At 38.4% G+C, this 56,779-nt stretch overlaps 4 protein-coding genes and 4 non-coding genes across 11 annotated transcripts; 3 read left to right on the top strand and 5 right to left on the bottom strand.

Annotated features, from left to right (window-relative positions):
* The first annotated feature begins 1,961 nt into the window (after positions 1 to 1,961).
* LOC121521656 (peroxynitrite isomerase THAP4) lies at positions 1,962 to 7,822 on the top strand. Its single transcript, XM_041805783.1, has 5 exons — positions 1,962 to 2,827; positions 5,534 to 5,720; positions 5,863 to 6,091; positions 6,190 to 6,463; positions 7,542 to 7,822. Exons 1-4 carry the CDS (start codon positions 2,540 to 2,542, stop codon positions 6,428 to 6,430), a joined length of 945 nt encoding a protein of 314 aa, XP_041661717.1. The 5' UTR covers positions 1,962 to 2,539; the 3' UTR covers positions 6,431 to 6,463; positions 7,542 to 7,822.
* A 5,788-nt stretch (positions 7,823 to 13,610) lies between these two features.
* On the top strand, positions 13,611 to 27,196 carry ipcef1 (interaction protein for cytohesin exchange factors 1). Of its 4 annotated transcripts, none has more exons than XM_041806053.1 (9): positions 13,611 to 13,654; positions 19,014 to 19,174; positions 22,941 to 23,014; positions 24,399 to 24,470; positions 24,632 to 24,687; positions 25,992 to 26,071; positions 26,144 to 26,357; positions 26,458 to 26,621; positions 26,822 to 27,196. In XM_041806053.1, exons 2-9 carry the CDS (start codon positions 19,016 to 19,018, stop codon positions 27,005 to 27,007), a joined length of 1,005 nt encoding a protein of 334 aa, XP_041661987.1. In that variant the 5' UTR covers positions 13,611 to 13,654; positions 19,014 to 19,015; the 3' UTR covers positions 27,008 to 27,196. The 4 variants fall into 4 exon arrangements, with proteins under 4 accessions (XP_041661987.1, XP_041661984.1, XP_041661985.1 ...); XM_041806050.1 differs by having other exon boundaries at positions 26,443 to 26,621; XM_041806051.1 differs by having other exon boundaries at positions 13,647 to 13,654; positions 19,011 to 19,174; positions 26,443 to 26,621.
* A 1,564-nt stretch (positions 27,197 to 28,760) lies between these two features.
* rps7 (ribosomal protein S7) lies at positions 28,761 to 40,893 on the bottom strand. Its single transcript, XM_041805478.1, has 7 exons — positions 40,820 to 40,893; positions 40,040 to 40,125; positions 38,292 to 38,363; positions 37,721 to 37,864; positions 34,126 to 34,190; positions 30,034 to 30,184; positions 28,761 to 28,872 (listed from the first exon to the last, which is right to left on the bottom strand). Exons 2-7 carry the CDS (start codon positions 40,112 to 40,114, stop codon positions 28,795 to 28,797), a joined length of 585 nt encoding a protein of 194 aa, XP_041661412.1. The 5' UTR covers positions 40,115 to 40,125; positions 40,820 to 40,893; the 3' UTR covers positions 28,761 to 28,794.
* Positions 29,489 to 29,711, bottom strand: LOC121521991. The gene has a single exon (XR_005992916.1). It is a non-coding gene; the product is annotated as a small nucleolar RNA SNORA73 family (small nucleolar RNA).
* Positions 31,782 to 32,004, bottom strand: LOC121521993. Its single transcript, XR_005992918.1, has one exon. It is a non-coding gene; the product is annotated as a small nucleolar RNA SNORA73 family (small nucleolar RNA).
* On the bottom strand, positions 34,450 to 34,672 carry LOC121521992. The gene has a single exon (XR_005992917.1). It is a non-coding gene; the product is annotated as a small nucleolar RNA SNORA73 family (small nucleolar RNA).
* LOC121521995 lies at positions 38,020 to 38,242 on the bottom strand. The gene has a single exon (XR_005992920.1). It is a non-coding gene; the product is annotated as a small nucleolar RNA SNORA73 family (small nucleolar RNA).
* Positions 40,894 to 40,976: 83 nt separating the features above from the next.
* On the top strand, positions 40,977 to 47,280 carry rnaseh1 (ribonuclease H1). The gene is made up of 8 exons (XM_041805477.1): positions 40,977 to 41,405; positions 43,564 to 43,688; positions 44,115 to 44,297; positions 44,500 to 44,599; positions 44,721 to 44,775; positions 46,170 to 46,254; positions 46,410 to 46,534; positions 47,007 to 47,280. The coding sequence occupies exons 1-8, from the start codon at positions 41,281 to 41,283 to the stop codon at positions 47,118 to 47,120; spliced, it is 912 nt and encodes a 303-aa protein (XP_041661411.1). The 5' UTR covers positions 40,977 to 41,280; the 3' UTR covers positions 47,121 to 47,280.
* Positions 47,281 to 56,779: the final 9,499 nt, after the last annotated feature.

Raw genomic sequence — 56,779 nt, 5'->3', positions numbered from 1 at the left:
TCTGCCACCCTGAACATTTTAAACCTCACTGTTTCTGGGCCCTAAATAAACTCCTGTTAAGCTTAATTTTATTGAGATAATCCTCAATCACTGTTATCTCATTATGTAACAGCATCTAAACCTAGACATGAAGTTTTTAACAAACACAAACAGTTCCTGAGCCAAAACTCTCAAAGGTTTAAGGCAGAATAATTCAGGGAAGGATATTTACTGGTTCATTAAAAAGCTCAGCTTCTTTTGCTTAAATCAATCAAATCAATCAGGTTCAAGCCTGTAGAGTTTCAGAATTACTTGACTAGTGGCGCCATCTAGTGGACACTGAGCTCTACAGCAGTAGAAAGGAATTTCATATGAATTTAAATCATTCCTCTGACAAGCTTCAAACTAGGTGGACCTCATTAAAGTAGAACTATTATGTTAAATAAATAAATAGATAATAAATATTTAACTGAGAGTAATGTTGAATGTCCTACACTACACCTCCTGAAGTTTCACAACATCTGTTTCGCACCTTTTCCTGTTTTCCAGTAACATGTTCCACTAAAACTGGCTCCCAAGTGTTTTTTTTTTTTCTGTTGACGCACTTTATTTTATTTTGAAAGGGTGTTTGACCGTATGGAAATCAAGAAGACGGTAAGCGTCATTCGTTTTTGGACACAAATTAAAAAACAAATAAACAAACAAACAAACAATACAATACAATAATGGCCGCCATTTTTCCTTTTTTGTAATTAAAACGGACCTTGAAAAACGGTTAATCTTGTTTAATATCGTTTCCTTTTGTTGTTTAACCATAAGGCAGCAAAGAAGCGAAAGCGGGCGGTCTAGTGACCCCGGAAGTAAATGTAAACGTTTCAAAATAAAAGCCTGACTCAGGCGATAGATTATCTATCTATCTATCGATCTATCTATCACATTTTTGCCCTTTATCACCATTTTTGGCCACTTTTCATCCATTTAAGCTACCTTTTGCCATTAAATACCACATTCTCCAATGTTTTTGACCATTTTGACACTTTTTGCAACTTTTTTCCAATTTATTTCTACTTTTATCGCATTTTTTCCCCTTTTACAATTTTTTTTCTCCCAAATTTTCACCCATTTAGGCTACCCTTGTCATTAAATACCACATTTTCCCATAGTTTTTGCCCATTTCAGCCACTTCTCTTTGCCACTTCTATCCCATTTTTGCCCATTTAAGCTACCTTTTGCCAGTAAATACCAGTTTTTTCCTTCTTTTTGCCTAGTTTGAGACTTTTTTTTGCAACTTTAACTAATTTTTTGCCACTTTTTACCCTTTTTTCTCCCCGTTTTCACCAACTTAAGCTACTTTTTGTCATTAAAAACCACTTTATTTCTTGGTTTTTGCCCATTTTAGCCACTTTTATCCCATTTGTGCCCCTTTTCACCATTTTTTGGCCATTTTCACCCATTTAAGCTACCTTTAGCCATTTACTACCACCGTTTTCCTCTTTTTTGCCCATTTTGACATTTTTTTATGCCCATTTTAGTCATTTTTTGCCATTTTTCACCATTTTTCTCCAAATTTCCATCAATTTAAGCTACTTTTTGCCCCCCCCCCCCTTTTTTTAGCCCCTTTTTCCACTCTTGACCACTTTTTGATGATTTTTGTCACTTTTCACTCATTTTTAGCCACATTTGGACCAGTTTAAGTTCCCTATAACTAATTTTTTGTCACTTCTCACCCACTATATGCTACTTTAACCCCCCTTTCCTCCCATTTTGCCCCCTTTTCACCCTTTTTGTTGTTTTTAACCATTTCTGCCACCTTTAACTTATTGCCACCTCTTAGGCTGTGGCTCTTGCAAAGGTAATTTTCAACAATTTTGCTCTTTGGTTGAGCAGGGTTGAGTAACATTGATCACTATTCTCTTATTAATGGTTTTACTTTGAAACGTTTACATTTACTTCCGGGTCACATTACCGTCACTTTCCGTTTCTGTGCGGCGATCCTACCCTTCTGTTACTGCTTCGCGAGCCTGGAAGGATCCCCTAAAACTCCACCACCAGGTCTTCTTCACGTGTTTGACTCCTCTGGCCTTCCGTAGCTGTCTGTTCTGGAACGATGAGTTTCTTTTCTATTATCGAGGGTCAGTTACTGAGACTTTAGCTCTCCTCCGCCCCTGTGGCTGGTGAAGCCATGCTGTGTTTTAGTGTGGAGTTAGAGTGTGGAGCCCCCATGTGGCTGTAACGTGTACTGTAGACATAACTGCCCCATTAGTTACCGCTGCAGAGACGTTGTGAAAATTCATTGTGCGACCCAAACAAACCTCCTGCCAGTCCAGACGTTGGGAATGAGTGCTGTAAACTTCTCGTTTCTCCAATATCACGAGATTTGGAACAACCTGAGCTCAGGTTGCTACTCTCTCCTGATTGGACCAGCCTGACATGTGAAGGCGAGCAGCCCCGCCCCCAGCATTGCGCTAGAACATGCCCACCGGCAGCTAGGACACGCCCACTCAGGCTGGGATCCAGTCCACTCTACCCTTTCCTATCCGCTGCTTGTTTTTGAAGCAGCATGTCCAGGAAGAGCTACCGCCGGTGTTTTTTTGGTTGTAAAGGAAAATCTCAGCTTTTCTCACCTCCAAAGGACGAAAGCACCAGAAAACAGTGGCTGGAATTTATTTCTGCTGAAAAGCCCTCGGCCAAGCTGTGCCTGTGTGCGGGACACTTCACAGAGGACTCATTCACAAACAAAGGCCAGTATGATGGAGGATTCGCCTCCCACCTACTGCTGAAACCAGGAGTCGTTCCCTCTTTAAAGCGGGTTCATCATGAACTTCACCATGACTCAGAACCAAAAGCTGTAAGTAATTTATATCTGCAAGTCATTTATATCTGCAAGTCATTTATATCTGCAAGTCATTTATATCTGCAAGTCATTTATATCTGCAAATAATTTATATTTGCAAGTAATTTATATCTGCGAGTCATTTATATCTGCAAGTCATTTATATCTGCAAGTAATTTATATCTGCAAGTAATTTATATCTGCAAGTAATTTATATCTGCAAATAATTTATATCTGCAAGTAATTTATATCTGCAAATAATTTATATCTGCAAGTAATTTATATCTGCAAGTAATTTATATCTGCAAGTAATTTATATCTGCAAGTAATTTATATCTGCAAATAATTTATATCTGCAAGTAATTTATATCTATTTTAGCGTCAGGTGTAAATAAGGAGCTTTCTGGACAGTTTTGTACCCATGAAACTGTTCGAAAGGTTACACTAAAAACTGCCCTTCATTCTTTGTAACTATATTTTCTTTTAATTAAAATGTGTGAAATGAGTGTGTGTGAATTAGCTCATACCTCCACAGACGATGAAATAATAGCTTAAAGTGATGGTTTTCTAACTTTTTTTGACTGAGGCACCCCGAAGGTTAAGCCAAAATCTCAAGGCACACCATGCGTAAATAGTACAAAATAGACTTTTAAATCATATAACACTCAAGGTGGCCCATAAAGAGAGATAAAGGGAACAGCTTTCTGAGGCCCAGATGACTGGGGGATCGTGGAGGTGGCAAAAATGGGTTAAAAGTGACAAAAACTTCTTAAAAATGTCAAAATAGTGGCAAAAATGTGTTACAAGTGGCCTTTAAGCATTAAATGATGTTAAAAGGTGGTAAAATGGGTTAAAAGTGATCAAAAAAGTAAAATTGTCAAAAAAAGTTGTCAAACAGGCAAAAATGGGGTTAAAGTGTCAGTAAGGTTGCAAAATAGATCACAAAAGGCAGAAAAGTAGCAAAAATGGGTTAAAGTTGCTAAAAGATGGTAAAAAGAGTTAAAAGTGATGGAAAAAATGGCCACACCATAGTTTAAAATGGGAAAAAAGGGGGCTAAAATGGGTTAAATGTCCCAAAAAGTGGCAAAAATGCTTAGAAAAATGGCAAAACTGGTTTAAGTTGTCAAAAGAAGTGTCAAAAATGGGTAGAAATATTGGTTAACTTGGTTAAAAATAGCATGAAATTAATCATGTCAACACCAATTTCAACCCAATAATAGCTTGCCATGCTTTTCAGCTCTTAGTGAGGTAACTGTTAGCCAGGATGCTAGCATCAATGCTACTGATCCAACACACACACACACATTGATTTTACCAATAAATCCCAACTGGTTAGGGCCCATTCTCTGGGGGTTTTCAGGGGTCCAGATCTGTGGGCAGGCCTGGTTACTGTACTCGCCATAAAGTTGTAGTATTAACGTATGGGACAGGTTCCCAGGGCACCCCTAGACCTGCCTTAAGGCACACTAGTGAGCCCTGGCACACCATCTGAGAACCACTGGCTTAAAGCAATGGGGAGCTAATGTTAGCAGATGTTGTTGTATGTTAACACTAAACTTTCGGGCCTATTTCTCCATCAAAAAGATGAGCAATAGTTACACTCACAAGCCGTGGTTCAGTCTTTATAACTCAATCCTTAGCTTTTTTTTTGTATAGAGAGGAAAAAGTGCTTGATATGGCCTACACACCAGCAACAGACGATGAAATTAATGCTAGTGGGAGCTAATAGTACTAGCATCAGGCAATGCCTGTATAATGACCAAATACGCAGTGAATAGCAACGCTTGTTAAGGGTGTCTGAAGGTCTATCACTTTACTTTTACCGGTTATTTATCAAAAGAAGATCATATGTCAGTGTGGTTAGACTGTTCTTTATGTGTAGTGTAAGGGGAGTGACTGGTGTTACACCCCAGACTAACTCCAGGGTCAGTTTCATGACCAAAGAGCTTCCTGATACTCGCAAGCTGTGTTGATTTAATTTGACTGAAAATTCCCGCCTTTATGGATTAAACAAATAAAATGTTAACCCTAACCCTGTTCGATATAAGTAATACTTAACATTGCAGGCTTTTCTCACACAAACATGTGCCCCTGGCCTTTCCACAATCCCCTGAAATACCAGAAAACCCCGTTCCCTTCCACCCTCTCTTTCTCCACCTTTCAGAAAATGTGTGCTGAAACAGGTCGTTCACAGATTTTACCCTCATGATGTCATTTAGGGAGTTAGTCCTGCCCCCAGGTTCTGTTGGCCCTGCCCACCTTGAAGAAAGTTCCGCCCTCCTCTCCTGATCCTCCTCTGAGCTGCCAGCTGAGATGCTGGATAGCTCAGTGGGTTACCCGGCTGACTTTGATCTGGGAGGTTGATGGTTTGAATCCCAGTCAGGTCCTAAACTTTGGATAAAAGTGTCTGTAACATCAGGAGTGCCACATCCATTTCCTTAGAGGGGTGTGGTCAGGGGCGGAGTCAGACAGCTCATTAACATTTAAAGCCACAGAAACAGCTGGTTCTGAGCAGGGCTGAAACAGAGGGGGTTTTAGACATGCAGAGATCCAATACTGGAGTGTTTTTACTGACACAAACTTCACAGGCAAGTTTTGGGGCCACTGAGACCGATATAAACTTGTCTAAAAGGGTCAAATATGCCTCTTTCTGTTCAATGTGTTGAATGTATTTCAATTGTTTATGATACTAAAAGCTTAATATTTTCTTGTCTTTATTAGAGTCCATCACAACTAACCGCTGCAGCCGGTGCTCACCAAACCAAACCACGACGAAGAGTCAGTGTGGCCACACAAACTGTCAGAGGGGCGACATCTTTGGGAACACAGTTTTCAGCTTCCTCCTCTGGAGTTTCTATCGGGACCCAGCTATCATACAGAACTCTGAAAGAGCCCATGAGAAGTAAAGGTGTGTTTACTCATCTCAAAGACAGATCATCTAGTTGTTGACCTGATGGAATTAACTTGTTTATGAGACTCTAAAAAAACTAGGCTGCTGTATTTGATTATATTATCTGACTACTTTTTTTAATGCCTCTGTCTTTAACCAGGTACTCAGGCTACAGTCCGCTGTGCCAGTGTCGGCACAGAGATCACTGTCCGAAACAAACACTTTACACGTTCATCATCACAAACAAAGCCTTCCCGTGCCAGACCAGCAAAGCGGCCTCGCCTAGATCTTCTGGAGAAGGAGGAAGAGGAGGTGAGAGAAGAAGAGCACAGCAGGTTAAAAACCGACTCCACCCTTCAGTATGGGAAGTCATCGACATCACAAATGAGGTAGAGGAATGATGACATTTTGGTTGTGAAAAGTCCTGATCTTTTTCATTCAGTAATTGTTTTGCTGAAGACTTCTATGTTTGTTTTTTTACTCGCAGTGAGACAGAATCCACCCCTCACAATGAGGCTAAATATGTTGTGATTGCGAGCGGGCTCAGAGAGCTTTTCCAGACCTGCCCATTGTGCAAGCAAGACTGTGATGTGCAGCAGCAGAAACTTGGGACCTGCGTGGCCTTCCGTCAAAAATGCACAAACTGCCAGTATGCAAAACGATGGCAGAGCCAGCCAGTCGGGAAGAGTGCGCCTGTTGGAGACTTAAAAATGTCTGCAGGCGTGTAATTCGCAGGAGTGTCCTTCATTCAACTTGAAAAGGTATGATAGAAACATCCAGAGTTTACAGAACAGCCAATAATTTAATCCTGATACCCAACAGATTCATGACATTTACTCTGGTTTGTCAGATCTGCAAGGCCATAAACGTACAGCTGTTAGGTGCATCTTCTTAAGTTTTTTCACAACAGCTTCATGTTATTGTTGCTTTTATTAAGTATATAATTTCCACCCCCTCCATATAACTTAATTCTAAACATTGCTCTGCGCTTCAGTCCGTCAGATCAGTGATACTCAGCATTTGGCTCTTTTGTGATTATTTTTGGCTCTTTGATGTCTTAATTTCAAATATTATTCCCCCAGAAAACCTGTTAAACGGATTTTTTTTTGGCCTTTTTCACATTTGTTTTGCCACTTTTCACCCATTAGAGCTACCTTTTGCCATTAAATACCACTTGTTTCTTATTTTTTTACCACTTTTATCTGAGTTTTTGGCTCATTTTTGCCCATTTCTACCACTTTTTGCTCATTTAGGGTACCTTTTGCCAGTAAATACTACTTGTTTCCTATTTTTTTGACAATTTCTGCCACTTTTAGCAAATTTTTGCCACTTTTATCCAATTTTTCTAATTTTTTCCTCTTTTCGCCCCTTTAAGCTACCTTTTGCCATTAAATACCACTTTTTTCCTATTTTTTTGCCCATTTTTGCCACTTCTCTTTGCCACTTTTATCCGATTTTTGCCCCTTTTCACCATTTTTTGCCCATTTAAGGTACCATTTGCCATTAAATACCACTCTTTTCCTATTTTTTGCCTAATTTGCCACTTCTTTTTACCACTTTTTTGCCCAGTTTTGTCACTTTTATCCAATTTTTTCCGCTTTCATCCCATTTTTGCCACTTTTTGTGCATTTTAGCTACCTTTTGCCATTAAATACTAATTGTTTCCTTTTTTTCCACCATTTTTGCTGCTCTTGACTGCTTTTTGCCCATTTAAGTTACTTTCCACCCATTTTTTGCCACATTTTTACCACTTTTGGTCCATCTTTGCCACCTGTAACTCATTTTTTGTCACTTCTCACCCATTTTTGCTATTTTATGACCCTTCTTCCACCTTTGCAGGGCAGGATCCGGAACCTCCTATCCCATCCGGCTTCCAGCACAGGAGGGGATAACGACCCCGACATGTCCGCCCAGGTATCCCCAACACCAGCTGACAAAACTTTAGTATGTAAGGTCCTGATAACTCCTGGACCAGAGACTTTTGACAGCAGAAGAATGTGTTTCATCACTGAGGGTAACCTCTACTGCTTTTCACTCCCACCTTCCACTTTTACTGATTCAGTTCCACCCAGAGACAGCTGCTTTCGAAGGTAAACTGTACCTTTGTTAATTAGACTGCCTGTTAATGATCCTGTTTTTATAGTAAATAAATTGCTATACTTTTCTGATTTGGTGTTATTTTTTTTTCTATACATGTGATTATACGTTATGCATACATTAGAACGTTTTATGATGTTATTTCAAATCCTGATGTAAAAGCAGAACAAAAAGAGAAAATATTTTACCAGTATAGTTGACCTAAACTTGGCTACACAGAAAGCAGCTAAAACGACACTCTGAAAGTTTACATCAGTAGATTTCAAACTTTTTTTGACCAAGGCACACCATATTTAAATCGATACAAAATAGACTTTTGAAATAATGTTACAGTCAAAATGTCCAATAAGGAGAGATAAAGGAACAGCTTTCTGTAACCCAGCCAACTGGAGGATCATGGAGACGGCAAAAGTGGGCAAAGGTGGCAGAAGTAGGTTAAAAGTGACAAAAAATTCTTGAAAATTTTAAAATAGTGGCAAAAATGTGTTACAAGTGGCCTTAAAGAATTAAATGATGTTAAAATCAGAATCAGATTTATTGCCAAGCAGGTTTTTTACACTTACAAGGAATTTGTTCTGATGTTCTTTGGTGCAAAATACGCTTACATGGTAGATAAAAATAGGAGAAAAATAGATAAATAGGTAAAAACTAAAAATAAGGTAAGGTGCATGCATTAATAATTAGAATAAAAATCAAAATCATTTATATACAGTTATTTAAATATTCATAAAATAAAATAAGGTATATACAGTAATTTATGTTTATATATAATTTATATATAAAAGGTGGTGAAATGGGTTAAAAATGATGAAAAAAGCAAAACTGGTCAGACAGGCAAAAAAAAAAGGTGGGTTGAAAGTGTCAAAAACTTCTTGAAAATTTCAAAATAGTAGAAAAAATTTGCTACAAGTGCCTTAAAAATTAAATGATGTTAAAAGGTGGTAAAAAGTGATGAAAAAAGCAAAAATGGGCAAAAATTGGCAAAAAGGTGGCAAAAATGGGATGAAAGTGTCAAAAACGTTGCAAAATAGATCACAAGTGGCAAGAAGTGTCCAAAAAAGGGTTAAAGTTACTAAAAGGTGGTAAAAAGGGTTATGGGTTAAAAGGGTTAAAAAGATATTGGAAAAGTGGCAAAAAGGGGCCAAACCACAGTTTAAAATTGGGCAAAAAGGGAGCAAAAATGGGTTGAATGTGCCAACAAGTAGCAAAAATGCTAAAAAAAAAAAAAAAAAATCAGCAAACTGGGTTAAGTTGTCAAAAGAAGTGGCAAAAATTGGTAAAGAAATTGGTTAACTTGGTTAAAAATAGCATGAATTAATAATTTCAACCCAATAATAGCTTGCCATGCTTTTCAGGTCTTAATGAGGTAACTGTTAGCCAGGATGCTAGCACCAATGCTACTGATCCAACACACACACACTGATTTTACCAATAAATCCCAACTGGTTAGGTCCCATTCTCTGGGGGTTTTCAGGGGTCCAGATCTGTGGGCAGGCCTGGTTACTGTACTCGCCATAAAGTTGTAGTAATAACGTATGGGACAGGTTCCCAGGGCACACCTAGACCTGCCTTAAGGCACACTAGTGAGCCCTGGCACACCATCTGAGAACACTGGTTTAGACATTAGTGCATTAACCAGGGATCATCATGTCAGCGAGTCATTTTGTTCATGCTCTCCTTTATAACAGAACATGAATAATCACGTTAAACTGTATTTAAGAGAATCAGTGTTTTAGAGCTGTCTCCTGGTTTCAGGCCACACTGGTGTAGCAGAACAGCTCTCATATAAACAGTTAACCTTTGACCTTATCTGATTAATTGATCAACACACTGAGGAGAATTAAGTCCCACTGTCAGCATGGACTCTAACAGGGATTTAATTTTGTCCATTAACAAAAATAAAACTTAAAACCAAACTGACCGCTGCAGCATCAGATCGTTCTCCACAGTGTCACTGTTAAGGCCAGGGGTGTCAAACTCAAGGCCCAGGGGCCAAATCCGGCCCCTGGAACAGTTAAATCCGGCCCCCAAGATGATCTGATATTTCTGCTCTAACTGTCCCATCAGTCTGAGGTCTGCAGATTTCCTCAAGTATAAAAATGTGAACTTATCCTGATGATTTAAGAAATCCTTGTTAAGTCACAAAATCTGAAAAAGTAAGAAGTAAAAATATATTTGGATGAGAAGTCAGGAATGTGGGAAAATAAATTATTTTGTTTTAATTTCACATTTTCAATTTAGCATCTCACAGTTAGGACTCAAACTTAGGATTCTGACTTTTTATTTTATACTTTGAGCATTTCAACTCATAATTTTGACTTCAAATTTCGTATTTTGACCTTCAAGATTCATAATTCAGATTTTTTCATCCATAATTTGACCTTTTTAACCAGTTGTTTTGTATTTTATCTCATATTTTCAACTCCAAACTTTGACTTCATAATCTCATAGTTTGACATTTTAGACTCACGATTTAAAATTTTGAATCATATTTTGACTTTTAATTTCATGATAAAAAATTTTATTTCATATTTTGACCCTTTAAACTCATGATTCTGACTTTCTTTCTAATATATTTGCTTTCAAAAAAACTTTTTCTTTTTTTAATTTCAATTTCATGTTTTGACCTTTTTGAATGAATAAATTTACTTTTCTCAGATTGTGAGCCTTTAAACTTACCATTTAACCTTTTTTTAACCTCAAAATTGTTTATCATCAGTACTAAGTTTTTTTCCTCCCATAATTCATTGCTGGTGAAAATGAGGTTGACAGTTTATGGTTAAATGTTGGCCTTGTTCAGCCCCCAGGTTGGACCCAAATTCAGAACTCAGCCCTGCTGTGACTGAGTTTGACACCCCTGCCCTAAACTTTGCTGTTCTGTTAGGTAATAATAATAACCCAATGGTGAAAATGTCCTGACTCTAGCAGGACAAAAGCTCATTATCTAACTAAATGTGTGATTTAACATTACTTTCCTTTTGCTTCTACTCTATAAATGATTTAAAATCGTCAGATTATTATAAATATTAACTCTTGTGTGATCGCTGCTGTTTCTTTTAATACAACATGAACTTTGCTCCAGTTTGTCAGTAAGGAAGCAGTTTAAATGTAAATTATATTATTTTATAAAAGCTGATTTCCTAAAAACCAGTATACAGGGGTGTCAAACTCAATCACAGAAGGGGCTGGATTCTGGATTAAGGTCTAACCTGTGGGTCTAACAGGGTCCACATTAAACCATTAACTGTGAACCTCTTTTTCACTTGTATTAAATTATGGGGAAAAAATAAGCACTGATGATGGATGATTCTGAGATTTAAAAAGTCAAAATGATTAGTTAAAAGGCTCAAAATCTGAGATAAACATTCAAACTTAATAGTTGAAATAGTTTCTTAGGTTCTTCACCTCCTGTGTTTTAAAAAATACAAGCTATAATTCATTCTATAATTTAACCAACACAGTATTAGATTAAACTGAAAAAAAAAAAAAAATCTAATTGTGATGATTTCAACTCATTTTCAGATTGGAAATGAACCGTTGTGTTAAAGGAAGTGGTCATTTTTATATAATTCCCATACTGAACAAGAAAAACAAACAAAATAAAGAAAATAGGATTTTTTTGGTGCACTAATCTAAAAATATATATGTAGACCAGTGGTTTTCAAACTTTTTTCACCCAAGGCACACCTAAGGTTAAGCCAAAATCTCAAGGCACACCATATTCATATCAATACAAAATAAACTTTCTAAATCATATAACAGTCAAGGTGGCCCATCAGGGGGATAAAGGGGAGCGGTTTCTGGGGCCCAGACAACTGGGGGTGGCAAAAGTGGGCAAAAGGTGCCTGAAAGATGGAAAAAAATGGTTAAAGTGATGATAAAACATGGCAACATTGGGTAAAAAGTGGTAAGACAAAGACAAAAATGGTTAACAATTGGCCAAAAAATTGGTTAATAGTGGTAAAACATGTTGAAAGTGTCAAAAAGGTGACAAAATGGGTTACAGGTGTCGAAAAGGGTAAAATGTTGTAAAAAGGTGGTTAAAATGGTTTAAAAGTGATTTAAAAAATGGGCAAAATTAGGCAAAAAAAGTGGCCAAACAAAGGCTAAGTGAGTGAAAATTAGCAAGAAGTTGGCAAAAATGGGTTGAAAGTGTCAAAAAGGTGACAAAATAGGTTACAAGTGGCAGAAAAGTGGCAAAAAAGGGTTAAAGTTGCTAAAACGTGATAAAATGTGATGGAAAAATTTGGCAAAAAATGTCCGAATAACAGCAAAAGTAGGCAAAAACCATCAAAAGGTAGCAAAAATGGGTTAAATGTGGCAAAAGTTCCAAAAAAGTAGGAAAAAATGGGTCAAAAGTATTTTTTTAAAAAGTTGCAAAGTTGCACAAAAGCAGCAAAAATGTTTTAAGTTGTCAAAATTAGTGGCAAAATGGGTAGAAAAATTGGTTTACTTGGTTAAAAGCGGCATGAATAATGATAATTTCAACTCAATAATAGCTTGCCAAATGAGCTTACTGTTAGCCAGGATGCTAGCACCAATGCTACTGATCCAGCACACACACTCATCAGTAAATCACAGCTGGGGAGGGTCCAGTCTCTGGGTTTTCAGGGGTCCAGACAGATCCCCAAGGCACACCTAGACTGGTCTCAGGGCACACTAGTGTGCCTTGAGACACCATTTGAGAACCACTGCTCTAGAATGATTGCATAATATGTAATGTATAACATCTCTGCTGCAAAAAAAAAATCTTTAGCTGGTTTTTCCACAGATTTCAGGTTAAATAAATATTGCACCCTCTGTAGTTTCAAATTGCAGCAGGCCATACTGCGGTTTAATCTCATTTGTGATCAGTTGCCCAGCCCTACTTTGAACACAGACTTAAAAATGAGATTAAATGAAATGAATCATCTGATGGCTCAACGTTACCTGGAGAGGATAACAGCAGGTCATACTCTTGTTACTATAACTGAGCGAGTTTAGTGACCTTTTGCTTTTATTCTCAGTTTTAAAGCAGCAGTTTCACTTTTACTTCAGTGCATTTTCGGGAATATTGCACGGTTCTGCATTTTACACAACACTATTACTGATAATAAATCAAACCAAGAGGACCAAACTCTGAAACTGATGCTCAATTTTTACTCAGTTTTTCTCAGATTGGTAAGATCTGCCCATCTTTACTTCTGAGGGACTCTGCTTCTAAAAGGCTTCTTTTATACCCAGTCATGTTACTGACCTGTTGATAATGAACCTAATTAGCTGTAAAATTCTCCTCCAGCTGTTTTTTTAATTAGTACCACTTACTTTTCCAGCCTTTTGTTGCCCTGTCCCTACTTTTCTGAGATGTGTTGCTGCCACCAAATTCAAAATGAGCTAACATTTTCATGAAATGGTGCAATGTCTCAGTTTTAACATCTGATATGTTTATGTTTTATTGCGTCCCAGCTTTTTACCTTAGGTTTTATTCAGACTAACTGCTCTGGTTTGAACCACTGCGTTGTTACAGCAGGTGTCAGAGTCAGGCGTGTGACTGTGAAACATGTGGAGACAGAGAAGAGGAGGTGAAACCAAACATCTGCACATGAACATGAAACAAACCGTCTGAATAATCGTTCTCTGAACTACAGCAGCGGCTGAAAGTGTGAGGAAGTTTGAGCTCAGAGTCTCAGAGAAAGACGAGCGAGCAGACAGGTCATGAAGAACATGTCAAACAGGAAGGATGGTGTGGGTCGGCGCTTGTATGTGATGGTGTGATTGTCACTTTGTGGTCTGTGTGTGTGGCGATGAATAAATTCACACTGTTCAGCTCAGAGAAGATTGAGTTCCTCTGCTGAGAAGACCCCGGACTGCTGCAGGTACTCTCACAGATCTTTGTTAAAGTTTTTTTTGTTAATTCTCTAAAGTTAGATGTTTCTTTACTGCAGGAAGTCTAGAGGGAGTTTACTCCTCATTTATGAAAATCTACATTTATTTAAAAGAGGAATTACCAACATTAAAGGATGATTCCTCTATTAAAGGCTGTGGTGAGATCATTAGTGTCTGATGTTAACACAGGACTTTGGAAAATGAATAATTTGAATTTATCCATTTTTAAATAAGATAAAATCATGTTTTAATACTCACAGTTCATCAAACCTGCTGCTCTCTCATCTCTATGATCACAGTTTTTAATCCTGTAGCACTCTGAGATTTGTTCAAAATAAAAAGTGGTAGATTTTGCCATTTTTACTACAATGTCCTAAAAAGTTGGGACGCTATGTTGAACACAAATAACAGAATGTGATGGTTTTCAACCACTCAGTACTTACATTAAATTGAAAACTGCACAAATTCAACACATCAGATCTTGAAGCTGGGGATGTTAGTTCTTTTTTTAACTTTTTGAAAACCATGCACCTACTTTGATCACAAAGTTTCGCAAGAGTTGGGACGGGGTCCCCTCTGAGATGTCCTGTTCTTGCTTAATGGAGGATTTCAGCTGTTTGGGGTCTCCTTTAACCCTTAGATGCAATAAGGTGGGGTCCACAATGACCCCAGCGGTTGTTGTTGTTGTTTTTTATTTTTTTGGCGATATCTTTGTCATTTAAATTTCTTATAGTTCAGTCTTCCATGTATTCCTCAGATAGGTTGTCTTTGACATGAGGCCATTTGGATTTGTATCTAATTGATATATTTTTTAAGTAATTGCATTTTTTGTATCAGTTCCACACTTTTCCATACATGGGGTCAAAAATGACCCCAAGCATTTTCTATGGAAGTTCAAAGGTTAACCCTGGGAACCTTTGATTTTTATTAGCTGTGACTGTCAGGTATACATTTACTGTCGATCCACACATCTAATTCCATAAAAACATGATTTTCAATGGTTAAAAAAAAAATCAAAATAAAGGTTTATAATGGTCAAAATATTAGATTAAATCTGAAATCATGAGTTTAAAAATGTAAGATAGTAATTTAAATCATGAGTCTAATAGGTAAAATATAGGATTAGAAGTGAAAGTAAGGATTTAAAGGTCAAAATATGACTTATTATATAAAATTGAGACTCTATAAGCTCAAGATATGACATAAAAACTTAAAATTATGAGTTAAAAAATTCCAAATTTGAGATAAAATTCAAAATCATGAATTGAAAAGGTCAAAATATGACTTAATATTTAAAGCTGTGAAATTAAAAGGTCAATATATGAAATAAAAAGCCAAAATCATGAATTTACACCCTGAACACATTTTTTTTTCCCCACATTCCTGACTTTTTATCCAATTATTTTAACTTTTTCTACATTTTATGACAAGAATATTTTAAATAACCAAGGCTAAGTTTAGGTTTTGATACTGGAGGAAATCTGCAGACCTTACTGGACCAGGTAGAACTGGACCAGGTCTTGAGTTTGACAGCTCTGTTCTAGACTGTCAGCCTCTAGTTAATGACATTCATGGACCTTGTTCTGATCAGTGATCAATATTTAGTTATCAGTAACACGCATCAGTGGTGGTTAAACAGTCTGAAATACCTCTGAACATCTCATCATTCCTCTGGTTTATGAAAATGATTCAATAATGTAGTATCAAACCAAATCTTTGTAAAAGGCAGACTTATTATTATTATTACTAATCATTCTCCTGTTGGGGTCATTTTTGGATGTTTACCTTTTTTTTTTTTTACCTTCTCAGAGCTGTTTTGTGATAAAATGTTAATAAAAGTGATAAGTGAACATGTCAAACATGAAATCATTCTTTTGTTGACCAAAATATGATAAAAATAATCATCTTTAACCAAACTGAAAGACATTTCTTAAGTTTACAGCATAAAACGCGTTCATTCGGAGTGGGCTCATTTTTGACTCCACTCATGGAAGAGTGGGGGTGTTGGTAGGCATCTAAGGGTTAAACTCCAAATTCCTGTTCAGGGTCTTCATCTATGTAAATGCATGAGTGCCTATAAAGTTTATATATTAGAGCAAAAACTTGTAAGCCGTACTTAAAATGATTATATATAAATAATGAATATAGATTTAAAAATGAATGTCCCAACATGAAAATCGTGATAATGCTCTGGTCATGCCTCTACAGCTACAAGTCGATCAGTTTCACTGTAAACACACAAAAACTTTTTGCTTTGCCTCTGTTCCAACTTTTCTGAAACACATCAGCCTCAAATTAAGTAAAGCATTTAATATTCCCAAAATAGTGACATTTCTGGGTTATAAAGTTGGCTGTTGTCTGAGTGCTATTTTCAGTAAAGGTGGATTTATGATGATTTTTTTTAGGACGTGGAGGCAGAAGACTTCCTGCTGCTCTGGTTCTCAGCTTTGGGGTTGAGGCCTTAAAGTGGGTCACGGAGGTTTGTTGTCACAGTGACCTTCCTAGTTCACATGGTGAGCAATCCCAGAATGCTTTGTGAGTGGCTCACAGCATTAACCAGGAAGGAAACTTTTGGCTCTTTTGTGATGATTTGTGGCTCTTTGATGTCTTAATTTTAAATATTATTCCCCCAGAAAACCTTTAAAAAGGGAATTTTTTGCCCTTTTTCACAATTTTTTGCCACGTTTCACCCATTAGATCTACCTTTTGCCATTAAATGCCACTTGTTTCCTATTTTTTTCCCATTTTTGCCACTTTTATCAAATTTTTTCCCATTTTTACCACTTTTTTTGCCACTTTTCGCCCATTTAACCCTTTACCTACTTACCCAGCGCCGGCGCTGTGTTTTATATGTCCGGAGTATTATTACCGTTAAGGCGTTGGAAAGCTGAGAATTGTGGGCATGTGCACATATATGGTTCATTACGGTACTCGCAACCATATGACGTGAGCATTCATAGCAAAACACCAGAAGTATCGCGAGACTGCTACACGGATTCTCAACACTGTAACTCCTCAAAAATTTGCTCAATTTAAAAAATTCCAACGCTGACAGAGAGCTGAGAATGTGTGCTTTCCAGCAATATATGATGTGTGGTATATATATTACGGTAATGTCGAACAGCACCGCGACAATGGCAGCTTTAGCAGAAGACGAGTGAGAAAGGAGAGTGAAGGAAGAGAGTAAAAGGAGAGCGAGCGAGAGTGGTGTTTAGTTTTCAAAAATAGCGTTAGATAGTGACATTTGTGTGTGTCTGTCATGTGCAATAACAAAATGTTACTTGAGAATGTTGAGAATGCATTTTTCCACCTTTATTTGCACTAATTGTGGCCTATGTATATACAGTCGCTAGAAAAAGTATGTGAACTAGGAGTGGGACAAAAAAATCGATACACTGAAATATCGCGATACTTCCTGGCATGATACTTTTATCGATATTTAAAATGCAGTATTGATATATATATATATATCAATACTGCAATATATATATATATATATATATATATATATACATTTTTTTTTTTACAGATTTTTATTGAACAATATGCGCAGTACAATATTTAACATCTCAATAACAGTCAATCAATAAATTGCGTTTAACAGTTCATCGTCAGGAACATAAATAAAAGAAAATTGAAGAGGCATTAAATAAATGAAATACAAACAAGACAAGTCAGACAAGGTTAAAGAGGCTGAAGGCGGCCAGAGTCCTAATCTATAAATAAGTCCTTAGTTTAGCTAAATGTGTGGATAGATTTCTTATTATTGATCATTTTAATGGATTCAATGTAACTTTTACACTCAGTATTAAATGCTAAGAAGCGTGGGGGAGTTTTCTGGTATTTAGCTTTATGAATGTGGACTTTACCAAGTAATACCAGCAGGTTAAGTGTCTGTTGTAGTTTTTTAGACAGGAGTTAGACAGTCGTTTGCAAGATATGCCACGCCAGAGTAAAATACTGAGACAACACGACGAATCTACTAGTTAGGCGTCATCGCGTTAGCGCTACAGCTAACGGCTAATGTCAACAAACAAGCCCGTTGAAGCTCCCGCTGGTCTCTACTCATGCCGCCATAATCACAGTCGTTTTATTTGTAAGAACCTATCCTGTGTAGTGTCATTAAGAATGACAGTTTCGGTTATACAGTAAAGAAACACTGGCCTGTCACATATGCCCCCCCTAAAACAGTCCATCAGTCCTTAAAGCTGGACGTGACGATCAGCCCGTCTCCTAGAGTCTCCCTGCACAAACACTTGGTCGTTATGTGATGATATAAAAAACTGATAAAACGCGATATATAAAGGATTGGAGTACATTCACTCATATTAATTTATTCCCCTATTCTTTAAAAAAAAAAAATCATGGCAGCATTTTAATTTAGTGCTACAAATGGGGAAAATCCTCATCTTCAGATTGAACAAAGATAGTTAAAATGCGAGATGATGCAGGACTACATATTTTTTAAATAGCTCAATTCTACATTGTTAAATTCCACATTAACTTAAAATTATGTATCAAGTTATATATATATATATATATATATATATATATATACTACACATATCTGTAGACTTTATGCACTTCATATTCAGTATTTAGCTCAGTCTGTGTTCAATTCTATGAAATTGACACTAAATTGTTGTGAATAAACTGAGAAATCCTGCACTTGACCATTTTACAACTATTTTGTATTCTCTAGTTAGACGTAGTTTGTGATGTATCGTTATACAATTTTCTTGCAATATATCGATTATCACAGTATCGCAGTATCGTGATGATATCGGTATCGTGGACCGTGTATCGCGTATCATATCGTGAGGTACCCTGTGATTCCCACCCCTAATGTGTAATGTGCAGGGTTGAGTAACACTGCTTTAACAGCTTTTCTCACTCGTCATATAAACTCATCCATGACACCAAAACGGTGGTTTGTGTTCAGTATGTACACCTGATAGAGCAGCTTTTATCAAACAGCATCTTAGAAGTAAACAGCTGAGGTGGGCGGAGCTTTGTTCGTTTTGATCTGAGAGCCCCCTAGTGGTGGAACTCACCTACCGCGTGTTTAACTCTTTTCTTAACTGATAGTTTTAGTGATTTTATCGGTGTCCTGTTGGTTTAATTCTTTATTTTTTCATTTTATTTGCTAAAGCTGTAAAGCACTTTTATAATTGTATTCTGAACAGCGCTGTCCTAAAAACAGCCAAAACTGATTATTAGTGATGAGTTTATCTGGTGAGATCTCTCCAACCTTGGACTCCCAGTAAACTTTTTCAATTCCAGCCAGTTTCCCTGATAACTATTTCCCTACCCTGCTTCTGTCTCTGTACTCCGCCCTGGTTTCAGCAGAGATGAGTCGTCGGCGTGTTTCCGTCAAGGATCTTGGCATGGTCGACTGTGAGGGCTGGCTCTACCGCAGGAAGGAGACGCGGAGCTTCCTGGGGAGTAAATGGAAGAGATACTGGTTTGTCCTGAAGAGGAGCTCTCTGTACTGGTACAAAGACCACATGGTAAGTCTAAGAAAGCAAAAAACAAGTAAAGATGAGGACTAAATTATTAGCCTCACTATGAAAATTTCACTTTTAGGAAAGTAAGAATTCTAACCTGGCTCCCCCGACAGCTAAGTTTATTTAGGATGCTGATAAAATTTGACTGAAAAAAACAAAACAAAATTATTTTACACAGAACCAAAGAAGGGGGTCATCACTTAGACCCTGGTAGTTCTAAAGGGGGTCATCACTTAGACCCTGGTAGTTCTAAAGGGGGTCATCACTTAGACCCCGGTAGTTCTAAAGGGGGTCATCACTTAGACCCTGGTAGTTCTAAAGGGGGTCATCACTTAGACCCTGGTAGTTCTAAAGGGGGTCATCACTTAGACCCTGCTAGTTCTACAGGGGTCATCACTTAGACCCCGGTAGTTCTAAAGGGGGTCATCACTTAGACCCTGCTAGTTCTAAAGGGGGTCATCACTTAGACCCTGGTAGTTCTACAGGGGTCATCACTTAGACCCTGGTAGTTCTAAAGGGGGTCATCACTTAGACCCTGGCAGTTCTAAAGGGGGTCATCACTTAGACCCTGGTAGTTCTACAGGGGTCATCACTTAGACCCTGCTAGTTCTAAAGGGGGTCATCACTTAGACCCTGGTAGTTCTACAGGGGTCATCACTTAGACCCTGGTAGTTCTACAGGGGTCATCACTTACACCCTGGTAGGTCTAAAGGGGGTCATCACTTAGACCCTGGTAGTTCTACAGGGGTCATCACTTAGACCCTGGTAGTTCTACAGGGGTCATCCCTTAGACCCTGGTAGGTCTAAAGTGGGTCATCATTTAGACCCTGGTAGTTCTAAAGGGGGTCATCACTTAGACCCCGGTAGTTCTAAAGGGGGTCATCACTTAGACCCTGGCAGTTCTACAGGGGTCATCACTTAGACCCTGGTAGTTCTAAAGGGGGTCATCACTTAGACCCTAGTAGTTCTAAAGGTAGTTCTAAAGGGGGTCATCACTTACACCCCGGTAGTTCTAAAGGGGGTCATCACTTAGATCCTGGTAGTTCTAAAGGGGGTCATCACTTAGACCCTGGCAGTTCTACAGGGGTCATCACTTAGACCCTGGTAGGTCTAAAAGGGGTCATCACTTAGACCCTGGTAGTTCTAAAGGTAGTTTTAAAGGGGGTCATCACTTAGACCCTGGTAGTTCTAAAGGTAGTTCTACAGGGGTCATCACTTAGACCCTGGTAGTTCTAAAGGGGGTCATCACTTAGACCCTAGTAGTTCTAAAGGTAGTTCTAAAGGGGGTCATCACTTAGACCCTGGTAGTTCTAAAGGGGGTCATCACTTAGACCCTGGCAGTTCTACAGGGGTCATCACTTAGACCCTGGTAGGTCTAAAAGGGGTCATCACTTAGACCCTGGCAGTTCTACAGGGGTCATCATTTAGACCCTGGTAGTTCTAAAGGGGGTCATCACTTAGACCCCGGTAGTTCTACAGGGGGTCATCACTTAGACCCCGGTAGTTCTAAAGGGGGTCATCACTTAGATCCCGGTAGTTCTAAAGGGGGTCATCACTTAGACCCTGGCAGTTCTACAGGGGTCATCACTTAGACCCTGGTAGTTCTAAAGGGGGTCATCACTTAGACCCTGGCAGTTCTACAGGGGTCATCACTTAGACCCTGGTTGGTCTAAAGGGGGTCATCACTTAGACCCTGGCAGTTCTTAAGGGGGTCATCACTTAGACCCTGGTTTATCAGAGATCATGTTGTGTTTCATGTTTACCAATATCTTTAATCCTCTGACGGTGGTTTCTGGTTTCCTTTAGTCCTCAGTCTCAGTTTTCTTCTCAGCTCTACAGACTGATCTTTATCTCTGTCAGACTAAATCTCGATGAAGATGCAACACAAACAGAAAAACACTGAAACCAGGCTCTGTAGAATTAGACCGCTACTGTTATATTTATGGTGCAGAACATTTAGAATCTATTCAGAGCCGTCACCTTTTAAACTGTCAGGTTTCAGCCTGATGGTACAAATGATTAAATTCATCTTTATTCCACTGAGCTACACCCAGTACCCATCAGGACAAAGAGAAAAACCAACCTGACTGGACATGATTCTAAAGCAGCGGTGTCAAACTCAAGGCCCGGGGGCCAAATCTGGCCCGTGGTACAGTTGTACCTGGCCCGCCAGATCTTATCATATTTTTATTCTAACTGTCCCACTGATCTGCAGATTTCCTCCAGTTTAAACATGTAAACCTAACCCCGATGAGTTAAATTATCCTTATTCTGTCATAAATATAAGAAAAAGTTCAAGTAATCAGATAAAAAGTCAGGAATGTGGGGAAATAAATTTCTGATTTCATCTCATATTCTTGGTTTTGCATCTCACAGTTATCAGGCAAAGTTATGATTTGGACTTTTTATTTCATATTTTGACCTTTTCAATTCACATTTTTTACTTTTCTCTTATTTTTAACCTTTTGTATCCTCAATTTTAAAATTTTAAGTAATATTTTGACCTTTTAACTCAGGATTTTATTTTATTTTCTCATGCTTGATCTTTTTAGCTCCTTACTTTGACTTATATCTCATAATTTGGCCTTTTGTATCCTCAGTTTTAAATTTTTATATTTTGACCTGTAAAACTCAAAATTATTGTTTCTCTCAGCTTTTGATATTAATATCCAATGATTTGGAAATATATCTTATACATTGACCTTTTAAACTCGTGATTTCAAATTTTTATCTCATGTTTTGACTCTTAAAAATCATGATTTAAACTTTCTTTCTTATATAGTTGCCTTTTAGTTATCAGGCAAAGTTATGGTTTGGACTTTTTATTTCATATTTTGACCTTTTCCATTCTCATTTTTGACTTTTTCCTCTTATTTTTTTTACCTTCTTTATCCTTAATTGTAAACTTTTAAGTAATATTTTGACCTTTTAACCCAGGATTTTGTTTTATTTTCTCACATTTTTACCTTTTTAGCTCCTTACTTTGACTTTTATCTCATAATTTGGCCTTTTGTATTCTTAATTTTAAATTTTAAGTAATATTTTGACCTGTGAAACTCAAAATTATTTTTTTTCTCTTAGCTTTTAACATTTTTAACAATGATTTTGAAATATATCTTATATTTTGACCTTTAAAACTCATGATTTAAACTTTCTGTCCTGTATATTTGCCTTCAAAAACATGATTTTGACTTTAAATGCCAGTTGAGCTAATAAGTTTGAAGTTTTATCTCAGATTTTGAGCCTTTAAACTTACCATTTTGACTTTTTTAAATCTCAAAATAATTTATCATCAGTGCTAATGTTTTTTTCACCCATAATTCATTGCTGGTGAAAATGAGGCTGACAGTTTATGGTTAAATGTTGAACAAGGACAAGGCCTCACAGCTGACAGTGATATCAGAGCAGAAACCAAGGGTCAAAGGTCAAAGGAGCTGAAGACCTCAGAGACAGGATTGTTGACAGGCACATATCTGGGGAAGTTTTAATTTTTAATAACTTAGCAGAAATGTCTAAAATTCAGTTTCCACCTTGTCATGATGGTTGACTGAGTGTAGGTTAACAAGAATAAAAATGTTTTTTTTTCTTCTGTCATCAGGATGAAACAGAACAAAATCAGAAACGTGACAGTGGTCTGAATGTCTCCTGAATGACCCGTGGGATCGTACGCTGATATTATCCTAAAGGACCTGAGTTTGATGTTTAAGCACGCTCTAGTGCATCTTTCAGTTCTCTACCAGTCTCTGATGTTTGATTCTTTTCTCTGCAGGCAGACAATGCTGAAGGATTCATCAACCTCTCTGGCTTCTCCATCGAACAGGCCAAGCAGTGCAGGAAGAAACAGTACGGCACGTTTGTTTGTCTCTGAGCTGAGGAATAGTCTGGGCAGGAATGAGAAATATAGACAGAGTGGAGTCAGAGCTGTCTGTCTGTGGCTAGAGACGCTCCAGTGTTGGTTTAGTCATTTATGAAGGGGATCTACCCGTACCACCGTATTTAGTGTTTTTAAATCGCAGCCTAGTGGCCAGTCAGTCTACTTAACTTTGTAGTGCCCTAGGACCTCCTACAGGGGGCAGTGTATTTATTCAACAGAGCAGAATAAAAAAACTCTTAAGGAGCATTAAAACAAAGATCCTAGAGTGAGGACAGCGGGTCAAGGCTCAAGGCCTGGGGGCCAAATCTGGTCTGTGGTACTCCTGGCCCAAAAGATCATATCCTATTCTTATTATAACTGGCCCTGAAATATGAGGTCTGCAGATTTCCTCCAGTATAAAAATGTAAATTAAACCTTAATGATATCAAAAATCCTTAAGTCATAAAAATGAGAAAAAAATTAAGAATAAAAATAATTAGAAAAAAAGAAACGTGGGAAAAGAAAAATTGTTGTCATTTAATTTTTTTTCAATTTTGCATAGCACAATTATGACGTCAGTCTATTATTTAGACTTTCATTTCCTATTTTAACCTTTTACATTTATTATTTTGACTATTTTCAATGTATGATTTTGGCTTTTTGTTTCATATTTTGACTGTCAGTTTATTATATTCACTTTTTAAGTCATATTTTGAGCCTTTCAATTTATAATTTTGACTTTTTATCTCACAGTTTGACCTTTTAGGTGCAACATTTTAAATTTTAAGTTGTATTTTTGCCTTAAAAAACATGATTGTGATTTTCTTTTATATATATTTGCCTTTTAAATATCAGAATTTTGACTTTTATCTCATAATTTCGACTTTTTTCTTATAATTTCAACTTTTTATCTCATAAATTTGACTTTTCACCTCAAAATTTTGACTTTTTATCTAATTTTTTGCCATTTATCTCATAATTTTGACTTTTATCTCATAATTTTGACTTTAATCTTATAATTTTGACTTTTTAATCTCATAAATTTGACTTTTTAACCTCACAATTTCTACTTTTTATCTCATAATTTTAACTTTTTATCTCATTTTCAGCCATTTATCTTAGAATTTTGACTTTTTATCTCACATTTTGACCTTTAAGGTGCACCATTTTAAATTCTAAGTCATATTTGATGATGATTGTGACTTTCCTTTTTATATATTTGCCTTTTAAAAGCATTATTTAACATCTGATTTTGTGTTTTGATCTTTTGAACTAATAAGTTTGACTGTTTATCTCAGATTTCGAGCCTTTTAACTAATCATTTTGACCTTTTAATCTGTGTTAATCATCAGTGCCTCTGGTTCTGTGTTTCAGCGCTCTAACAGCGAGTCATCCTCTGGTTGTGACCATGTTCATGGCTGCAGAGAGTTTCTCAGACATGAACAAGTGAGTTTAAGACGGTTTGTTTCCTCAGACTTCAGATCGTTATCAGTGATCAGTGGTACTTAAATAGAGGTCCTTCCTCTTTCTGCTCAGTTTCAGATCTACTTCTTGTTTAGTGCTTAGATGTGTGAACTGTGGAGTCATTGCTGAAGTTTGTGTTTCAGGTGGATCAGCAAACTGACAGCAGCAGCAGAAACCTGTGATCTAATCAGCGCTGAAGGTCAGAGAGAGTAAACATACAGAATAAACCGTACTTTTCCCTCCTCTATTCTCTCTGTCTTTAAATCTTGTTTTAACACCTTCACGCCGGCTGTAACCAGGGCACCGGCTGGTTTCAGGCTGTCTGTCTGTCTGCGTGTCTGTGTGTCCATCCAGGCCCATGTGAAGATTTCTCAATGATGCTTACAGGGGTTTTCTTAAAACTGCACAAATGTGTGCTCTGACTCAAGAATGAATTTAATGCATTTCAGAGGAGGGGGTGGAAAAACAGTAGCACACTGATCATCAACTGGCGGCCCGAGGGCCAAATCAGGCCCCCAAAGCTCAGTAGGTCAGTAAATTCAGAACAGGAGGAAAAGAAGATGTTCTGGTTTTAGGAGTGTCTTTTGGCTTCAAATTTCTGCAGCTGTTAAATCCATCCAAATAAATTACTATCATTCATAATTAGCACATTTATTTTTAAAAATGGGTTAAGATGGGCAGGAATGTTGCAAAAATGGCCTGAGTAAGACTGAAAGGGGCAAAAATGTGCAGGAAAAGAGGTTAAATGTGGCAAAAAAATGGTAAAAGAGGAAAAAAGGGGCAAAAAAGTAAAAAAATTGAGATATTAGTGGTAAAAAAACGGGCAAAAAAGTAAAAAAAAAAGGGTTAAAAAGTGGCAAAAATGGATACAAGGGTGGTACAAAGGGTACAAAAAAATTGTTTTAAAGAGGCAAAAATGTATCAAAACTGAGTTAAAAGTGGCAAAAATTTTACAAAAATAACCTGGCAAAGTTGCAAAAATGGGTTAAAGAGTGTCAAAATGGGTAAAAGTAGCAAAAATTGTTTTAAAAGTGGCAAAAATGATCAAAAATAAGTTGAGGGGCAGAAAATGTTGGAGAAATGTCTAAATAAAGTAATGAAAGGGTTAAAAGTGTCAAAAATGAATGAATATTAGTGCTTAATCACTGCTGGGGAGGGCCCATTATTTGGGATTTTCAGGGGTCCGGACAGTCCTGTGGGCCGGTCTGTCTCTTTGTGGCCTGCTGCGTTATAGATAACAGGGATAGATCTCGCTGTAATACCTCAACATTTCCTGCATTTTGAAAATAAATATAAATACTAATACAATAATATTCTAATCAGACCAAAATACTGAATTTTTGTTTTTTGAAAGTCTGGCCTCCAGAGTCTCTGTGGAGACTAAATCTGGCCGTGGTGCAGATGTGGTTGATGACCCCTGCAGTAGCACATGCCACCTCTGAGTAGTTTCTTCTATTTCTGACTTTCAGTGTTTTTTTTGTTTTTTTTTTTAAACATTTGCAGAGTGTTACAGTGAAGGCAGTGATCAGGACTGTGAAGACCAGTCCTGTCCCCTAAACCTGGAACCACCACAGTCTGAAAACGTGAGTGATCAGTATTTAGAGACTGTGGAATCATCTTCATGATCTGAGAACTATAACCGGCTCTTCTTACAGGGAGACGAAGCTTCTTCCTGTTTCCTGCCGAGTGAGAACAGAAGAAGAAGCACCTCTGAGGCTGCAGGGTTTTGTAGAAACAGAAGAAGAAAATCCTTAGAAAGCAGAGAGCGTCTGTCCTGGCTGGACCTCCCACAGTCTGATGGAGCCGGAGCAGGAGGATCGCTCCCTCTGGTCCACATCCAAGGAGAGAGAGATGACCAGACGGTCCAAGGTTAATCCTTAAACATGTTCTTAAGACTTTGGAAGAAAAATCTGTGAAAAGGAGGATTCAGATAACAGTGTTTTAAAAATGACAGATCACTTCTTTGCAGAGAAGCCTCCTGATGAGATGGAGAGCCTCTACGTCCACCTGAAGGCAGCCAGCTCTTCTCTGATTGGTCAGAGGGACTTTAAAGCGTCGTTTATCAGACGATGTCAGAATGATCAACTCAACGAGAAGCTTCATCAGCTCAGGATCCTCAGCAGCACGCTGAAGGTGAGACTAACAAACCGTCCAGTTTACAGCTGACTAGACACATTTTGTTCATAATCTTCTGTTGGTAGACTATCCACACCTGGAGCTCACAGAAACGTAGTTTTTCCAGGTGTTTTAATCAGCACTGACCACAGGGGGGCACCAGAGACACCAGGATCACACCCTCAGGACCTTTGACCCCTCTGTTTTCTCTCCTTCAGGCTAAAGAGTTGGAGCTGCGGGCGGTGGACCAGATCCTCTCAGACCCGTCTCTCTCTCCTCCCTCATACAGGAAGTGGAGACTCTCCAACTCCATTTTACTGCAGGAGATCAGAAAGAGAAAGCAGGCAGCAGGGGGCGCTGTGGAGCTAAAGCCTCCTGAACAGCTGTCTATGAGCAGAGACTGAAGAGATGCACTCCTGGGACATGAGGGTTATATTTCCAGAAGGGAAAACTCTCTGGTCACTCTGGATGTTGGTGTTTAAGGAGACTCTTCATGTACCAGACTGACTCTGATTTTAAAGGTGCAGTGTGTAAAACTGAATATCATCTAGAAGTGGGTTCTAGGCTGCATTTCTCTGCTGGAAACTGTAGCAACCATGTGTATCTGTAATGTGAATACAATACAATAACTTTATTTATCCTTTTTTCCTCTGTGTTACCATGGAAACATGTAAAAATCCAAGATGGCGGCATCCATGGAGAGGACCCTCCCTATGTATGAATTAAAGGTTTATTCTGACTTGTTTTTTTTTTTAAATAGCTATTTTTGAATTTAGATGACTAAACACTTATTTAGATAGACCGTCTTAGAAATGTTTTGCTTTATTTTACTAAGTTTGTTCAGCTAAATGCTACTAGGCTAAATGTTACACACTGCACCTTTAAACTCAGTTAACAGCAGTGAAACTTAAATAACTTTGTTATGCTCTAAAGCGTGCCATTTTATTCACTCTCAGCCCTTTACTTGCATTAAAACACTCACCACTGAAAATAATCTTCATATGCATGCCTCATATTTGAATCACATAACTGTAATTTGAGGCCCTTGGTTGCCCTTTGGTCACTGTGGGCTGAGTGGAGATTAGACTTGGTCACTAAAAAAATCTTTGAGACATCCTGTTCTTGTTGACAAGGGCCGATGTTCCAGCAATATTCTGATTATTTCTCCAGCACTGGAAAAGAAACCACTAACCCTCCTCAAATTTACTCTGGACACCTTCGAAGCAAAAATGTACACGTACAGAAAAACTGCCATTAAAATCACCATACGTCAATATTTTTTTCATAAATCTCTAACAACTTCAGACCTGCTCAAAACTACCAAACATTCAATCATTTTCAAGATCTTAACCCTTTCAATGCCAGTTTGATTATTTCAAATATTTTATTTTTTTACTAAAAAACAAAGTGAATTATTTCCATAAAATAAATAGTAGAAAGATGGGGCTTTGGGGGTGATGAGAGTCTTGGATGGGTCAAAGATTAGCAACAAAATTGATTTGAGTGCATTCATATTTTTTACGTAATGTCAGAAATACCCTCTGGAGACCTTCGAGGCAAAAATGCCCCCACTGACTTCCATTAAAACCAGGTTTTTTTAATCTCACTGTCAGTGCAGTATAAAATCATGCATTCTTTAATGTCAGCATTCCAATGTGAAGAAGTCTAGTGAAATTTGACATTTTTACCGTATTCCACCAGATTCAACCATTGATCTCGTAATTTTGACTTCTGAAGCTCCAAACCAGTACTGCTTAGCGAAGAGCCTCTCATGTTTCAATCATGCAAGTTATTTTAACATAAACGACCAAAACACCGACGTTCATACAGCTAAAGGACTTTCTGCATCATTTTCCCGTCCCTACAGTGACACCCTCAGGTACCAGGCCTGCAGGGGGCAGCAGAGGACAGATCAAGGCTCAGTCTTTGAAAGTAAAAGGCATGAAGGAGAGAAACTAAGCTTCAGACTATAAGGGTTTCTCATTCACTAAATTGCCTCCTCTCTCCTCCTGTCACTTCAATTCCCTGCTGGATGGAGCCAAGATGCAAGGAAATGACGTGAACAGAGGAGGGGAGGATACCAAAATATGAAATGAGAAAGACCTTATGACAACCAAGTTCTGCAGGAAGTATTAAAAAAAAAAAAATCCAACACCATTGACAGTAAACAAATTTATTTTGTCATCTGCATTTACAGCTGGAATTCTGGGAATTCAAACACGACGTCTTTGCCTGTGAGCTTCTTGTAGACACCAGAGAAAGTCTCCACCTGAAAGACAGGAGCAGAAAGGTTAGATCTCAATGATCCCTGGACTCCAAATGTTCAGGGCTTCAAATAGATGGTAAATATTGCTTCTATGTCACAATGGAAAATGTTTACAAGAACTTTATTGGGGGGGGGGTGAGGTGCACCAAGTAAAGATAATTTTGGCTAACAACGCTCAGAGCTAAAACTTAAAACTCACTTAAAGGTTAAGACATGAGGATGAACTCAGAAAGAATTCAGCTAACATCTGATGACCCTGCTCTAAACTCTGTAAACTTATCTGTGCATAGATCTACAGCCTCTATAGGCCAGAGTTTACAACCAATACACTGGTGAACATCCGTGAAAACACTAATATCTGCTGTTACTGCTGACTTTGTCAGCTAACATCCACAGATAATCAGATGAAACTGTGCATTCCTCTTTACTTCTGATGTTGACACTGCTCCAGAAATAAACTAACATCTGTTTGATTTACAGAAAACTGTGAACCACTAGATAACAGACTTCAAAAGGGTTAAATTTTCAGGAAAAAAACATTCTCAACTTTTGCATTAATCTAGAATTTCAAAATCCCATCAGAAGTTGATTGGACTTGATTTTAAATCTGAGATTAAAGGTTTGTGCACTGCATGGTTTAGCTCCCCAGTCACGGCCCCAAAGGACTCTGGGAAGATGTAGGAATATGCAGGACGCCCGCCCTCACCAGCCAACCAGCAGCCGGGGACAGAGCTTAGTCTCCGACGTTGTGGAACGGGAATGTACGTCTCAGCCCGGAGGCTACGCTCCCATACGCCACCAGGACAGAGCCAGGAGAGAAACTCTCTGGATGACCACGTCGGGAAAAACTGAACCCAATAAACCCTCTAACCAAGTATGTGGTCTGTGGGATGGTTTAAAACCCGGTCTAATCCAATCTGGTACTCTTAGTGATGGATCTCAGCTCAATATACAAACCTGCTAATCCTGTTTAGAGCTGAAACAAGTAACATTATTCTGTTTCAGTTGATCGTAACTTTTTGCTGTCTAATCCAACCCATCTTTTACAATTTATGAAGTTTCACACACTCATTTTCCATCAAGGCTATCAGCAGCACAGAGATGGATAAATAACAGCAGTGACGACCATAATCAAGCGACCCATCCATGTGTTTCTAAGCTTACTTTGTGTTCCACGTTGTTCTGCTGTGCCTTGTCCAGATGGACCTTGATAAGCCGGCTGCTGTCCAGTTTCACTCGGATCCTCTTGCCCACAATCTCGCTGGGGAACACCAGGTCCTCCAGGATGGCGTCATGGACGGCCGTCAGAGTACGGCTGGATGAGAAGACAGAAAATACATCAGTACTGAACATTCACAAAAGAAAACTGTGCTAAATTAAACAACTGTGCAGCAATCAAGAAGAGAGGGCGGCCATTCCAGTCGATGAATTATTTAGTTGTTCATAAATCTGCAGTATTTCAGCTCTAACTCCTCATATGTCAAAGCTAAGTGCTTTTCTTTCAAACATACTAAAATATGGGGCAGAAACTGAAGGATTTTTTAATCAATCTGTTGGTTTTCTGCTTGAGTAACAGCAGAGCTGCCTCCTTAGTTGGTGATCAGCAGTGTAGTACAGATATTCTAGCGTTACTCAACCAAAGAGCCAAGTTGTTAAAAATTACTATAAGTGATGAAAAGTGGCACTTAAAAAAGGTTAAAGGTGGCAAAAGTGGTCAAAAAGTGGCAAACACTGGGAGACAGGTGGCAAAACTGGGTTGGAAGTGACCAAATAATGACTTAAAAGTTTCAAAAACACTGCAAAAATGAGTGAAAAATGACTAAAATGGGCAAGAATCAGAATAAAGGTGGGCAAATGGGCAAAAAGTGGCATTTAACCACAAAGGCAGCTTTAATGGGAGAGAAGTGCCAAAAAAATTGAGAAAAATGAGTGAAAAGTGACTAAAATGGGCAAAAATCAGAAAAAAGCAAAAAGCATGAAAGAACGGCAAAATGAGAAATTAGTGGCATTTAATTGCAAAAGGCAGTTTAAATGGGTGAAAAGTGGCAAAAAAAATTGCAAAAAGCTGGTTGAAAGTGTCAAAAATTGGCTAAAAGCAGTAAAATTCCTTAAAGCCTGTTGTATATTTCATACATACTTTTATGATACCTCTAATCAGTATGATCAATAAATTACTTTAAAAAAAAATTATGTTTACAATCTGAAAATGATTAAAAAAATCCCCTTTAATGGATTTTCAGTTACCAAAAACACCTAACATGGTTTTGAATTTCAGTAGAAAGTGAAATAAACTTTTCAGTTCCAAAAATTGAGAATTTTCTGGCTATAATTTGTGTTTCAGGCTTTAATTGGTTAAAGTAGCAAAGAATTGCAAATAGGGGCAATGGAAATATGCAGACAAAAAATAGAACAGAATTAAATTTGACAATTAAAGCCTATTGTGTAAGTGTGGGAAACAGGCTGATTAATGTGACTTGCAATGAATAATTTCTGAGGTCAAAGTTTCCCTTTTCAAGGTTTTCTGGGGGAATAATATTTCAGATTAAGACCCAAAGAGCCACAAATCATCACAAATGAGCCTCATGTAGCTTAAGAGCCATACGTTAAGTATCACTGAGAAATGCATACACAATTTCACCCTCTGACCCTTTTTAAGATATCTGGTCAAACCCATCAAATATCAGGCTTTTAAACTAGATCTGATCTATGTGTTTGACTTTTTGGGCTACCACATTAGTAAATGAGTCATTAGATAATAATCTGAGCCGTGAATTTTTAGAAACAAACTGATGGCTGCAGAACAAGAAGCAAGAGTCTGGTAACACATGGATCAAGTGTTTTCCTTAACATTATCTAGGTAAAAAGCGCCGTACTTCAATCTTGAACTACTAGAAGTAAAAATAAACTTAAAGGTTTGTGCACTGCATGGTTTAGCTCCCCAGTCACGGCCCCAAAGGACTCTGGGAAGATGTAGGAATATGCAGGACACCCGTCCTCACCAGCCGACCAGCAGCCGGGGACAGAGCTTAGTCTCCGACGTCGTGGAATGGGAATGTACGTCTCAGCCCGGAGGCTACGCTCCCATACGCCACCAGGACAGAGCCAGGAGAGAAACTCTCTGGATGACCACGTCAGGAAAGGATGGAAACTTTATTCTTTTGTCATGAGATTATTTTACCTTTTATTTATCAGTTCCAGTACTACTGCCTAGGATAAACACCAATGAAGAGTTATTTAAGTCCATAAATGTTTAAACCTTTGCAGCAACACTTTTCAGAAGGTCCCTCTAGACTCTTCCAAAGGACAACTCTGACAAGGATAAAATCAACTCTAAATGCTTTTGAGATGTCCCCATCATTATGTCCTGATGATTCTTTCAATTCAATACTGTGACAGTGTGATGTTACCCGCCCCTATCTACTGAAGGAATTCAGGAATGCATGACAAAGCAGGAAACTTAGACACGCACAAACCAGACTAGACTAGGCATGAAAAACTGTCAACAAATATCTGATTTTAATTATTTTGACTCTTATTGCAAATGTGATATGGACTGTATTTATAGGAATGATAATTTTTAAATTACTTTACTTATTTATTAAAGAAAAAAATAGAAAATAAGGAAGAGGTTTTTTTTTGAAAATTATTCTTTAAAAAAAATCAACACTTAAATGTTTGCATGATGTGTGGAGCAGAATCTCTCTGCTGGTATTTTGACACTCATTTCAGCTCAAAGCAATATTGCAATATAGTCTAAAGTTCAACAATTTGCCCCATCTTACTGTGAATTTTTTTTCTCTCAAAGATTTTTGTTACCATGCCATTTAACCACTTCAAAATTTGGTGTACATTTTGCTCTTTGTGTGCTTTAGACAGCAGCTCTGCAGATTTTAAAATTCTGCCGCTAATGAAAACTTCTGTTTCTTTATATAATGTGCTTAAAATTAAAAACCTTTAATAAAAACTAGGGTTAAACTGATCCCGATACCAGTATCCGCACCAATACCAAGCCTAAGGCTCAAACCCTGCAGACACTAGGGCTGGGGATGTGGTTAAAACATTTAATCTTAGATTTTTTCCACATGCAACTTGATTTATGATTTCAATTTCAATTTATTTTTTTGTTTTCAAATGAAAAAGAAACTACTAGAACACGTTTCTCTCATTTTTATCAACAACATGTAACAAAATTAAACAGAATGCTCCTTTAAAGGTCAAATAGTAGCTGTAAACTTGTCATTAAAAGTGCACTATGGAGTTTTTTTTCCACATGAACACTCAGGCTCTGAAAGTTTTTATCTGCTTAAGAAACCGACTGAAAGGAAAGCTGAAGTCTCCATGATCTATGCCAGTAAACAAAACCATCAGAAATATCGATTATTTCTGTGTCTGAACACTGATTACACACAAGCAATATGCAAGAAAAAAAATTACAATTTTGTTTACAGGATTTCCAGAACAAACTTAAAATTAAAGCTTCTTAGAGTAGATTTCACTTTTGGTATTACTGCAGTAAAGGTAATAGAAAATCTCCATTTTTAATTTTCAAAATCTTGATTTTCCAAAAATCTGATTCATTCCCCAGCCCTAGTGGACACTGTACTTGGTGTTATTTCAGAGCCTTATGTTGGACTGTCATTATGAGACTACGTAGTCACAGCTGGAGCCATGTCTGTGATATCTGAACATCAATGAGGAAGCCCAAAGTAGGAGAATAAAACTATTTCTACCTTTTTATCATCACAGGGGAGATTTTCTTTTGCATGATGCAATCCCAGTGCTCATGTTCTCAGTGAGGGTTTAAAAAATATTCCACATTAGTAAAGGCTTTTAAATTTGAAAAATGACCACAAAGATTTAAAAACAAAAAATGTAAGGCCAGATCGTCCTGAACCCTGAAATCTAACGGCTGCAACAGAGGCTTTCACGTTTCAGGGGTGTACTGGTTAACTGGTTCATAATCAGCAGAGGCTGATAGTGGGACTGCTGGCAGAAATACGCCCATCAGCAAACACTGTGGCATGAATTCATGCCAGCAGCTGATATATAAGTACTGGTTCAGAGAGGTTTTTTAGTGGAGCTGGACAAACTGGTCTGTTCCCAGTGTCAAACAGGAGAAAATGTTGGCAGCAGGAGTGTTAATAAAAACACACTGGTCATAAGCTCAACTGTAATCTGAATGCTGGTATCAGTCATGACTTTTACAACCAGTGAACATCTGAATTTAGTTTGAGATAAAAACTGAGCTTCCTCTACCTCCTGGGACGCTTCTGCTTATTCTTCTGACGACTTTTCCTGGTGGGTTTGGGCAGAATTCTCCTCTGAAAAACAGACAACAGATCGATCAGGATTAAGGCACATCTCCACACAAGACAGGTTTACTGTAAATATTCAAGAAACACAAGAACCTTAAACCAAAGGAATCAGGCTCAGCAGCAATCTGAGTCAAAGTCAGAAGTGACCTGAAATACTCCCATTCTTACAGATTAATTTAACAGAGTTCCTTTCTAAAATAAAACAGGAACACTGATCTTCAGAAATATAAAATAGAACCATTATAAAGCAAGCAGCGATGGATTTAAGTGTGCACTGCATGGTTTAGCTCCCCAGTCACGGCCCCAAAGGACTCTGGGAAGATGTAGGAATATGCAGGACGCCCGTCCTCACCAGCCGACCAGCAGCCGGGGACAGAGCTTAGTCTGCGACGTTGTGGAACGGGAATGTACGTCTCAGCCCGGAGGCTACGCTCCCATACGCCACCAGGACAGAGCCAGAAGAGAAACTCTCCGGATGACCACGTCGCTTTAAAACACACTGAAAGAGATTCATTTCACATCAGTAGCACTTTCACCTTTAAAGGAACCGGTGATCAGAGGTTTGTCTTTACTTATCTGAATCTCCCATCATGGAAGTTGGTATTAGAAATCTAATAAACCAGCTGCATGTATATGCCTGGTTATGATGCACTTTTGATCATTTGAAATATTTAAAGAACATGGCCAAGTGCAAATAAATGACTGTCATAATCCCACATTAAACTTCGAATGTTTAATGGTTTTCACAGCATAATTATCTGGGACTGTTCTTTACCCCGTCATTTCAGTGTATGGTCATTTATTCAGGTTGAACTACATAAACGTGCAGAACATCACCTACAGGTAAATAAAATGATAAAAAGCTTCTATATAGGAAACATTAAGTTTTTAGAGTTACACATACCTCTACCACTTAACTAAGCTTAGTAAAAATAACATTCAATGTACTTACAGAAAATTCAACTGATTTTTGGAGCATTAGAGAACAAGTTTCACTAGTTTTCTTGTAACTGGTTCTCAGTGACACTATAGATCAGGGGTGTCAAACTCATATTGAGTCCGGGGCCTTTGCTCCGAGGACAGGTTCTGAGGGCCCGGACCATTTAGGCCAGGCTTGTCAAAGTCAATCACGGATTCTGAATTTAGGCCTAACCTAAGAGCCTAACAAGCTCAACATTTAAAGATAAATTGTCAACCTCATTTTCACCATTAGTAAAATATGAAAAATATAAGTAACACTGATAAATCATTCTGAGATGAAAACAATAAAAAATAATAAGTTTAAAGACTCAGAGTCTGAGATAAAAAGTCAAACTTATTAGTTCAAAAGGTCAAAACATGAAACTTAAAGGCAAAATAATGCTTTTAAAGGCAAATAAATGAAACAGAAAGTCAAAATCACAAGTTTAAAAGTTAAAATATGACTTAGAATTTTGACTTGTGAATCTTGAAAATCAAAACATGAAAAAAGTCAAAAACATAAGTTTAAGTTTAAGTGTGAGATGCAAAATTGAAAATATGAAATGACAACATTCATTTCTTTTCTCACCTTCCTGACTTTTTTATCTAACTTCTTTTACTCTTTTTCAGAGTTTTATAATTTAACAAAGCTATTTTAAATAATCAAGGCAAAGTTTACATGTTTACTGGAGGAAATCTGCAGACCTCATACTGGTGGGCCAGTTCGAATAGAAAGATCTCATTATCTTGTGGTCCGGGCACAACTGTACCACGGGCCTGATTTGGCCCCCGGGCCTTGAGTTTGACACCTGTGCTATAGATGAATTTCCTCACAGAAAACAGCACGCTGAACTCAAAACAAAAACCCCAAAAGCACTGATAAAAATCTGAGAATTCTTGTTTTCTGAAAGATGATGCAGAAACACCAACTCATGCTCTCAGTGGGTCACTACACCCTGAGAGGTGTTAGCAGATGAGCGCTGGTGCCTTTAATATTTCTAGCCCTAAGAATTAAATGACTTACATTTTTCAAGCTATCTTGAATGCCTGGATCATTCAGACCCAGTGTTTTTGGTGTTAAGTTGACCCCTTTTTGATCCGTCATCCTGTGTTGTAAACACTCAAGAAAAACGGAGTTTGTGCACAATTTAAAAGGTCATCTTGATGCACTTTCTCTGTACATTTTCAAAAAATTTCCACCACCTTTCAGCGAGATAAATGTGCATTTATGCAGCTGCATATGTACTTAAATATTCAATTTCCTCTTCATTTGAATTAAATTTGGTATAAACAATTTTATAAAATAACCTAATTGCAATTTTTTTCCCCCAGTATTGCAACTGGATATGTGATTATTCTGAAACTCTTATTCCTAAACGAGGGTTGAAATCTTTAAAATTATCTGATTCCGATGATTTGGATTCATATTGCAAACTGGATATAAATGGTGTAAATAGACTTAAAAAAAACTGGCACTTGAATGACTGCATGATATGTCATGCATAACATCTTTGCTGCAAAAGTTAAAAACTGCTATTTTGACAGACTTCAGGTCAAAGAAATGTCACACCTGCGATTTCAAAACTGCAGCAGGCTATATTGTGGTTTATTCTAATTTTTGATTAACTGCCCAGCCCTACCATAAACAACAAAGTAGATGTTTGGTAATCTATAGTTGGATGACAGGAAAACAGACCAGTCAACACAAACCTTTGCCCAAACATTCAATAAATAAGAATATAAAAGTGGTGACCCATGAAAACGAAGACTGATCCTCAAGATTACTTGGTTTCTTCCTGATATTCTGCTGAGGGAAATTGATTTTTATCAACATATATGTAGGGCGAGTCTGGGAGGTCAGAACAGACCGAATGCTCAGAAACTGTAGATATTTGTTTAAAAAGTTACTCACCAGTGTTTGCATATGAACATTTTCTGCTGATATGTCAGCCTGAAATACTGAAAAACATGTCCAACTGTACCATCAGGTGTAGACGGTCACCTAAGGTGCAGTGCACTCGAAGGAACCTGCCGTAAGCCCTGAAGATTCTGAATAAAGCCCCGAACATAAAACAAGACCCAGACCAGCTAACTCCTCAAACTCCTCTCAGCTCTGCTCGACCACATTACACAGGAGACTTTGGTGTTTCTGTTAAACAAGTTTCCTGGCTTAAATGAGATTGGGAAAATGTCAAATACTAGCAAAAAATCCAATCTCATGCATCCCTTATCTTTTCAGTTTACTCCTAATTCTGTGAAGGAACTGACTTATCTTAATATCGCTGGAATACGAAAACATTTTGGAAGGTTATTTATCATAAGATTCAATATTTCAAGTACTTTATCTTAAATTTAAGCACTTCGACCCTTAAAAACACCACATTAAAACTGAAGCACCTGAATGCGCTTCTCCATGAGACAACCATCACTTTAATACACAAGAATAAACCGTCTTCTTATTGAGAAATTTTCTTACTTTTCCTTAAAAATTCTTTTCAAGGTCATCAGCTTTCAGTCAGACCTCCCACACCCATAGCTTTCAGTATCCACACTAGGCTCCAGAGCGCCATGCTCACCTGTGCGATGAAGACCACGTGCTTTCCGCTGAACTTCTTCTCCAGCTCCCTCACCAGACGCACCTGAATCTTCTGGAAGGACTTCAGCTGAGGAACGGGAACGAAGATGATGATGGCTTTTCTGCTGCCACCAACCTCGATTTCCTAAAGACAAGAACCAGACTCAATACAGGATAAAAAAAAAAAAAAACATGGAAATGATGCTTCGACAACACAACAGTCCATGTTTAACCAGCTAGTTGGAAATGTAGGACATATACATTTCAGACTTGCATCATAGATATGACACTTAAAATTTGCAATGTGCACTGCATGGTTTAGCTCCCCAGTCACGGCCCCAAAGGACTCTGGGAAGATGTAGGAATATGCAGGACGCCCGTCCTCACCGGCCGACCAGCAGCCGGGGACAGAGCTTAGTCTGCGACGTTGTGGAACGGGAATGTACGTCTCAGCCCGGAGGCTACGCTCCCATACGCCACCAGGACAGAGCCAGGAGAGAAACTCTCCGGATGACCACGTCGGGTTGAGTTTCATCACAATATTTCCAATAAAAATGAAGTCAGCGTCTTACCTTTGCTGCAGTGATGTTCAGCTCTCTCAGCTGAGCCTTCAGGTCAGAGTTCATCTCCAGCTCGAGCAGAGCCTGCAGAGAGAGAGAACACATACCATTTTACTAAACCTGTTAATGTGGTTAGAGCAGGCGCATTCAACCAGAACTGGGAAGATGCAGAACTGATAACTCAGATTATTCAGTCCAGATTTTTTATCGTAAGCAACCTCCCGACACCTGCTTCCTTCTCTGAAACAGTTTTATTGTTCTGCTGATGTTTAATTAAACCAGGGTTGTCTTCAGACTACATTTCTAAAACTTTAAAACCAAACTAGTATGACACATACTGGTCTGGATACAACTAAAGTCCTTGGCACACAATATTAGCTTTTTCTCAACTAGAATGGGAAGACACTTAAAGCAACTTTTGAAAATGTGAAGTAAAGAGTAGAATCGCTGCAGATACTTTGGTTTAGTAATGGTCATTCAGATGAAGTATTTGATATTTTTTATTTAAATCTGATTAATATTATCTTCCACTGTCATAAACAAACTTTTCAATGTGTTTACAGTCTAGTGAACTAGTCTTGTGTGAAGGTTGTAAATTAAAATGACTAAATTAAGCAGTTTTAAGTAGCCGATAGTTCTGATTTTTATATTGCTGTGATATCGACACATGCATCGATTTAAGCTGGATTCCTTTAAAATTCCAAATTCTGGTAATCTAGTCCAGAGCAGGAATGTTCCCCAGAATCTGTGATGACTCCAGGGACTTTTCATAGAACAATTAAGTAATGATTTCACACCTTAACCCTTTACCTACTGAGCCGGCGCCAGCGCTGTGTTTTATATGTGTTTTATATGTAACTCTGTCAAAGTTTGTCCGATCAGAAAAATTCCAACGGCGTTGGAAAGCTGAGAATTGTGGGCATGCGCACATACATGGTTCATTACAGTACTCACAACCATATGACATGGGCAATCATATCAAAACAACAGAAGTTTTGCAAGATTGCTACACGGATTCTCCAAACTGTAACTCCTCCAAAGTTTGCTCAATCTAAAAAATTCCAACACTGACAGAAAGCTGAGAATCTGTGCTCTCTGGCAATATATGTGTGGTATATATATTACAGTAATGTCGAACAGCATTGCAAAAACGGCAGCTTTGGCAGAAGATGAGTGAGAAAGGAGAGTGAAGGAAGAGAGTAAAAGGAGAGCGAGCAAGAGTGGTGTTTCTTTTTCCCCCAAAAATAGCGTTAGATAGTGGCATTTGTGCGTGTCTGTCATGTGCAATAACAATATGTTACTGAGAATGTTGAGAATGCATTTTTCCACCTTTATTTGCACTAATTGTCTCCTATGTATATGGTTATCTTTTGCACTGTGTTTTGCACACCCAGAGTCGTAGACTCCAAAAATGACTGCTGATTGTTCTAAACATGTATAAGTTCACATTTCAAATGTCAAATCAAAACTTCATGAGCAATAACAAAATTTCTTCTAACAAAAGCCATGAAAAACAAATCTGTTTGTGTTTTTCTTCTTTTAAACTGCTGACAATTCCATATAATGTGCAATAATCATTAACCAGATGTTGAAAAGTCAAGTTCAAGTACTCCCGGGAAAAGGGAGCAAAGCTCTCAGACTTAGGGCATTTCCTGACTATTTTACAGCCATAATAACAAAATATGTCCAAATCCCCATTTAAGACTCAGTAGGTAAAGGGTTAACTGAAGATTCAGGTAAATATGATGTGTAGATCTTACCTGGGAGATCCCAGACTCAAACTCGTCTGGCTTTTCGCCATTAGGCTTCACTATTTTGGCGCTGGTACTGAACATGGCCTGTGTCTCTGTGAAGAGAAAGAAACACATCTGAGTTAAACATGAGGGTGAATCTCTCAGGATGAAGGTGTACAGCCCAGCATCACTTCACATGAACCCCTGAGGAGCTCCATCAAACCAGCATGACCAGGCTAGGCTAAAGGCAACCAGTCCACCACAAACTGGAACACCTTGGAGGCGCACAAAGTGAGTCAATACCCAAGAAACTTCAGATTAAATATAATAGATTCAAAACTGGACACACATGAGAAACTATCGGGACTCTCTGTCCACAGCACAACCTACATGCTTGAGTAAGCCAATGCTAAGCTAGCAGTGCAACTTAGCTTGCTGTCAGTTACTTCTGGTACAATTTAACTCTAAAGTGACAAAAAGAACAGACAAATGAGACCTAAATGTAGCGACTGACTGAGACAGCCTCGTGTAACCTGTCTGCCGTCTCCTACCGTAGCTCTTTAGCTCCGATCTGATCACATGCAGGGCCTGCTAGCTAGCTACTCCCTATCAGAAGAACCCATTCACCGAAGCCTCTCTACTATCCTTCATATCGGGATATAAAACAGCCATCCGCTGACACAAACCACATAATCTAAAACATCACAGAGGTAAGAAGCACTATGGCCGGGAAACAAATCAGTTTAACTAAATTTAGACACATTTTCAGACAGAAAAGCCAGTCCTGGAGAAAATTGCACGACTAACCTCAGTCAACGACGGCCAAGGAAGAGGCCGGGACATCGCGAGAGTTGCATTAATCCAATGAGCGGCAGTCATTTTGTTATCGCGATAGTTGTACGCTTTCACGTATTGAGCTATAAAACGTCGCGAGAGTTGTGTGAGGGCATTGTACTTGTCAAGGATTTCTACGTCGTATGTCTCTGTTAGCGACTTTGGGGTTAGCTTATAAACGTTAATAGCTTTTACAACAGAAATGTAACCGCTACTGTTACCATTAGGGGCCTATTTTCTACATGTAACGCGGGTAAAGTAGCTAACTGCTCCTTGTGTTAGCAGGTTTAGCGAAGGTAATTAAGGACATTCGCCTACCTTTTCAGGGTTTATGCTAAAGTGACTCAGGCCAGTTAGTCTGAATGATTTCTCCGGTGTCAGTCCGCTCCGTTAAACCTCAGTCTGCTCTCAGACAATGATGTTCTCAGACAGTGATGATTAGACTGGCTAGGCTTTTCAGGGCAGCTCTCAGGACTGTTCGCTCCGTCGATGACATGGCTAAAGGGAAGTTTTTCTACGCAGTGAGGAAAGGATTCAAGCCAGGAGTCTACACTTCATGGTGAGACTGTTTACCTAATAATACCAGTACACTGGTCTGTCATAGACCTCTAAGGCAGTGATACTCAAGGTGTGGCTCTGGAGCCTCATGGGGCTCTTTGATTTCTTAATTTTAAAGATTTTTCCGCCAGAAACCTATTTTTGTTCCCCCAATGTTGAAACTTATTTTTTCCACTTTTTTTTCCCCATTTTTGCCCTTTTTCGCCACTTTTGACCCATTTAAACTAGTTTTTGCCATTCAATACCACTTTTTCAAAATTTTTTGCCACTTGTTTTAACCACTTTTATCCCATTTTTGCCCATTTAAGCTACCTCTAGTGATCAAATTGCCATTAAATACCACTTATTTCCTATTTTTGACTATTTTTGCTACTCTGGACTGCTTTTTGCCCATATTGGTCAATTTCCACCCATTTTTTGCCCCTTTTGGACCATTTTTGCCGCCTGTTACTCATTTTCTTGCAAATTTCCACCCATTAGAGCTACCTTATGCCATTAAATACTTATTTCCTTTTTTACCCATTTTTGCCACTTTTATCCAAGATTTTCCAATTTTTTTTTGGCACTTTTTCACCCATTTAAGCTACCCTTTGCCATTAAATACCACTTTTTTCCTTTTTGTCCATTTTTGCCACCTTTTTCTCATTTTTTTCCTTTTTTTTAACCACTTCTCACCCATATTTGCCATTAAATACCACTTAATCCGATTTTTTTTTGCCATTTTTAAAACTTGTTTTTTTCTCCCATTTTCACCACTTTTGACCCATTTAAGCTACTTTTTTGCCATTAAATACCACTTTTCAATATTTGGACCCTTTTTTGCCACTTCTTTTAGCCACTTTTATCCCATTTTTGCCCCTTTTCACCATTTTTTGCCCATTTAAGCTGCCTTTAGCGATTAAATGTCACTAGTTTTCTTTTGTTGCCCATTTTTGCCACTTTTATCCAAATTTTCCTGTTTTTTTTTGCCACTTATCACCCATTTAAGCTACTTTTTGCCATTAAAAAACACTTTTTGTCCGAATTTCTTGCCACTTCTTTTGCCACTTTTATCCCATTTTTGCCCTTTTCACTATTTTATGCCCATTTAAGCTACCTTTTGCCATTAAATACCACTTAGTTCCTATTTTTTGACAATTTTTGCCACTCTTGATGACTTTTTGCCCAATTTAGTCAATTTCCACACATTTTTGCTATGTTTTTGCCACTTTTGGGCCATTTTCCAAACCTGTCACTCATTTTTTGTCTCTTCTCACCCAATTTTGCTATTTTCTGATCCTTCATCCACTTTTTCTCCAATTGTCGTCCCCTTTCACCCTTTTATGCTGCTTTTTGACCATTTTTGCCACTTTTAATTTAGTTTCAATGCTACTTGAACTGATTTCCCCACTTTTTACCTCAGATTGTGGCTGTCATAAAGGTATTTTTCAACAATTTGGCTCTTTGGTTGAGCAGGGTTGAGTAACACTGCTCTAAGATGTACTCACTGAGTTCTTGTTAGTGAGGTTCATGCTGAACTCCTCTCACATATCTGGAGATTCAACCCTTTCTGTAGGTTTGTGAAATTACCAAATCAACTAGGAGATTACATTAAAAACTTTTGGACTCACACATACAGATACTTAAATTCGGCTTTGAGTCGATACCTAGAAAGTGCTCATTTAATTGGTAGTGTAATGCTTATGCATTATGCTGATGCATGCTTAGGAAACAGTCTAAAAAGAGAGGTGTTTATAAAGATGGCAGACAAATGGATAAAGAGAGAACTATGTATTATGTCTAACTTGATTTTAACAAGTTTCAAGGATTTTTTCTTACTAGGACAGAATTTAGGCTTTTTCTCTCTTCCTCCATAATCTTCACACCTCAAATCAACCTCCATGCAACACACAGCGCTCTGTAGAGCTGTCCGTACTCAAACCATCCATATTTATGTCAGCATAATGGATTTGATCAATATGTTTTGGTGCCTTGAGCTTTGTGGTTTCACCTGTTTATCATGCAGGTTGTGGTATTTCTGTCCTTCATCAGCCTCCTGAAATAGTTGCACACTTTTTTTTTTGTCCTGTCTGTTTTCTCCTACTCTCCCACATCAAAACTAGATGTTTTCTAAAAATCAAAACTCCTCTCCTGCTTTCCTGTTTTTCTCTGTGCTTTAGGGATGAATGTAAGAGCCAGGTAGACAAGTTTCCAGCAGCTTCTTTCAAGAAGTTTGCATCAGAGAAAGATGCCTGGATGTTCATCAGAGGGATCCAACCTTCTGCAGCTCCAGAGGTGACAAAAGGTCAGCAGCTTGAAGTTTATGTGCTTTAATTCACCATGAAAACTGCTCGTTGGTTGGTAATGTTCATCCGTAGATTTGAAAAACTGAGATTTTTTCCACGAGATTGAACTTCTGATCCAATAAGCAAGATAATATAATTAGTGTTATTTATTGTTGTGACTCAGCATGGCTGCGTTTGGATCCTCTGTTAGTTTTGTTTGTTTACCTGTGCTGCATGTCTTTAGTCCTTTACCGCTTGTGTGTTGCAGATATGACTTCATGAACTGTAGGGAGGTTTTACTTTGTTTTAAAGCATCTGTGCCTTACTAAACGACAGCCTAGGAAGGAGAATATCCAGAATAATGTACTCTGATATGTTTTGTACAGCACTGGAGCGTGGCCAGAAGTAATTGAAATAAGAAGATATTTTGCATTTTTGTCTTCCAGCGTCTCATGTTGTGGCGTCAGACATCAATCTGCTTCCTAAAAGAGGCCCGGAGCCTCTGGAGTACATCCCTCTGGGTAAGAAGAGAACTCACTCAGAACAAGAAGAGGCAGAGTCCAATCCCAAACGAGTCAAACAGTCAGAAACTTCCGCATCAGAAAACACAGGTGGATTCACATACATGGGTAAGACGGTCAAAAATACATAGATTTTTGATAAACATGTATTTTAAATAGTTATATGGAGCTTTAACTAAGTTCTTTATCCCACTAGAACTTTAATACTGCCTGAAAAAACTACTTGTTATGTCCTCAAACCTTCTAATGTATAAGACTGGATGAAAAATAACCCTGGAGTGTGACTAAGAGCTCTTCTACCCCTGCTCAGGTGATGCTGTGGTGGTTTACACTGACGGTTGCTGTTCAGCCAACGGTAAGAAGGGCGCCCGAGCCGGGATCGGTGTGTACTGGGGCAGCGACAATCCCCTGTAAGAGAACACGCACAACACATCTACCTGTATCTGAATTATCCTAATAAGTTACATCTGAACAGACTGTCTTGGGAATCAATTCCATTAACTCCCTTCATTTGATGCTACTTTCCTGCAGAAATGTTGCAGAGCGACTACATGGGAGACAAACCAACCAGCGTGCAGAAATACAGGTGAGCCCCTCCCATCACAAACAGCTATCAGTGCATTGTTGTAAAAATTCAGGGGTTGTTCAGATGGTGTATTATCAAGGATTGATGGTATGTTTAGAGCAGTGTTACTCAACCCTGCTCAACAAAAGAGCCAAATTGTTGAAAAATACCTTTGCAAGAGCCACAATCTAAGTGGTGAAAAATGGCAAAAAATGGTTAAAGTAGCATTAAAAGTAAGTTAAAGGTGGCAAAAATGGTCAAAAAGCAACAGAAATGTTTGGAAAGGGGTGGAAATGGGGAGAAAAAGTGAAAGAAGGGTCATAAAATAACAAAAATGGGTGAGAAGTGACAAAAAATGAGTTACAGGTGGCAAAAATGGTCCAAAAAATGGGTGGAAATTGACTAAAATGGACAAAAAGCAGTCAAGAGCGGCAAAAATTGTGAAAAAAATGGGAAACAATTAGTATTTAATGGCAAAAGGTAGCTCACATGCACAAAAAGTGGTGAAAAATGGGGGAAAAAATGGATAAAAGCGGCAAATATTGGACAAAACTGGGCAGAAACATGGAAAAAAGAAGTGGCAAAAAAATAGGAAATAAGTGGTATTTAATGGCTAAAGGTACCTAAAATGGGCAAAAAATTGTGAGAAGGGCAAAAATAGGATAAAAGTTGCAAAAATGGGCAAAAAATAGGAAAGTGGTATTTAATGGCAAAGGTAGCTTAAATGGGCAAAAAGTGGTGAAAAGTGGCAAAAAGACAGGGCAAAAATAGGAAACAAGTGGCATTTAATGGCAAAAGATAGCTCTAATGGGTGAAAAGTGGCAAAAAATTGTCAAAAAGGGCAAGAAAGTTTCCTTTTTTAAATGTTTTCTGGGGGAATAATATTTGAAATTAAGATATCAAAGAGCCACAAATAATCACAAAAGAGCCACATGTTGAGTATCACTGCTTTAGAGCATTTGGACACAGAGTGACTGAACTTTACTATGCAATAATACCTCTTCAGTGACTATCTGCCATGCAAACAGCTCATGCATCATTCCTGTGGCTCTCTTACCATGGTTGGTACCCCTACATGCTGTGTGCAGCATGCAGTGAAACTGCTGGCCATAAGAATGAATCGAGGTTAATTAACCACGAGCTAAGAGGCTAAAGCCCGTTTCAGACTGGGAGCGTGATGCGTGCATCTCGACTGCATCACTGGATGAGGTTAAGTTGTGGGGCATCATAGGAGTCAAGGCGGTCCCCAAAATAGCACTCTGTGGTGTTTCAGAGAGTTTGCACAGCCTTAGTGCAGGTTGTGCTTTGTCATGAAAACTGTCATTAACAATCAGGATCATTAGTGGCTGTTTAAACAGTCTGAATGGATGTTCTGTGACCGACTGTCCTGTTGGCCTTGTTTGTGCATGAACCAGGCGGCCTGCAGAGCGCTGGAGCAAGCCAAAGAGATGAACTTTAAGAAGCTGGTTCTCTACACAGACAGCAAGTTCACGATCAACAGTGAGGCTCAAAAGACATTTCTGTTTTTACCCTCTAAACATACACCTGGTAGTCTGTGTTCTAATCAAAGTAATGTTTATCTCTAACGTGTGATGGATCCTGTTTTTCCACCCTGAAAACCTGAGTTTGAAGTCTTGTCTGTGTGTTTTTTGCAGGTGTGACCAGCTGGGTGAAGAACTGGAAGTTGAACGGCTGGAGGCTGAAGTCTGGAGGTCTGGTCACCAACAAAGAAGACTTTGTGAAGCTGGACAGACTGAATTCAGAGCTGGAGGTGGTCTGGGTAAATATCAGCAGGCATATTTCAGCACCAAATATATTAGTGCAGTTTAGACTGTGCAGGTTTTTGTTTGCTCTTCTTGATGGATCCACTTTTCTACTAAGCGCCCGTCTCTGGATGAAGTTTTAGAAAGGTCCAGTACTTTTGAAAACTGCTGTTTATTGGCTTTATGGAGATTATGTTGTTTTAAAACATGTCGCATCAAAAAGTCTGAAAGTGTTGAAAGTTTACTCAACTGCAGAGCTAGTGTGAGGATGAAATCATACTTTGATTGCACTCGCCATCATATTTTGGTTTAGTTGAGGGTATTATTATAATTGACTCCCATGCAGACCAATGTTTTTAATCTTTATTTTAAAATGAATCAAACCTCGTCAAACCTCGGGCCTGATTGTGACTGAAATGTTGCAGAAGATGTCTTATCTGGAGCTTTTGTTTGGAGGATTTCACTGCAGTTCTCTCTCATCTTTTCCAGTTGCACATTCCAGGTCACGCCGGCTACAAAGGCAACGAGGAGGCCGACAGACTGTCGAGAGAAGGAGCAGCGAAGCCTCTAGAAGAGAATGAAGACGTAGACGATTCCATTTAAAGACATCTGCAGGACTGTTCCTGTGCACTCAGGAGCCTCAGCTAGTCCACTGATTCTGGTCTGGGGTTTGTTTATCGCTCCAGGAGGGAGTCCTTTGTTTGTTGGTTTGAATTTTATCTTGTATTTCTGCTGTAAATAAAGTCTTAAGTTTCTGCTTCCACCCAGCGTTTTGTGTTCAGTGAAGCAGCAGAAATCAGAAGTAATGAGGATGAAGGGTCCTTTAAAGATGGTGTTTGTTTGTTTTGAGGAGAGGAGGGACTGAGAGGCAAAGGGAGGAAGAAGATTGAGGACCAGAGAAAGGGAAGGAGGTTACAGGTGATTGCAGCCTTGGCAGGTAAGGATGCAGGGGGGCTGAAGAAATAAGGATGATTAGAAATAAACTAAATTCAAACAGGAGTACTACAGGAAAATGAATAAGGGGACCAGAAAGAAGATGTAGGAAAATAACTTGGGTAGATAAAAATATTTATGCTTTGAAAACAGAAGGAATGTTTTTTAATTGTAATAACTGCAGATGTCCATCAGGAGGCGCTCCAGGTCATCATTTGATAGAGCAGAAGTTTATCAGAGTGTCTGACACATTCAATTCATCCTGTTTCATTCTCTTTATGTTGTTAGAATTTGTTGAAATAAAGTAAAAATTATAATAATTATAAATATTCTTAAATAAGTCAGACGAGACGAGGAATCATCCTAATGATAACATGTCTGGCTGTTTCTACATGTTCAGCCCTCTTATGCTTGTTTGCTTTGTGAACATCACAGCTAAAGTGCCATGCTCTAGTTAATAGTTCTCTCATGAATTATCTGTAGTTGGAGAAAATAGAGTCTTTAATACTAAGCATGGCTTTGTTGCCTTGCAGGAGACTGGTTTAAAATACAAAAACATTTAAACATTCAACCAGATGTATTGGGATCAGTTTAACGTTGTCAGACGAGCTGCTTTCTCAAACCAAAGTAACAGACGAACAGAAAAATTAGAAATAATCATGGAACATTACGAGACGGAGATGTTATAAAGGGATACTTCAACATTTTGGCAAATTCGTCCATTGCTATAATCCCTATAGTCGTAGTAATAGCTTTGTTACCTTTAGTTGTCGATGCAAGCTGTTTTTAGATCGCTGTCGCGACTTCGGACCTGCTGTGCCAACTCAATGTAAGCAGATGGTATTCCGGCTTTCCCTCATCAAACTCATCAAATACACAATCCAACAACTCCAAAACGCTCTCGTGGACAAGTTGTGACCTGCACATTCACCACGCTATGAAATAATAACGCGTAGTTATGTAACATTACGACACATGAAGCAAATACTCGGAACTATTTCTTGAGTAAACCACTGGGCGGAGTGACACAGTACAGCAGCCATGTCTTGAGTGTAGTTCCGGCTTTGCATTTACCTTTAAAACATCTGTGTCTCGTCATGTCCCATGATTATTTCATAGCGTGGTGAATGTGCAGGTTAAAACTTGTCCACGAGAGCGTTTTGGAGTTGTTGGATTGTGTATTTGATGAGTTTGATGAGGGAAAGCCGGAATACCGTCTGCTTACAGTTTTTTGGCACAGCAGGTCCGAACTCGGCAGCGCCGATCTAAAAATAGCTTGCACTGACAACTAAAGGAAACGAACCTGTTACTAAGGGTGTATTCACACCTGGCTCATTTGGGGCAGTTGTTCTGAAACAGTGAGCGGCCCCCCCTAAAGTCTGGTTCGTTTGGACATATGTGAACACAGCAATTGTACTCGGATGCTGGACAAAACAAGCGGGCCGAGATCGCCAAAATAGGGTGGTCTCGGCTCGCTTCCATTTGAGCCCTGTAGCGGTTCCTTTGCAGTGAGAACACAATCACCTCAGAAACCGGCACAACTGACTCATAACTGTAGTACACACTGTAGTCACGGGGGCAGTAATGCGCCCGGTTGCCAACCATTCAGTTAAAACAATAGAAGAAGAAGGAGTAGACGACTCAGCAACAGCAGAAGAAGAAGAGAAGGCAGAAAAACAACAGATCTATCTGAGCGAAATGAGTCGTGGCTCCATGAGGCGGCACGTCTTCGTTTTAACAAGTGCATCAGCACATTATTTTCCAGACGCAGTGTTGACTGTCGAAAAAATGCATGTTTTGTTGATTTAGCGAACACTGGTACATTAGCCAGATGAACACTATAAAAAAAACCTAGCCACACACGCTGCTGCTGCTCCATGGCTGTTGTTTTACCCCGTGGAAAGCGGTTAAGACCCTGAATGAATGAGTGAAGATAAGGAAACTCCCCCGCCTTCCGAGTAAGATTTCTGACCAAAGAGAGACGAATTGAAGCGCACGTGGCATTTGTTTACAACTTTGGACCGCAACAGACTTTTGCCGTGTGAACACAAAAGAACCAAGTGACAACTAAAACAAATGTATCAGTTTTACCCCTGAATCGGAACAAAGCAAACGAGCCAGAGGTGGTAATACACCCTAAGACTATAGGAATTATGGAAATGGACAAATTTGTCAAAAAGTTGAAGTATCCCTTTAAAACCGCTTACTCTAAGACCTTCAACAGAAAAGGAAGTTTAGAACATGAGCTCTGATCATGAGGTCACTGTAAGGTCAAGGGGCGTGGCTAATAGCATGAGAGCTCTCCTCCAGTCAGATTGTAGCATTTTTTTTTAATCTGAGAGGATCTTATTTCTCCTGAGTGGGCGTGGCTTCAGCCCTTTCAACAGACACGCTCACACCATCCTGGAGCAGATTTTACTGCCTCATTTTTCATGAATTTGAAGTTTAATTTTATAAACTTAGAGACGTTTTATCTGACTGAAATTTGATTTAGGGGTTCATAACACAGTGAGCTGTCACACAACAAACCTAAATACAGATTTATTTTCACTTTACAGGGTCTTTAATGGCATGCTTTGTGGTGTATATTTCATCATGACTGCCACATCTCTGCAGACACAGTGATGTGGAATCAGTCCACCGCTGCTCCTCAATGTCTCATTCTTTAAAAACTCACAGACAGCTCAGTGGACACATCATCATCAAACATTTACTTCTGACTATTCTCTTATTTCCTTGTTAATCCAGAATGTTTTTTTTCCTGTGGTTCAGTTCATGTTAGAATCTCTGATCTACCAATAAAAGCAGGTCTGGATCCAACAGGAAGTCAGCTAGCCTTCATTTCAAGACAGGGGAAAAATGCTAAATGACACAAAAGCAGTCTTTAATGCAGAAAAAATCATGCTGTCAAACAAAAATTTTAATCAGATTAATTTAGGTCAATCATAATTAAATATCATTAATTTTTAATCTATATTAATTGCATTTCATTTTGCATAAGCAAGCAGACTCAGGAAAGAAGAGCATATATATGCTAGGGCTATTCAGTTACAAATTCAACTGGGCCAAATTTTTAAATCTAGAAATATAGCCGGGCCAGACATGTTTGGCACCCTGTAAGCAGCGGTAATGTCAAATTTAAAAAAACACAGATCAATTTGATGAAAAATATTCACTTTAATGCTTAGTTTCCCTTTTAAATTTGGTGTTTCGTGAGGGTGGTTTGTTGCAAGCTTGGCAACGCGTTAGCCAAAGTGCTAGCAGAATCCCTGACGAACATATGCTTCGCATTAATGTGGTATTTCAAGCTGGAAGTTCTTCGGTGAAAAGAAAACTCTTTCCTGCAGAATGTGCATAATATTTCATGTCGGTCGACTGTTCCATCTTGGTTTTTTTGTACTCAGATTTCCCATGGAGAGGGCTAATGTCTCTTGTTTTATGTTACTTTGTGCTTTAATTGGGTTAATTGTGCTTTTACATGTTTTTATATATTCTTACGTGTTTTATGTGGCTTGTATGTTTCTTATGCTCCCCATATTTTTGCACACTGAATCACCCTTACTGGGGACAAATAAAGTTCTTGACTGATTGATTGAATGTGCTGTTTAGCATCTTCCATATCGGTTCCATATTGGTTGGTCACTACTGGATCAACGGCCCATTTGCGCATGGGCGGCGGCATGCTCTACGGTAACCCTACTTGGACAAACTGTCCAAGATGTTTCAGGGATTTTGAGTCAATCTGCGCTGTAGATGGGTTAATTGCGTTAAATTTTTTAATCAGATTAATCATGATGATGGATTAATCCGCATTAACGCTTTAATTTTGACAGCCCTAAAAAAAAAACGTAAAATTTTAGGGGGATGATGAGAGTCTTGGATGGGTCAAAGATTAGCAACAAAATTCATTTGATTGCATTAGTATTAATTACGTAATGTCAGAAATACCCTCTGTGGCGTGGAGATCGAGGTGGTGACATTGTATAAATATTTAGGTGTACACCTGGATAATAAGTTGGACTGGTCTAAAAATGTAGACTTCATCTGCAAAAAGGGGCAGCGCTCCTCTTTTGCCTGAGAAGACTCCGATCAATAGACATCTGCAGTAAGGTGCTGCAGATGTTTTATCAGTCTGTGGGGGCAAGTGTTCTGTTTTATGCTGCAGTCTGCTGGGGAGGCAGTGTAAAACACAAGGATGCAAGGCGTCTGAACAAACTGGTGAAAAAAGCTGGCTCTGTGGTCGGAATCAAGCCGAACTCATTGGAGGATGAGGAGGAGAGACGCACAATGAAGAAGGTGGAGGCCATTCTGAGGATCATCCACTTCATATCTCCCTAAATGACCAAAGAAACAACGGTGGTGGACGGCTCCTATCCCTGCGCTGCAGGACAGAAAGATTTAGAAGATCTTTCATACCATCAGCAATCAGACTATATAATTCTACCATACACAGATGAGACTCCAGACAAATGAATTTCCCTTCAGGCATAAATAAAGTTATTGTATTGTATTGGACACCTTCGAGGCAAAAATGCCCCCATTGACTTCCATTAAAACCAGGTTTTTTAATCTCACTGTCATTGCAGTATAAAATCATGCATTCTTTAATGTCAGCATTTCAATGTGAAGAAGTCTAGTGAAATTTGACATTTTTACCGTATTCCACCAGATTCAACCATTTACTCATTGTAGGACCATGCACCACATTCTTGTATTTTTGCCCATTATGTTATGGAGAGTTTTGTCTAAGTTTGAAAGGGTTAAAATTCTGAGAATTATTGAATGTTTGGTAGTTTTGAGCAGGTCTGAAGTTGTTAAAGAGATTTAAGAAAAAAGTAGAAAAAAAATTGACGTATGCTGATTTAATGGCAGTTTTTTTTTAACGTGTACATTTTTGCCTCAAAGGTGTCCAGAGGGTGCCCTAATGTTAAAGCTGGCACTGCATAAAAAATACAAGTGCAATAAAATCAATTTTGTTGCTAATCTTTGACCCATCCAAGACTCTCATCAGCACCAAAGCCCCTTCTTTCTACTATTTTATGGAAAATAATTCACTTTTTGTGTTTTTTGTAGTAAAAAATAAAATATTTCAAATAATCAAACTAGCATTTAAAGGGTTAAAATCTTGAAAATTATTGAATGTTTGGTAAGAATAGAAAAAAATATTGATGTATGCTGATTTAATAGCAGTTTTTGTATGTGTACATTTTTGCCTTGAAGGTGTCCAGAGTAAATTCACTGAGAGAGTCTGAATGACATTTAAGAGTAAAACATGTTGGATTTCAAAAATTTAACTAGAAAGAAAAGTTCTTGTAAAAATTCATGCCACAAGCTGTAAAACTGACAAAATGATCACAAATTTTAGACAAAAGTTGAGAAAAATGGCCAAAAATGCCCGAGGAGGGCACAAGGGTTAAAAAAAACTACAAACGTACAAAAAACATAATTACAGTAAACATACTTGATTTGCTGTCCTGTCTGTAGCTCTGACATTAGAAATGTGAGTTTAGACTGCAGACAGCCTTTTTCTCCTGCAGCGTGATGCCACACAGCAGCTGTGAGGGGACTAAAGACAGACAGCTCTGTGGTGGTAATCTCTCCAAACGCGACTGTAATATCTGATTCGAAATACTGTTGACTTCCCTGCAAACCAAGAACCACTCATGCCGGGTTAGTTTTCAGATGTTTCAGGTTAGTTTGCAGGAGAAAAAGCTCAATAATAGAACCTTAATGGAAAATTGTGAGTGCAGTAACTGTTAATGCACTCTAAGTCTACGTCTGTGCAGACCAGAAACATTAAAAACTGGAGCAGCATAGTTTCTGTGTGCATGCAAAGCCAAAATACGTCCAGATATCATGCAAGAAACCAGAAGGAAAATGTAACTTTCTCTGCATCCTCTTTCAGACTTTCAGACAGAAACTTTCCGACCCACTGGGTCTTCAGCCGACAAACAGCGTGCAGTGGGGATCCATGTGCTATAGGCATTTAAAGACTTTATATTAGCCCTGACTGAAGAGCCATAGATGATGAGACAGTGCCAAAGGATCTTCAGGACCACAGCCGAGAAGTTTGGAGGAGTTAAAGTACGAGAAGTTTTCAGAGACCTGAGGAAAAAACTGTTGATTAAGTTGCACAGATTGTTTTTTTATTTGCATTTATTAATTCTTTCCTCACACAGAAAGCCGTTACACAACATGTTTCAGCAGCAAACTCCCCAGCCAACATTCGAATTCTTCTAGCAGTTATAAAGCCAGACACATATTGAGCTATGTTTGTTTTCCCTGATGAACAGAAGTTTCAATATTCTGGTTTTAAATCAAGCTGGAGGTCTGACTATTTAACTTCTTAATAATTCACTTTCTTTAGCAGTTACTCCTCTTACTTTGAGCTCCTGAGCAGAAGAAGTGGAACTTTAGAACATGTGGAAACCTCGCTGAAACAAAGGTTAAAAATCACAGATTTAATACGCGAGAGAAAAACCACCAAACTGTTTGTGACGGGTTCTGACTGAATTCTGGATTTAGACTGTTAGAAAGGTTTTCACCTCTTTCCTGGCTGGGTTTAATGTGGGCGGGGCCAATATGTGGACTGGTGATGTCACCAGTCCACAGTGGGGAATGACCCCGCCCCTCTAACGCTCCAGTCTAAAACCACAGAGCAGTTCATCTCAGTCCAGTCTGTTGTTAGCTGATGTCTCTGCCTTTATTAAAGTTAACAGTCAGTTAAATGCTGTTTTTTCCTTCACTGTGAGGTAAATTTACCAAACCTATCAGCTGCAGTGGTCTATGATCATTGAAAGCATCAGAACAGAGACTGGAGACAGGAAACAGACTTTGTCTCTTCTCTGGACCAGAGCCAGGCAGCTGTGCTCTGATCATGAGGTCAATGTAAGGTCAGGGGGCGGGGCTAATAGCATGAGAGCTTTCCTCCGATCAGACTGAAGCAGTTTTTTAAACCTCAGAGGATCGTATTTCTCCGCAGTGGGCGTGGCTTCAGCTCATCCGACACTCCAACACCATCCTGGAGCAGATTTTACTGCCTCATTTTTCATGATTTTGAAGTTTGATTTTTTAAACTCAGAGATGTTTTATTGGACTGGAGGTTCATAACACAGTGGCCTATCATACAACAAACCTAAATACAGATTTATTTTAACAGGGTCTTTAATGCATCCCATGATTACAGATGAAATATCATGAGGAAAGTTGAGTATAGAGCAGAGTTCAGTCAGTATGATCAGAGCCTAAGGCTCCACAGTTCTCTGCTGACAGGAAGTTCAGCCTCTTTAAAACACCAACCTGCTGGTTTTGGAGACGGATCTATAAAACAGAGTTTATTATGAATGATTCTGGTCTCGTTAACCCTTAGGTATACCTGGGCACATTCTTTGCATTCTTTGCATTCTTTGTTTTGTAATTCTTGAACCAGTTTGTGTTCTACTGATGCAGATAGCATAAAACTGCACAAAGATGTGTATTTTTGCTCATTTTTAATTTTTCAAGCCACAGCATTGCATTGACCTGTTTGGTATGGTGTGTAGAAAAAAAATACTCACGTATATAACCCTCGGAGACAAAATGTACCCATTTAAACCCATTATAATTTGACTGCAAATTTGCAACACCATGTATCACTGTTACCGCCATCATCTGTGATGCAATTTTGAATGGGGTCCTTAGACTTTCAATTTTGACTACTGACCACTAAATGGTGCAATTACCCTTTTTGGCCAAGTGTGTGTCCATAGGGCACTTAAAGAACACTCTTACAGTGGGATTTTTTTTAGCTCTGCAAAATAAAGGCATAAATAAATTAAATTAAAATGTCTGTGGGTGTTGATATGAATATAAACTTGGGTTTTGCACGTTACAAAAAAATAAAAAATCAGTTAAAAAAACTACACTGAATTATGAATATGACCATATAAAGTAGGGATCAAAATGTTTCCTAGGGGTCCATCTTTTGCATAATTTCCACCAATTTCTGGACACTACACAAAAAATGAAAATGCACCAAACTTGATGGTGGTAATTTATGACTTGTGATCATCTTTGATAATAATAAAAAAAATATCCAGTTAGCATTTTTAATCTGGATAATATCTCATGTTGCTGAATTGAAAATTGAACAAAGTGGCATTTAAGGGGTTAAAAACACATAAAATCATGACAATGACCAAAGATTTGCTTTGTCATGATCAGAGCTGGAAGTGATAACAGAAGAAAAAACAAAAAACAAAGATTGTTTTGAAAAATAATATAAATCACAGATTTTAGCATTTAAAGTAGGTGCAGAAAATGTCCCCTAGGGATGTGTGTGTGTAGTCGTTTAAAGAATCCGCTTCATCACATCTGATCTGTTCTGTTTCGGACGGACAAGGAAACTTTCAAACCCACAGACTTATTCAATATTTAAGTGATGATAGAAATAAAAGCCAAATATGTTTTTTTTAATGTATTTAATAATTAAAACCACACTGCTTATAATTTAATGTGAGAGAAAATCTGACTGTAAAAATGTTACAGTTCTTACTCAGTAAGTCTACCTGAGAACATTTTACTCAAATTGAATCAGAATTTTCTCTGAAAAGTTGAATATTTCTTCTATTTGGACTAAAATTCACCCTGCCCTCAGAATAAAGTTTCCAGAGTTTTATTTTTAAAGTGATGATGATGATTAAGTTCTCCATGATGAATACAATAAAAACAACTACAGAGTATATCTTACTCTAAATAGACTGATCTTTATATAAAGCTACATTTTTTCTCTTAATAGATCATTCTGCTGCATCTCCACCTATAATACAGGAATAACTAAAGAGAGATTTTACCCATAGCTCAGTGTTAGACATGGGTTCTTATAGTACAGAAACAATTCTGATGAACATGTTAAGAACCCGGAGCAGAGCAGAGATGAGGCAGTGAGGTTAAAGAAGTTTATTATACAACAATAGTGCAGAAAAAAGAGGACAGAATGGAGTTAGACAAGGTGAAAAACTCAGTAAAACATCGCTGATTCAAAGGTTAAAGAGGAGCAAGGTGAGCTGAAGCTGTAGTCCAGGGCTGTGTCCAAAATCACTCCCTATCCACTATATAGTGCACTCATTCTATCCCACAATGCATTGTGAAAAGTAGTGAACAACCAATGGTCACTAGCCCAGCAATATTTACCATCATGCATCGCGGTTGCTGCTCTCAAACATGACGGACGAAGAGAGGAGCACAGGAACACACATAAAAACTTTTTAAAATGCTTTTTGTTGGTTTTACCAAATCTGTAAGAAAATATTAAGGATTCAAAACGGAGTAACTTTTTCCCCCAATGATGA

Source organism: Cheilinus undulatus, linkage group 14, assembly GCF_018320785.1.
Source record: "Cheilinus undulatus linkage group 14, ASM1832078v1, whole genome shotgun sequence".
NCBI classification, from domain to species: Eukaryota; Metazoa; Chordata; class Actinopteri; order Labriformes; family Labridae; genus Cheilinus; species Cheilinus undulatus.
This window is presented reverse-complemented; position numbering and strand designations above follow the sequence as displayed.

What these genes read in the sequence shown, in the direction of transcription:
- LOC121521656 (XM_041805783.1), top strand. Translation starts at nt 2,540, where the DNA reads ATGTCCAGGAAGAGCTACCGCCGGTGTTTTTTTGGTTGTAAAGGAAAA. An exon ending in ATGACTCAGAACCAAAAGCT is followed by an intron (nt 2,828 to 5,533) that starts GTAAGTAATTTA and finishes TGTCTTTATTAG; the next exon opens with AGTCCATCACAACTAACCGC. An exon ending in AGAGCCCATGAGAAGTAAAG is followed by an intron (nt 5,721 to 5,862) that starts GTGTGTTTACTC and finishes GTCTTTAACCAG; the next exon opens with GTACTCAGGCTACAGTCCGC.
- ipcef1 (XM_041806050.1), top strand. Translation starts at nt 19,016, where the DNA reads ATGAGTCGTCGGCGTGTTTCCGTCAAGGATCTTGGCATGGTCGACTGT. An exon ending in AAGCAGTGCAGGAAGAAACA is followed by an intron (nt 23,015 to 24,398) that starts GTACGGCACGTT and finishes TCTGTGTTTCAG; the next exon opens with CGCTCTAACAGCGAGTCATC. An exon ending in AGATGACCAGACGGTCCAAG is followed by an intron (nt 26,358 to 26,442) that starts GTTAATCCTTAA and finishes TAAAAATGACAG; the next exon opens with ATCACTTCTTTGCAGAGAAG.
- rps7 (XM_041805478.1), bottom strand. Translation starts at nt 40,114, where the DNA reads ATGTTCAGTACCAGCGCCAAAATAGTGAAGCCTAATGGCGAAAAGCCA. An exon ending in AAGCAGAAGCGTCCCAGGAG is followed by an intron (nt 30,185 to 34,125) that starts GTAGAGGAAGCT and finishes CTTCTCATCCAG; the next exon opens with CCGTACTCTGACGGCCGTCC. An exon ending in AGAACAACGTGGAACACAAA is followed by an intron (nt 28,873 to 30,033) that starts GTAAGCTTAGAA and finishes CCTGTCTTTCAG; the next exon opens with GTGGAGACTTTCTCTGGTGT.
- rnaseh1 (XM_041805477.1), top strand. Translation starts at nt 41,281, where the DNA reads ATGATTAGACTGGCTAGGCTTTTCAGGGCAGCTCTCAGGACTGTTCGC. An exon ending in AGCTCCAGAGGTGACAAAAG is followed by an intron (nt 43,689 to 44,114) that starts GTCAGCAGCTTG and finishes TTTGTCTTCCAG; the next exon opens with CGTCTCATGTTGTGGCGTCA. An exon ending in ACCAGCGTGCAGAAATACAG is followed by an intron (nt 44,776 to 46,169) that starts GTGAGCCCCTCC and finishes TGCATGAACCAG; the next exon opens with GCGGCCTGCAGAGCGCTGGA.